The following is a 72,089-nucleotide window of genomic DNA, read 5'->3' on the forward strand; positions in this document are numbered from 1 at the left end:
GACACTAAGAAACGATACCTGCAGCATAAATTCACCCTAATGTTTCAAAATTAGTAAAAGACTGCTTATATTTAAATGTAAGAATGATATAGAAATATCCAACATTATTTTACTTGAGTGAAACCATTCCAAGAACCATCCAATTTAAAGTTGTTTACCTAAAATGTTACATAATGTACAAAGGTTTTTTACAGAGCATGGTACACAGTTCAGAGAGTCCCATGTTCCCATATGCAGAACTGAGCAGACCTCCGATCAATATCAAACCTTAATTGTCCGCACACTTTTAGCATATTTTCAAGAATCCCTTTCAGCAGGAACAATTGGGAACATACAAGTAGATGATGACTTTATTTGCGCGTGCCATTGCAAAAAAAATATAGTAATCATATTTATACAGCCAGCACACTTTCATTAAAAAGACTCTTTCATTTTGACCATTAATCGCTCACTTACCTATAATTACTACTATAACAATGAGATATTCGGGATATAATCTACAATTATGGAAATGTACTTAAAAAACAAATGGTGATAAGGAGTATATTTTTGTTGCTCACTAGTGTACAACGTTATAAGTCAATTTGAAGCCAAATAGTCGAAACATCAAAATATTTTGAAACATGTTCAAGTATAAATATGAATCGAAACTTTTCTAATTTCAACGCTTATCGTGTCTTTTTTGTTCTGGCCCTGTTGTGTCTTTGACTTTTTGAAACTACTCAATTTGGTCGTTGTCAGTTTGTTGTATCAATATATATATATATATATATATATATATATATATATATATATATATATATATATATATATATATATATATATATATATATATATATATATATATTACTTAGCCTCTGAATACTAGCATTCATTTAAAAATATGACCGCATGAAAGGTTAGCACAGGTACAACCTCACTTTGATACTTTTGAATTAACAAAGGTTGTTTGCCTTGAGATGAAAGTAGGAGAACCACAATATAAATCAATTCCTAAGTAAAGGTCACGCAAAGTATGCAAAGCATCTTCTTGAATCCGAAAAATATTATTCTGCTTCTTCCTTGTATACTGCACTTCTTCCATCCCACCATATTCACATGTATAAATACTTGTATTATGCAAGGAGGTGTGTGCCAGTAAGAGTTATGGGTATCTAATATATTTAATCTATATAGAGTTTGCATCTTTACAGTGAAATATAATGAACGATTTTGAAAGACATTTGGCATGGGAATTGGTGGGATGGGTTTGATTTTTTCTTCTTTAATTACAACCAGGTTTGCCCAAAACTAAACTGGAGTACTAGCAAAAGACGATCTGGCCTCTCTAGGAAGTTTGCGTGTGTTGTATGAAACAGAGAAATATATAAGGGAAGTCCGATTACTAGGAAGAAAATAGACGTTTTGCCATTCCATATTACCTCCCTTGATTACGCTTCCTCAATACAAAGTAAACTAGACTCCACTGTAAAGTAAGATCAATTAAGATACTTTTAAAGTACATTTTTCAAGCAATATAATGACCATATTCTTTGTACTTCATATATGTGTACATCAACTGGTTTACGAATGTGGGACCATATTTCATGGGATGGGGTCTGGAAGTTCTTTTCTGCCGGGATATCATTTTTTATTTCAATATACTACGTTTTCCCAATTAAACGAACAGAGTGTTCTCAATGATGTAATGCATTACCTAACAACAAGCACGCGCCGCCATGATGCTAGACAAGCAGCATGGCTAACGTTAAACCAGAACAGGACGCATTATCGTAATTTGATACTTTAGACAGCGCATCGAAGTCAAGATCCATTGAAAAACTATCATTGATAGACAAGGTTGACCCTTATACTTTGGAACAAGAGACACGGAGTCCGTATGTGCAGTTACCTCCACATAAAAGCTACCAATACATCGAAATTGTCTAGTGTACACACCAAGTTCGTATACGCTGGAAGATATGAAGGCATACAAAAGTTTAGAAGCCTATAACACAGGGGATATTTTTGTGGACGGGTGCAAGACGTGAAAACATCAGTTGTTAACAGCATGCAATTCATATGTTTAAGGTACGTTTTACAATAATAGTATAAGAACAAATTTAGGACAAAGGGGTGAGGTTGAGGTAGCAAGATCGCGCTATTCGTATGTGTAATAATAAAGTCTAATATACCGTATAAACAGCATATTTTAACATTTATAACGCATGCTTTCTTATTTGTATATGATTGAATTGATGCTTTCATTTTTGTTTACGTTAATTGGGTATAGTATGCACACTTTGAGTAGATGGACACAGACTATTGGTTTGGTGCCCTTTCAGGAAAGGTCGGGGGTCTTTTGAAATTTTGGAAGCCTTCCCCCACCGTTGTGTATATTTAATTTGCACCGTTTGTTAGTAATTTGTTTTCAATATCTTTTGTATTTCATGATTTGATATGTATAATTGTACTTTGCACTTGACCATGTCTAAAATCAATTTCATTTTCTACCAGACATGCATCATTGAATTTGTATTAGTAAGAAGTATTAGGCAAAATATGGTTTAGTATCTTATATATTATAAAACTACTTTTATCAGCTAATCATTACATATTTTCCTTGTAGGCAATGCACTCCCAACGACTGAGAGAATCTCCACTTGGGGAACATATGGACACTCCACCCTGGGTTATTGCAGACTAATATGGGAATATTATTGCAGCTCATTGTAACTGTATTTTCGGCCTCGGAGAGGCATTCTGTAACAGAATTGTAACCGAGTGGGTTTTGGATTAAAATGAATTAATAAAAATGAATATATATATATATATATATATATATATATATATATATATATATATATATATATATATATATATATATATATATATATATATATATATCAAAGATTCTCTCACGTTCTCAACATACGATCGATCCAATCTTATCTACACAGACATTCACAAATTGAAAATCGAATATATGATTCATGTACTCTAACATATGGAAAGTGAGATTCAAATAACCTCATGGACTGCAAATACGTTAAAAAGAATAGTATGCAATATAAGAGAGATTCACATAATTTCGCGTATGGAATTCGATTAAGATTGAAATAATCTCAAGGAATTCAAGTATGGCTCAAATAATAGTATGCACTGTGAATGAGATTCACATAATCTCCTATTTTATGCAAAGTAAGTTTGATTTCACATAACCTCCTGCAAGACAAGTAAGATTCAGAATAATCTCATGTAATTGAAAATGTACTCAATCGAAACAAACATGACTGTTGACACTTGGACAGTCGTATGATTCATAAATTGATGAACCGCTTTGTTTCACCGAATCCTTGGGTTGGCCCACACTTTTATCGGCCGCTCACACCCTTCATGGATCAAGACATGTACCGACATTCTTATGAACATACATACAGACAGCATACATCACCCTTGTATTGGCTACGACTACATTCATTGCTCCACCACATGTACAGACATACGTATACACATACGTATAGACAGCACGTATCCATAAACAGCTACAGTCAGCCCTAAACAGCTCCCGACAGCCCTAAACAGCTACCGTCAGCCATAAACAGCTACTGTCAGCCATAAACAGCTACAGTAAAACCGAACTGGTCATAATAATATGTTCTGAATCAAAATCTTAGATATATGCTAATAAATTTAACTCTAATAGCAACTTGTAACTCAGAGTTCACAACGTTTCAAATCTTCGTAGTAGTAAATGTATCATTACCCGATATGACATTAAAACATAAATAAGCTTCACATCTCAAATAAAATATAAATTTTAACACTTATCCCTACGGCTGGAGAACACAATGGAGAACGTTCACTCCTTGACAAGATCCAAAATGACCGGTGCGTCGGTTAGAAACGGAATCTACCTTAAATCTATTGGAGAGTGAGTAACAGTCAGGGTAAAATACCCGTGCATATCGTTTTATTGCATTCATGTCTCTCGTCGCAAGTAATTTCCGACGAGATACATGTTAGTGCAGTCGCTTACCTAGAAAAACAATTATTCACCCTACGTAAATTTGCACGCATGTACAACGAAAATTGGTCAAATAGTTCTAAGGCAAAATCCAAGTTATTTCTTGCCTTATTCTGTGACACATGCTCGCATGTTGCTGCAACTCTTGTTGGGGTTGATGCAGCACTTAAGATTCGAGAATCCAAAACAGCAACTCAAGAGAAAGCTTATTGGTGCAAAGCAAGTGTAATATAGTCAGTTGACTGAAATTGATCTTACTTCTGCAAGAAAATAAAAGAGCAAAGTTGGAAAGACAAATAAATAGTGCCAAATTATGTGGACCTGTTGAGGAAAAAACAATGCCAATTCCATCTCCAAGTGAAATCTTGACCTTCTGCAATGCACTTTCAACATCAGGAAGCAAGCCAAGTCTTTTGTCTGTCAAGTCAGCATACTCAAGACAGATACATACCAACACCACTGATGAAATCTTTTCCGAAAGTTCTGACCGATTTGTATTACCCTTCCACAGTTGGTTTAAATTATGAAGACCTAAGAAAAGTCTGTAATACTGTAAACATTAATTTTATTCCAAGTGAGGCAAAAAATGTTTTGAATGCAACAAAATTGCAACATGAATCAAAATTGTGGTTTCGATTTGGAGCTGGTATGTAGAATGTAGAATGTATATATAACTAATATAACAGAACCTTCACAATCTCTGGTCAAGTCAATATGTTACCCAAGTAAAAAGCAATTTTCAAAAGCAGCAACAAAACGGGGTTGTGACCATGACAATTGTGCATTGAAGGAATACAAAAGTAAAATGTGTGACATTCATGACAACTTGTATGTAAATGAATGTGGACTGTTTCTTAATGTTGACTATCCTCACTTGGGGCCGGGGGGGGGGGGGGGCTCACCAGATGGGATTGTCACATGTGCTTGTTGCGGAGAAGGTTGTGGTGAAATCAAGTGCCCATACTGCATTAGGCAGGACACAGTTGATGATACAACTGTTAAGAAAACATATTTGCAAATAGTTGTTGACAAGTTAAAACTGAAAAGAGGCCATTGCTACTATTATCAAGTCCAGGCTCAGCTGCTTGTTTGTGAGAAAGATTATCTTGACTTTATCGTACGGACCACAAATTGTCTGCATACAGAGCGAATTGAATGTGACGCCGATGTGTTTAATGAGGTGTTAGTGAAATCAAGTACAGTTTTGCCAGAAATTGTGGGGAAGTACTATTCTAAAATAAGTGAACCGCTGAAGACATAATCTGTATTTCAGGAAGCATCTGAACCATGCAGTAACAACACTGACCAGCAAGATAAGTTTTGCTTCTTGAAAAAAAGGCCTGAACAAGGTAAGATGATAGCTTGTGAGTGTGAAAACTGTACAATTGTCTGGTTTCATTTTGGCTGTTGGGAAAGAAAAATCGAAAATACAAAACGATTGAAAAACAGTTGTTTGCTTTTACATGTTGTACTTAATACATTATACGAACAGGAGATGAAAACTGTTTGCATATTACTTTAATTAAAGTTTACAACAGAATCACACATATTTTTAAGTCCACAGCAGATACTAACAATATTGTCCAATGTACGCGCATCAGCATCTTTAGCCAAAGGCTACATGAATCGTGCCTTGTAAAAAAATATATTTTTGTTTAAGCACCCAATGACACGCTCGACATGTATGCGAACACTAGCAATTTCTCTTGTATATTTAACATCCTTGGCTGACAGATGCTTTTTTCCACAACTAAAGGATGGAATATATGCTTCTGCACTCATCATGCCAACACTATATTTTATGTCAAATCCACGGTTAGCCCGTACAATGTCACCAGGTAAGGGCTTTTTTAGTATTTCACAATGTTATGCTATACCTTGGTCACTTGCACGACCACCGTATCCAATGGATATGTTTGATATGACGCCTTGTAGAGTTATACCAATTATATATTTAGCAGTGTTATGGTGCTTGTAGCATGACCCATGGCATCATATTTGATGGGAGATCAATAAACGGTTCAAAGTTGCAGTGACAAGAGTGATTGTGCTGCATCAGCGTTCTTTTTTACTGACCTTTCCAAACCTCGTGAATACCTGGAACGTGGATCACGTGGTGATGGTGAAATTAAACGTTTATGTCCCATGTTAAATGATAATGCCAAGTTGGGATTTAAACTGTCATACAGTGCTAAAGGTTTACCTGAAATTATTTAAAAAATGAGGTATGTTAGTTGTATAAAATATTGACTTATGGAAGTTTTTCATGGGACATTGTGGACCTACAGATTACTCTAAAAGCGCATTGGTCAATCTAAGTCTACAATAAATGTATCAGCTCCATTTGCATCGGTCAACGTGATAAATAATGTTAGTAGATAGATAATAATCTTTACCGCTTTAAAGGCAGTAATATCAGACATTTGCAAGCATAAAATTTGAAGAAGCAATGCAAGGAAAGACTAAGGGTAAAAATGTGTATTATTGTGCAATGTGTCATTGTAGTTTAAAACCGTCATTTTATCTTTAAATCGAATTAATTTTATTTGTGTAAGAGAAAACAATTTATATGTACCAGTGATTAAATGGTCTGAACACTAATATGATTGTAATGAGGTGGGTTGGGATGGTAAGCATATTACTTGAAGACAAATGGAGAACATTTTTTTACCAGGACCTCCTCACACACAGTAAGGTCTCTCATTCCTCCTTGACATGTCTTCATTGCCTTAGCTGGGGACGAAATCAACGAATGCACGGTTCATATTTTCTGGGGTTTATTTTGGTTCATTAGACTTATTTGTTTAAGATCTTTTTGTCCAGAATTCAATACTTTGTTGCAATTAGCAGACTCATTTGATGTTCAAACGGTGTGTCGTTGTTACTGACTCTTAATGTAATGCTCCTCTTGACATGACTCCCGAGTCCTTCTTACTGTTTCATAACTTTGTTTTAGTTTTATGTGCTAGATTTCAGCAATAAAAAGTACGTGTTCTCTCTCTCTCTCTCTCTGTGTTTGTGTGTGTGATCTGCATGTAGCATTTAAAAGATGCAAAAAACCATGCATCCTTATTATTAACATTATGTTACGGTGTTTATGGAAAATACGGTGTTTTATACTATTATGTTATGAAATCGATGTTTTTCAGATGGTGTTCATATACGAATGATGTAAGTCGTGGTGATCCAAGTATGGTTAACAACGCTTGACAACGTTGAGGTGGACCAGTGCAACTCTCCGACGACATATGACATCAAAATACAAGTGTTGCCAATTTACAGCTTTTGTATTACGGTATATACCGACTTATACATCAAGCCCAACGATAAACACTATAGATCTTAATTTCCTTTACCAAAATGCGCTAGTAGATCAAGATCTATGCTATTTTTGTACTGAATACTCCCGTCAATCTTCATACATCAATATTTGCCGGCGCATAACGAGCCGCAGCTCTGGTTTTGTACTCGACATACGTCATTATAGACTGTATATTTCAATGTATCATATATCAAGCTTTCCCAAAATATCGTTCTGCATTCTGATTCACTGCATGCGCTAAATAGTAAATCAAGGTATTTCCTTCCTCAGAAATAATTCAGCTGCATTCACCAATGTACATTGCTTACGTTGGGATATTTTTATACCACTCTATGAATGTAATTAATAACATAAATAATGCTTTCCATTTCTTTCTTGTTTTAGTTTATCTTTAGGAGATGTGAAACGTAAATATTGGCAAGTAAAGTAGAATAATCAACTTACTGAACTGATGAAAAGTCTTTCTGTTTTGTATATAATTTATAAAAGTAAATTATGCATCATAATAATATAACTTATAATACATTTGGTTTATTTAGTTACATACCTGCTTAAAATTCGGGTCCCAGTGCAAACCGATTAGACTCAGGTTTGCAGTGACATCACATACTCCAAATCAGAGTCAATATAGTTTACAACGAGTATGGACTATTTACCGATACAAAATTTAATATCGTGGCGTATCCGTGTATCGTGGTATAAACGTCAGCTGCCCAGCTACGCAACAAATTACACTCTAAGAGCGTAATACAGTCTATATAACTGGGCAACGCACAGTTTATGCCACAATACACGCTGAAACTTCTCGCAGCATAAGCTATCTGCTGCTTAATCACAAAGGAAATAATGCTAAATTCTTTTATATAATGAAAGGTTCATAATGAAATATGTCTGAGGAAAGCTCCGTTCTGGAGAAAACATTGATATCAACATTTGGCTTTGTTAATCGACTTTTTGTTCAATATTTGTTTCACAAACAAACTGTTTCTTACATGTACAAATTCATATAATATCATATTATGTGGCAATAAAGCTTTTATTGTTTTAGTTTTTAATAGTATTCCTCTACGAAACTTTTCAATTCAGTTACAATTGATTTACACATATTATACTTAAACTCACGTATTCTCGAATCACTTTGTGTATATAACAAATTCATGCTCAAGCAATTTGACATTCAATAGCCTTGATTCCAAAAAAATCGTTCCTGGTGTAAGAATCTTTCTAACGATTTTTCTCTGTCTTAATTTCTCACAATAAGCATCAAAACCTCTCATGACAAGCATATCAAATTCTCACGAGAACGAAATTGCCATGACAAGCATATCAAATTCTCACGAGAACGAAATTGCCATGACAAGCATATCAAATTCTCACGAGAACGAAATTGCCATGACAAGCATATCAAATTCTCACGAGAACGAAATTGCCATAACAAGCATACACATTTCAAGGACAAGCACTTCAATATGTCATGAAAAAATATTTCATTCTCATGATAACCGATCCAAATTATCATGAAGAACATGCTTATTTTTCATGTCGAGTGTTAAGTATTTACGATAAACGCACTAAACTATAATGACAAGCATGATATCTCCTCACGCTCAGCACGATACATTCGCATGCCAAGCATGTTCAACATAGGGGAAATTCGCATGACGAGTTTGCTATATTCTTATCACAAGCATGTTCAGGCATGTTAAATAATCATGCCATGCATGTCCAGTCGTGTTGTGTTTTCATCACAAGCGTGTTCAGTTATGTTACACTGGCATTATCAGCATGTACAGGGATGTGAGATTCTCAAGTTAAATTCTCTTTACAAGCATGATATATTATCATGCTAGGTCTATACTCTTATTATCTGATAGTGTTTTCAAATTTGAAGTTTCAAGTGCTGGCTCAATATGTACCGAGAATAAAGAGCCCTGTAGTTATAACGTGTTAACGGTAGTTTCAATAGCAAATGCTTTTGAGGCTGAAACAATGGATAAGAACTGTGAACAATACATTACATGCATGGATGACCAGTGTCATACCGCCTATAATGTTCTAATTCGGACCACCAAAACGCGAAAAACAAATTGAATTGCCACCCAACTATCCATGTTTGTCTTTAAAAGTCAAATACATACACAACTTTGAATAAGTATAATTGTGTGCATTTTGTGAACTAATGTTCTTGATTTAAAAGTCGCTTTTCTGGTACAAATTACAACCTTATTCGTATAATGAAGAGCTAAAGTTTATATATAATGATTACGTCAAAAGTTACTGACTGTATTATCTCCCTTCATAAAACTGTTTCTTTAGCTAACTGCCGTCGTTGTTGCACAAACTGATCATTTTTTAACGACGGAGGGTTGTGATGTAAAAGTCATTTCAAACTTGTGTGCGGCATATGGTCAAGTGTTTGGAAATATTAAACATTACTGAGTTTCAACCAAACACTCTTCCTGCTATAATATGTGTCCCTCTCGTGAGTATCATCAAGTGACTGACAGGTATTAAGCATTACTGGTTTCCATCAAAACATGGCGTAAACAATACTATCATCGGTTATCTTGATACAAGCACTGTTAAACATTTACGCACATACATTCACTGGATCCGGAGATATGATTATTTATATATGTTTAAAATCATATCCACTATGGAAAAAGCCAAGCAACGTTTGTCCATCAAATTGTAAACAATCCATATTATATTAAATCTGAAACATGAGTACATGGATATGTGAAACCAAGATAACAGGTTTGAACTTTCTACAATATGATATCCGGAAAAAGATAATTTAGTACATATAAGTGCGCCCACAGATGAGCTCCAATGCAAACTTTTATCATTATGTTTGTATGTGTTTTAATTATATGCCTCTAATTGTCATTAGTCTATGTTTTATATTCTATAATGTAATATTCCGTTTCTATTTTAAGTTAATATATGCTTTATATTTTATTTGTCTTATTCCGTTTTGCATTTTCTGTGAGTGTAGGATGAACATTGTAGATTGCATTGTTAAATCTGCCAATCATTACTATTGAAATTATGTCTGTTATTACAATCCCACAATGCGGTGTTTTCAGATTCCTCGTGAATGATTGTATGTAATCCGATCATGACAGCAGAGTGCTCATAATTCTATGATTGAGAATCGTGTCACAGTTCCGATTTAATGAACGTTCTAAAAAACAAAATGATATTTACACCTGTCGTGTATTCACAACAACCTTGTAGCTTATACACAGAAAGCGGATGGGGGTGGTGGTGGCTTGCTCTTTATTTTGCTTCTGTTTTATTCAATTTAGTACTCTGTTTACATGTGAAGAATTGTGAGCAAACCACTTTACACATTCGCCCTTCTTTACCAGTTCCAGCATAACCTCCGGTTTTAAACTTTGGTGCTTCTCCACTAAAGCTTTATGAGTCGTATTTCGACATTTACGATTATACTGTAAATTACTTTCAAGAATCAGCCCCCAAATATAGTCTCTCATCATATTCGCGTTAGACTGTCCTTGGCAGTGGCGTTCAAAGTCTGGTATATCATGTCTAAAGAGCTTTCCATGCTCCTACAAGTGCGCTCGCATGTTCTGCCTGAATGTATCAAGATTAGCATCAAGGATATGGACTTTGAGAGACATCCTTCACTCCAGTGAGCCATAGTTCGTCACCAGAGTCTCAACTAGTGGATCCCATTTGGCGTTGTTCCTCCCCACAGAGAACTCGGTCGGATGTGGCCAGTCCCGCCTGTGATAGTGCGCCTTGGTGTTCCTGCTGTCCCAAAGCTGCCTACTCCTTATCTAGAGCTCCGCAAAATTGTTTCTCATGGCCCAATTTGATGTGTAGTGGTGGCATGAGCAGCTTCCGGGGGTCAAACAGTGGCTTCCACTTGATGTTGTTTCTCCCGACAGAGAACTCTAATATGGCCAGTCCAGTATATGGTAATGCGCCTTTGTGTCCATGTTGTCCTAAAGGCAAAACGAGAACGGAAACGTGGTAAAACCGCCTTGGAGACCCATCAGGAATGTCACCATTTTGTGTCTCCGATGACCTCGCAGCCGTACTCATCATACTTTAAGGCGTCCAGCAAAGTATTGATGCTGTTGTAGTCCTCTTTGTGGTGCAGCAAGTGAGCCAGGGCAAGAGACGGGTACTTGTTCCCCTTATGGAGCAGCACGGCTTTGATGCTCCTGAATGACCTGTACACGATGAAGCGCCACTCATTCTGGTTAACACGCACTTCCGATTGCCTCGAACAGACTGGTCGCATTGTGGCACAGAGCCCATCTTGACGGGTGAAGAGGCTGGAAAAAGCTTGTTGACGCTTCCTCTGATCTGCAAATTGCACACTATCATCCAGCATGTTTCACTGTTCAAGCCTAGACTTCAATAGCTCGGCATTGGACTTGGTGAACCAAGATATCTTATCAAATGGGTGAGGTCATTTTGTTTGGGGTAGTATGGGTTTCTCCTCTTAGCTCCACATCTGAAATTGTCATCTCGTTCTACAACGTCTTCCTTGATCTCTGACTTGCTGTTCCCTTCTATACACGGCTGCTCTCTCTCTGGAAGAGTGGGTATGGGGAGCTCATGGCAGTGTGGAACCGGAGCGATGAGTAATAGAAGACGCGAATACGTGATATCAGGTGCATTCTTGCCAGTCCGACTTTTGGAAGGGTCCACCATGCAGACGTATAATTTGCATGAATGGTTATTGGGTTCCAGCCAAAATATTGGGATAGCAAACTTTATGGCTTTCTTTTCCTTATGTACCATCCCACAAAAATGCATTTATTTCACCCATGACTAATATAAAGAGATTCTCGCAATAATTTTCATATATGATATATTTTTCAGTAACATTAAAAATTGTAAAACATTAGAAAATGAAAATCATTTACAAAAGTTAACAAAGTTTATAGCATCAAATTTTCTGAGCAACATTTTTCCATCTTACCTTCCAGAGTTGATTTTGCAGTGATAGCAGGTGAAATGAGATGCCCACGGTTTGACTTGATGCAAAACAGACATGCTTACATATGCTTTGTAGACCTCACACATCTTAGCAGATGCTTCCACGGAGTCGTTTTTCGCGCTTGTCTTGATACATTGGCTGCACACATAGCACAATGCGTCGGTTGGATGCTTGCATCCTCTTGATGCCATCATATAAAAAATGCTGTTATGTATTCACTTAGACAGCTGTAAATAAGTTGAACTGGTGGGCTTAAATCCCCTGTATTTATATTATTATTTATATTACTGGAACGTTCTAGAAAGTTCTAGAAAATACTTTACTTAGCATTGAATCTATCTGGAATGTTCTGTGAAATAGGTAAATTTCAAAATATCACTTTCCTGGTCATAAAAGCAAAGTTTGTGGGGAATAATGGCCATTTTCTATAATGTTGAGGAATAAGCAATTACGAACTAACACTAACAACCAAAGACGAAAACAAAAGTTGTACACGGTGTTATGTAGCCCATTTAGTACTTCTCAAATAGTCTGCATAAACAAGCACCGTTTTAATTAGGAACATTTCGGGCTTATTATCTCATCGCACTTGGGTGTTCCATAAACACAAACAGAAACAAACAAAACAAAAGCAAACAACCAAACAATATTTTAAACTAATTGCTTGTAAAAGAGGGCGACGATGGAAGGAGTGGGGATATAAAGCCTGTTAAGATATTGCAGATAGATTTAATTACTTCCCACAAAATATCACCTAAACAAGACGCCATTGTTTATGTTATAAGTGCGGTTTCCTGGAAATATATCTAACAAAGCAATACAAGTATAATTTAACAAACTTAAAATATACTATCGTTTCAAGAAGGGTGGGAGTCAGCCTATAATATATGTATATCAAATTCCTAAGCCTTATATTGAATATTTCTTTATTAGAATCCGTAATGTACGGAATCTCATCAAGACTTGGTTAAAAGATAACGCCTAAATTCCTCCAGGAATCCATTTGCAATAAATGCAACTAATTAAATGATTTTGGCGAATCTTTTTACTTCAAATCTTATATTAAGAAAATATTATCTCATTTGGGATCAATGGTTGGAACGGGGGAAACATATATATTTATTTTCCGTTAGAATAGTCATCTCCTTTAACTGTAGCAATCTGAATTCCATTCACAGAGAGATACGGTTCGAATGTGTCAATCGACTCTGATTTCAGCACGTCATGGGTCTGGTTTGTTTCAATTAACAGTGATTTGAACGCAGAGGAAGCACTCACTCTCCCCACCCACCTTGGTGATCGCTTTCACGAAGGAGGTAACTCGCACAATCCTGAGCGAATATCTGCGTGAAATTCATGTGGACTCAGATCACAGTTAATTTTCCTCTATGGTTTCTACATTTGTTTCTCAGTACTAACATTCCAAGGTATTCGAATCATAATAAATCACATGTTGATCTGAAGTACCATTATAGAAGTTTTTATTATAGGTTATCAAGCATTTATGGAGCGTAATGGGGCAGGGATTACACAACCGGAACAGCATCAATATCTCATTCCTTGTTGTGGACGTCGCCAAAGTACACACTGACAACCAGACCATAATGCTCATTTTGAAGAATAAACAATTAACTTTAAATCGATGCCAAGAATGCTGAAACCTAATTCTTCTATCATAAAACCAAAGAAGATGGGATTCACTAAAAGTAGACCGGGACTACATTCTTTATCTTGAACCGGTAATATTACATTTGACCTGATTAAATATGGTAAGCAGCTATGGTACATCTGGATAAATGAGATATATGCATAACTTAGCCTAATACGAAACCAACGTGGGCAAGGAAATAGACGGGTGATATATTTGCATGATTTAACAAGAGACAGAAAGCATGTGCATTAGAATAAATTTTACTCTAAGCCATTTATTCGCAATTCAACGTGTGATAGTTAGTCCTCTGCCTGCAATAGTCAGACTGATCAGTGGAGGGGTAGGGGTATAATATAATTGGTACATTTCAGACTGGTCCAAGGTCAACCATGATATTTTAGTTACTTTTTTCGTCAGATCTATACTATAGGATAATGTTTCAATTTCACAAAACCTTTCCTCAAATTTAGATTCTGTATCGTCTCGCTTGTGACATTTCTGAAAATATAGTTAGTTTTGTGTGCGATATATGTAATACAACGGTTTGAAACACAATTCTTTAATTTTAATATTCCAATTCTTGGAATCCTTTTTTCAAATAAATAGGGATGTGTAATTCTTCAGGTCTGAGGATTTACTAGTTGTTTCATCATAATTCTAACCAGACTATTTTCAGCATAATAGTATTACCATTTCTCCAAAGCCAGACTATCTGCGTTGGTTCGAGTCTCAGGCTCGGCTAGCGTGGGTACGTGGGAAAGCCTGCCAGTAGCTTCTCGTGGGTCGGTGGTTCGTCCCTGGGTTTTCCAGGGTTCTTCCTCCACCAGTTATACTGGCCGCCATGTATAGCCTATATTGTGCTGACAAATGGCGTTAAACCCTAGAACAATAACAACAACAACCAAAGCCAGATACAAATGATATCGAAGTCAATATAGGTATAAAGAGATACGATATGCTCAATAGGGTGTTAATTCAGATCTGCCATAAATAATCTAGGCAGAAACAATACACACTTTAAGTCAAGATTTGTAACAGGCATAAACTGCAATGTAACCTACCTAAACGGCGCGTTATTTGTGTGTGTAACTGTCGTATTGCTTCCCAACATATATCCTGAATTACCGTTAATAGTTGAGGTCATTAATACCTTAATGCAGCATCGGGTTTAATGGCGGGAGAAGTGTCAATTCATCCAAAAATGATAATAGGATTCTTAATCCGTGATGTCTAATCATGGTCTAAAACTGAAGCAACATAACAATGATATTGCTAACTCTACATTTGTGAAAGATGTGTTTTCGTTTATCGAATTAAAAACTGTCAATTGCCGAGTTATATATTATGTATAGTATCTTACGAACGTTGTTTGCTTCGTAACTCGTCAGATGATATGCGATGTACAGATAGATACACAAGTACCCACCCATACAGATGGAATTTAACTTTTAGTTGGTTATGTTGTCCATATGTAGTTCTCCAAACTACCATCAGGTATATGAAATATACTGGTTTCTACACATGTGACTGAAACTGCTCTCGCGTCTCATATGCTTTGTTTACTTGACAATAATAAAAGACAAATATATATCCATTCAAATATGAATAAATAAAATAAAATATGGATTACGTTTTTCATTTTTCTGTCTTATTTTTGCTATACAACTAATTGAAGAGAGATAAAAGCATCATATATTCAATATAAGTTTAAATGTGATTGATAGAAAGATATTCGCAGATAAGGATTGACATTTGATATGGCATGGTCTGTTTACATATCAGTTTGCAGTAGTCTTTTGTTGATGCGTTCGATTTGAGTATTTTGCAGGAACGTGTATTTCCTTTTCTTATTTCCAGTATATTGCTTAGATGACAGGGTACAAAATGCGGTTACTCTGGTACTCGTAACTACACAATATTGTTGTAGTCACAACAAGTGTCCTTAGACATTTGCATCACTGTTGATGTTACCATACCCTGTATACACCAGTATTAGTATTTTTCATTGTAGTAACTTTGTTCGTTGCTTCTCATTTCATTAACTCTAGCCACTGTGTGCACTAGAATTTGTGTTCAAGCCAATTTATGTTTCTACAGCTACAGCCGGACGTCCGCCCCCGTATCGAGAATGGAGTAAGGCTCTAGTGCTCGAAGTTAGTGAATATGACTCTTTATCATGCAATAATTCACAAATTACACGATAATATTGTATTACCATGATAGGGTATGGGTTAAATGTATTCAATTCGTTTAGAAAATAACCTCCTTTTTTGGCTTTAAATATAATAGCGTATGGTAAACTAATTACAAAGATTCGAAATCTACAAAATGGCAGCTATCTTGAAAGAAGTTAGAGCGAAGAGTACACATACACTCGTCACGTAGATAGCCCTGCCACACATAACTTATTACAGGAAAGGCTCATAACGCAAACAGTTCCCAAAGTAATAACAGATATCTCACCCAGCGAATTGCATTTTAGAAACGAGCTATCCCGTTGAAGTGCATGTAGAAAACGATGTTCGAGTTTTCATTCATTACAGCCAAATGTTTTGCGAGGTACTTTATTAAATATCGCGCCTCTACCCTTGTATCAAATTTTCTATAATGAAACAACGTATTAATCATATTTTTTCTGCTCACTGAACACACATTGCCCACTAACATTTGGTTAAATTACAGAATTGTTACATTGTACATTTTGAAGAAGATCGTACGAGATTGAGCATGAACATTGGAACAACTATGAAGGCACTGTTCATGTGGAATGCTGTAAAGATGTATTATGTGTGGAGCTTGAATCAACTGTATAATGCTCACCTCCAGGAAACTCTCTTCACATGGAAATATACCCCTTTCCGATGTACATCGAAACAATGTGAAGGAAAGATAAATGTTTGTTAACACGCACACGTGAGTGTCCGTGCGCGCATATTAAAGTGGACATTCGCCACCGACGGTGCCTTTATGAAGAACATGGGGTAAAGTTCTAAACACGTTCAATTTACGAACTAAACAACATAACACGTGACATGTTTAATTTACTCTGCTCAGGTTAGTTCCAGTGATACGGAATTGATGTGGCCTGGATAAAACATGGTACTTTATTTTGAAATATGTATATGTATCATTTCTGACGTATTTGTGTCACTTGTATATGTAGCACCATCTTTATCGTCAAATTGTTGAATTACGGTGATTGTGTTCTCTGGAAATTCAAAGTAACCCTGATACAAATCTTGAACGGAGACATTCATTAAAATTTATAATGAATTCACACTTGGAATTATATTGCTATTATTCAGCAAATGACTGCTGACACATCAGATCTATCCAGCGTACAACAGACACAACACCGTCACCTTTAAATTTAATTTGGACTTCTACTGTAAGTTTATACAGCACTTTTAAGTATTAGTACTTGTGTTTGTAATTTCAGGATAATTTGGGATTTAATTCATAGCACCGTAGGGTCCTTTTTAATACATTGTCACTTTGTACTGTAGGCAAATAAATGTTGAATTTTACAAAACGTGCTGCTTTTCAGTCTTTTCTGTTACTTATTTTAAGTGCGTAGACTAATGACTGGATCATGATCCGCGAAATACGTCGAAGTATATAAGGTATAATATCATTGTCTACTATAGCATGCATAAACCTACTAAGGTGTGCTTAAACAATAAACGGTTATTATGGTTTTATTTTAAATAATTAAAATATATTCACACTCACAATCGTCACAGAAGAGGTCACTAAAATCGATAATTTGGCAAATCGATTGGTGGTTTGAATACAATTCACATACCTTTGGTATGTCTGTGAGTTCATCTTACATCATAATGAAGATAAATTCTGTACGTGCAGTCACCATCAAACAGTATGTACTGTTTAATGAATATTGCCAAAGCGTTTCATTATGCAGCTAAGATCACTTTGCATGAATCATTATTCCTTTCAATACAGCAATAAGCCACATATTCAATATTCGCAACAACGTTCGCTCTCTGATCTTGCAAAATAAAAATCTTGATCGGAGGGCTAGGTATATATGCATGTTGGTATAAGGAATTGACGGCATCTCAACACAATAATGAAATAATGGTTGTAAGGAGACTATCTGAGGCAAAATTACATTCATTCTGTCTTTATCGTGCACAAACTATGATAAGCGTGCAGCGAGATTTATTATATATAACATTCTTTCCAAAAAGTTAATTTTCTTGAGTGGACTTGCTGTCAAAAAAGAATCATTCTTAGATACCATCAGTTGGAAAATGTTATACTGAGATTTTAATTTAAATGGTTTTAGTATGTATCAACTACCAGCTTACTAGGTTTAGGGTAATAAACTGTTTATGTTCAATCACACTCTCCGGAATCTGGCATATGTACAATTTACCTTAGTCTGTTAAGATCCAGAAGTGATTGTTACAGAAACGTGTCGCCTTTATCCGCTTTCTTTTTTGCGCTTACAATCCACCTCCATTATCGATATACGGTGTTTGACAAAATCCTCTCAGCACAAAATGCCACCAGGACAATATACCCCTTTGGACAAAATCTGTCTGGCTAAATGAAAAATAGGTCGCGATCCCCTCCTCCTCTCTAAGTTTGACCCATCTAAACTTTGCAAACCATAGATAAATATACATTTTAATATGCCGGCTTTGATCCTCTGACGTTCTGTGTCGGTTTCAATAGATAGAAGGCGTATAGAAGGCAAGATATTGGATATTAACAGAAAAGTATATTATAATACATGATGAGTGTTATGATATAAATAATAATTGCACGTGCATATGCTTTGCTATCTCGCTATTATAAGTAGTGAGGCTTCTGTATTTGACCAATATTGTTATGTTTTGGGAAGTGCTTTAAAGATAAGTAATAATTTAAATGAAATTAAATAGGAGGCATATTGATGACATGTCACATTTCTTGTTTTCCTCCAGGATAGAGTACTTACAAACTAAACCATAACTATATCCTATAAAAATGAAATTCCATAATTAAATTATATATGAAGAATATTTATGATATGTCAATTTCTTTTTTCCTCTTTAATCCCGTTTCAAAATAGGCCCGTATAGTTGCGTGTGTATACAGTGATTAAAATTTATGACTGCGGGATGGGATTATATCCTGTCTTTCATTTTAGTGTGTGTGTGTGTGTATGTATGGGTGGGTGGATGTCCAAAGGGATTATTTTTCTGGAGGGAATCTTGTCCTGGTTTTGGGGTTGTTTGCTGTACTTGGCAGGTAGCACAAAATAATTTAGTTGTGTCTGGAACCTTCAACTTGCTCACATAGCATTGAAATGAACGCATGTTATTATGCCTTGATGAAAACGAAGCATACACGACTCGGGCTGGCAATTTACTGCTACAAAACAAATCCGTTCAAAGCATGAAATCAGATATAATAAGGACTCAATTTATTCATAGATAACAGTTAATATAGAGCGCATATTTGATGCTACAATTATTTTTTGGTCTTTGGATTTTAACAATTATTATTGAGAAACGGTAATTGAAAGAACAAATATTACATATCTCCATCTAACTACACATAGTACTGAGACTATGGTATTATTTTCCATGGGCAATGAAAAAAAAACACCAAAATAGCATATTTGTTTATGTTTTGATATAATTTGACAGCTTTAATTTTCTTCTCTATATTTTGTCCATGTTTATGCATTTTAAACGGTGCATTTACTTGTTTGCCATAGTGACTTTCAGCTGCAAAATGGGGAGGAAGAGGAATTTAATGGTTGTAAGTTATCATTTTCTTAAAACGGCTGTATAAGAGCATTATGGTGAATATGTATGCGACAAGAATAAAAGCAATCAATTATTTAAGACTCGAATGTTTCTCGTCGTTTAATGTCAGCAAAATATAATTTAATTAAATTTATCCATTCAGTTACACAATGTCGAACCTGAAACACTATCTGACAAACTGCCATTTGTGAAGACAGTATGGATTTCAAGATAACTGGAATAAAATTCGAAGCATTAACTATATATAACAATCTCTATTCTATAGAACGGACAGTAATAATGAATACATATTTTCACACAGCACAGCGTCTTGACATGGTTCTTCTGCACTGTGAATATATTGAATAAAGTAGCACTGTAAATTAACTTGGTAAATTCCAGTGCCAAAGAACTCACATTAAACGGTCCCCTACTGCTGAAGGCCTCAGCGACCTAACATAAGTCAATATTTCAAAACACTGTGGGTTGTCCTGTATGTGGAAAAGTCGTCCATCAACATGTATGCTCATGCATGATACAAAGTTCCGTGGCACAGGTAAGATAATTTGTGTAGGACAAAATAGCGAGTAAATTTAGTCATATGAGTTCGTTATCACTTTGGAACAGATCAATAGCAATAATATGACCTACGTCGATAAGTATCGACCGTTTCATTTCGATAAGAGTGGAGGACGCAATGGCTAAGGTGATTTCAGTGTTAACCGATATAAGGCGGTGTGTGCCAGCATTGTACTTGTTCCACTTATTTAAATTCTGGATTATATATGTGGCGTGACTGATATAAACAACATCATCAAAAGTACGAAAATAATTTTTGTTGATGATCATTCTATCCAATATTTTATAATACTGGTGGATACTGGTGGATACTGATTTGATTTTGTAGAACATTTGTTAAGTAAAGTCTATCTTAGAGACAGATCAAATGCATTTTTAATTCTTTGCGATAAAATTGGAAACAACTCTTTTGCTCTGCTTTATGCAGAAAATGCATTAGCCCACGCCTCATTTCACTTGAAGAGAAGAGGTTTTATAATGAAGTTAACATATACATACAGATGAGTAAGAAAATCCAAATCCTCAAACCCCGTCATCACCCCTCAACCGCTCAAAACTGTATGGCTGGTTCCTTACAGAACAAATGCAGTATGCCATATTTAATTGAACTAAACAATGGCTATCAGTAGGGATTTAATTATCCATATCACATGTGATTACAACCCTTTGTTACGGTGCGATAGGCTTATGCTATGCAAGGGAAGCAGAACGATCCCAAGTAGTAATTTTGTTGAAACTTCAAGTATCAAAATCATTAGATCTTTTACCCGCATTCTTGTGTTATAAAAAAACAAGCACTTCACAATGCATTTGCATATTTCTTTCATTATTTCAGCTTTTCAGAATTATTTTGAAGAAAGGTGTACCTGGTAGTGGTGTAACGGCCATTTAAAAAACACACCTAAGAAACAGGGAATAAAAGCAAATAAAACCCCAGAAATTAAGAACAACACCTTATAACATTATAACTTTAATGCGAATCACTGTAATCTTTATTTTCAAAACACTGGTGCAATATTATGATGCAGGTCATGCAGACGTATGCTTGTATCTCAACCACAGTAGAGACTTGACATTGTAAGTCAATGGACAAAGCAAATTAAATTTATTGTTTTAATTAGTCAGCACCTTTAGATTTTAGATTGCCTTTACAGTAATCTCATTTGCTTTGTTTCAGAAACTAATGCTGATTAGTACTTTCACAATTCAAGATTTAAAGCTAGCTTTTTGGCATAGACCTTGACTGTAATCTCTTCTCTTTTCTACATTCTGGCCTTTTTTTCCAAATATGGAAATACACATCTGAAAATTGTCATTGCATCTTGACTATCATAGACAAGGAAAGAGAGCTTAATCTTTGACTAGTTACAATTTATCAGGAATATTGTTCATTTCAGAAATATACATTTTGTGGTACGGATTAGAATTCTTTGTGACAAAGTTGGAAACAACTGTCACTACTTGCTCTGCTTTGTGTCAAATATACATTTCCCCACGTCTCATTTCACTTAATGACAAAATGTTTTGTAATGAAGCAAACGAATATACCCAGGATATAAAGAAAATCAAACTCCCCAAACCCCACCTTAGACCTCCGTCCATCCCGCACAAAATTATATGATAGGGCCCTTACTGTACCCATGCTGTACGTCCTATTGCACCTTTAATTGAAATCATAATTTTCATAATTTGTAATTTAATTATCCATATCACTGTTGATTACAATCCTTTGTAATTGTAGGATAAGCTAATGATATGCAATGGAAGCCGAACGATATTCCTCTCGTCATGTAGGTGCGTCATTTTGTTGAAACTTCGAGTATCAAGACCATGGCTGCGTTTATTCTCGTTTTTATGTTATGTTTTAAATGAAAAGAAGATTGGATTGCACAATCTGGTTCACCAAGACAGCTAAATTCGAACTATATGGAATAGGACCCGACGCTTTATGGAATGCGTGTGAATATTTTCCCGATCAAAGGCACTACTGCTACTGCTCCACCGATAACACGTGCAGCGACTGCACCAGCAGCAACTGGTCCTGCAGCGTACACTGCTGCCCCTGCTGCAACTACAGCTCCTGCGACTACTTTAGCTCCCGTGTGGAACATCTGACGTCGCCTCTCCTCTTCTTGCTCACGTAAGATTGTTTTAATTTGTTCACCCGTAAGGCGTTTAAGAGTCCACTCTTTAACGTGTTTTTGAAGGACATTTCTATATATGTTAATATTTTCAGCGTAAGGTCTCTTACCATTGTCAGAGATTTCGTTTGTGAGTCTCAGTAATCTCTCTAACTTTCCATTCATCACTTCATTATTGCCTTCTAAGTTATTTAGAGTTATATATCGTCTACCGCATTCATCAAGTAAATCCTTAAGACTGCTGTTCTCATTAATGATATCCCTAAATCCTCCTGCGTGAATTTGATCTTCGTGAGTAAAAATGACAATTGTGTGATTCAAAAGTTGTTTACCGAACATCATTCTCAGGAGCCCTAGGGTTTGTTCCATTTCATCCGTGAATCTCTCAGGCTTTATTACAAGTAGAAAAGCTTGCGGTCCGGGTTTTATATAACTGAGAGATTCTTGAATCTGCATTGCTGTTTGAAGCATTGGCCTCTTGTTGTCAAATAATCCTGGAGTATCCACAACAGTTACGTTTCTCTCAGCAAGATCTAGAAACGCCTTACCTACTGATAGTTCCTGTGTTACTGAATATAAACTGTATTTGGATTCGAAAGCTTTCTTCTTTAATATAAAATTTCCAGTTGCGCTTTTTCCGGCCCCGGTTTTACCCAGCAAAATAAATCGAAGTTCTGATTTCTTCTGAGCCATATTTGTACCAGTTGGATTGATATTAATGAACCTATAGAGAAAATGCAATAGTACATTCAACATATTTATGCATGCTTTAGTTAATAGATAAAAAGACGTAACTTTGATAATTTCATTACCAGCAACGTGTCATAGCTGCGATTCTTTTGATAACATTTTTTTTATTATTTATACACCTTATTCGATATTACAGATCGATTATACATCTTATAAAATTATTACAGAGAGGAATTATATAGTCTTCTTTATAAACAGATTGTTACCTGACCTTTAGCGCAAAAACATGTTCCTGAACTCAGATCCTAGTAAACATGATTTTGAAAATGATCATTATCTTCACTATAATGTACGATCTTGGAAAAATGTTAATGATGAAAATGTTGTTTAAAAATTACGCTCCCTTGCTGTCAATAATCATGACCAAACGTTAATGGCAACATATATATATATATATATATATATATATATATATATATATATATATATATATATATATATATATATATATATATATATATATATATATATATATATATATATATATATATATATATATGTATGTATATATGTGTGTATGTGTGTGTGTATGTGGTATATGGTGTAAACCGAGGACATTCATGTGATTACACACCAACGTACCCTCGGTTGGTAAAATGGTAAAAGCTTGCTTCTGCCAACACTTTTAGCCTAAAATAACGTAAAATCATGATTTGTAGGAAGGTCCCCGTTTACACGCTTAGTGATTGTTCGCGATTGGTCGGAATGAATCTTTCTTCCAAAGCTGGAGATACACACGCCCGAATCCATGTTCTCGATTGCCTGGTAAAAAACTTGTAGAGAGAGATCTGCGGTATCAAATTACACGTTGCAAATACGTATTATCTCGGGGCCCCGAGTGGCCGAGTGGTCTAAAGCGCTCTCCGTCACTGCTATCTCACTTCTGTCTGCGTGGGTTCGAGTCTCGGATTCGACCAATGTGGGTATGTGAGAAAGCTTGCCATTTGCTTCTCGAAGGTCGGTGGTTCTTTCCATGTATTTCCCGGGTTCTTCCTCCACCATTAATACTGGCCGCCATGTATAGCCTATCGTGTGCTGAAAAATGGCGTTAAACCCTACAACAACAACAACAACAACGTATTATCTCCCTTTAGACCCAAGCATCAAAGACCAACAACTTAGTAAAACTATAAAAAGAAACGCTGGTATATAAAAAAGTCCCTGGCATTTTTTTTTAAATATTTCATTCTTGTGAGACAATAGTGTTGGGAAACGCACGATACATTCATACCATACACGTCATATACATGTAAATAAATCTACGACATGTTCGAAAGAAGTGCATCAAAAAGCTATTAGAAATCCGCATACATTCATTGTATATTTGTACCGAAATTTACTAATTACCCGACCCATCTGTAAAGTTAAAACGTCCTGTTTGCGGCGAGATTTTACACACGTAAAGATATTGAAAAGACATCCTTGATATGCAAAATCTATTTTATGATTATTGAGTTATATCCGCCCCTATTTCATCATTTGCCTATTTAGTATTCAAACAGGAGACAACATATGTGAACAAGTGAAAAATTCCGCTAAGGTGAGATCGAATTAACACTAAACGAATTTGGAAGTTATACGCACAGAACTTCAGTAAATATATATAACGATAAATATACTATATAGAGGTTTATCATCAAGATGATCAGTCCCAATATGAACCATTTAATTACAGCAATATGTTTTTCATTATCGCGCTCTAAGTGTGATGTGATGTGATTTGGATTTTTAACGTAGCTTTAACAATTTTTCAGTCATATCGCTACGATGTCTGCAACGTGGCAGTTTATAGTGATGTCTAGCACTGGGGCATCATGCCGCAGACATGTAGCATGATGTCCCACCCAGTCACATTATCCTGACACCGGGCCGACCAGTCCTAGCACTAACCTCTTAATGCTGAGCGCCACGCGAGGCAGCTGTTAGTACCATTTTTGTAAGTCTTTGGTATGACTCGGCCGGGGATCGAACCCACGACCTCCCGCATCCGAGGAGGACGCTCTAACCACTAGGCCACCGGAGCGGTCTCGCGCTCTGAAGACCTGCTACATCACGTGCAACCAATCATACACTGTATGCAACATGTTCTGTTAAATGCATGTACTTGTTTCATTTGATGATTTGATGACTTCACTTAACATATTATTTGTATAAATAGTTATGTTGTAAACGAAGTCTTATTAAAACAACACATAAATATAAACACAAGGCGTTAGTCTATATTTTTTTACCCATATTTAAAGAGTTTTTTTCAACAATAGCCAAAATGCTCAGGATGGTCTACTGGAGAAACTTGTATTTAAAACTTAAAAGAACCGTTATTTAGAGCTGCGCTAGACTCATTTAGTCGTTTTTCCTTATGTTTTACACAGAAGGCGACGCGGAAGAAAAACTGCTTAAAATTTCAAATCAGCGATACAAGACACCTTTACGATGTACCTTGAATTAGCAAATGTATAAACTAACTCATCTGGAAGGTGAACCTTGAGAATGCCAGAGAGAGAGAGAGAGAGAGAGACAGACAGACAGACAGACAGACAGACAGACAGAGAGAGAGAGATTCGTACGCGTATTATGCAACGAAGATTTTACTTTCTTTTGTCAAAAGGCAAATATTCATTGCTGATAAGGCGAGTTTCCTGCCATACATACTCAAATCCAGCAAAGTAGTATTGTTACAAGCCAGGGGTATTTGCTTGACCTAGCGGTGTCAAACCCTGGCGCGATTCCGCTAGAAGCCATAAGTTTACCCCAAATTTCCAAAGACTTCATACAGCTTCAGTTGTAAATTAGAGAGTCCGACGGGTCAATACTATACATAACATTTTGCGCTAATCATTCCAAGATCATAAATCTCACGACTTGCTAAATATATATATATATATATATATATATATATATATATATATATATATATATATATATATATATATATATATATATATATATATATATATATATATATATATATATATATATATATATATATATATATATATATATATATATATATATATATATATATATATATATATATATATATATATATATATATATATACCGCACATCTGCATGGTTTCTCTTCATGAAATTTCCCTACGGCCAGCAGTTCACGCCGTAGAAACTATACAACTATCCCTTAACAGAGTGAACTATTTTTACTACGCCACCTTAGTCCAGTCAGTTTATGGTTTCAATGCACATTTCGCCAGTACAACTGCATCACATTTGCAACCATTGCGACATAAACGGTATCTTCCGATTCACTTCTTGATTGTTCATTTGTGTAATTTACCAGCCTCCTACCGTAAATACTTTCACTGCACTCACACCACCTATATACACCACTAGGTTTTAATAGAGACTATGCTACTCCAGAGACACTCTGCCGCTTTTGACCTGAATTCAAAGTAGTCCTGGCATCATGGCATCATGGAAACTCACAACACTTGACTCTGTGACGTTTGCTTCTATTAACTGGCTAATTGTTTCAGGCCAAGGAATATTTCCATTGCACCGAGTTCTAACAATCAAATAAGTAATCCCACAAATCCAAGAATTCCTTACGACGGGGATCTATAACCAAATGTGCATACTCCAGATGTATTACAGTATGATCTCCAAAGGGGTGGATTAGTCCTACTAAAGTCTAATTGCACGACAATCAGTCAATCAATAAAGTCATCAGTCAGTCAATAACAGCAAGATATATATTCAAATAAGGATGTAATTGCCCTAAATAACAATTGTAGACGAAACCCTTATGACGGTTGCAGTTACTTAATAATAGTATATAATTTGGACTTGATTTTAACGTAGCTTTAACAATCTTTCAGTCATATTGCTAAGATGTCTGCAGTGTGGCGGTTTATAGTAATGTCGAACACTGGAGCATCACGCTCAGACATGTAGCATGATGTCCCACGCGGTCACATTATTCTAACACCAGGCCAACTGGTCCTAACACTAACCTCTTAATGCTGAGCGCATAGCGAGGCAGCTGTTGGTACCATTTTTATGTCCTTGCTATGAATCGGCTTTGGTTCGAACCAGCGACCTCCCGCATCAGAGGCGGACGCTCTAACAACTAGGTCACCTGAGCGGTCGTATTAATTGTTAAGACTGGACTAGATATACAAACATGTCCTCGTTGGTCATAATGTACCAATGTCCACGGTCTCCATGATTTTGTCAAATAGTGTGTGTTCTTAGTTTGCATGGATTATACAGAATAGTTGTGTAAACGTGTTCGTCCTCGCTTGCATTGCTTAATTTCATATTCCTTAGAATTGACAATCCCATTTTTATTTCATTATATGCTATTGTAGCGTATTGTTTTTAATTGTATCATGTAAACAACTAATACATTACAGCAGTATTCTCTATATGCATGGCTTTAAAATCAGGGTTATTATTAATATAATAAATATGTTTATTTGCGTCAAGGTCAAGAGTATAGGAATTTACCTGATCTACCTGACATACTTCAAGTGCTATATTGCTTATTTTAGTAATATAATTCTAATAATAACTAGTAGTGTGTAATTTTGGAAAAATTAGGGTCGTTGTATAAGGTTCTTTTCCATTAGATAATACTAAATTGTGACCTGAGATCAGGCAATAGACGATATAATGTTGGCACAGATCGGAAGAGTAATGTGTGCTGTCAGCTCTAGAAAAAATCGATTTGTATTAGCTGTCGTGTCCAGTATTTCTTTTTGCCGGGGAATCCTTCTCTTCAAGTTATTGAATTACAGTGATTGTGTTCTCCGGAAATTCAAAGGAGACCTAATGAAACTCTTGAACAGAGACATTCATTGAAAGTTATAATGAATTCACACTTGAAATTATATTGCTGTGATTCAGTAAAAGGCTGCTTACAACATCATATATATATATATATATATATATATATATATATATATATATATATATATATATATATATATTCCTAGTGCGATAGTGTTAAAGCCTCCATTCATACTGTCTTGATAAGCGTACAGCGATCTTTGTTATCTATAAAATTCTTTTATAAAGCTCATTTTATTGAGTGGACTTGTCAAAGAGAGATTCCTCCTTATATACCATCAGTTGGAAAATGTTATATTAGATTTTAATTTGGACGGTTTTAATATGTATCAACTACCAGCTTACTAGGTTTAGGATAATAACCTGTTTCTGTTCAATCACACTAACGGGACTCTGACAGATGTACAATGTACCTTAGTCTGTAAAGATCCAGATGTGATTGTTACAGAAACGTGTCGCCTTTATCCTCTTTTTTTGTGTGCATACACTCCACCTCCATTATCGATATCAGGTGTTGGATAAAATCCTTTCAGCACCAAATACCACCATGAAAATATACCCCTTTGGACAAAACCTGTCTGGCTAAATGAAATATAGGTCGTAATCACCTCCCCCACTCTAAGTTTGACCCATTTAAACTGTGCAAACCAATGATAAATATACATTTTAATGTGCCGGCTTGGACCCTCTGACGGTTTTTGTCGGTTTTAGTAGATAGAAGGCGTATATAGGGCAAGATGTTAGATATTAACAGACAAGTATATTATGATGCATGATGAGTGTTATGATGTAAAGAATAATTGCATGTGCATGTGCTTTGCTATCTCGCTATTATAAGTAGTGAGACTTCTGTATTTGACCAATATTGTTATGTTTTGGGAAGTGCTTTAAAGATAAGTCATAATTTAAATGATATACATATCATTCCATAAATAAATCAAATAGTGGGTATATTGATGACATGTCACATTTCTTGTTTTCCGCCAGGATATAAGTGCTTACAAACTAAACCATAATTATATCCTATAAAAATGAAATTCCGTAATTAAATTATATATGAAGTATATTTATGATATGTCACATTTCTTTTTTTTCTCTTGTATCCCGTTTCAAAATAGGCCCGTATAGTTACGTGTGTATACAGTGATTAAAGGCTTAGCCTGCGGGATGGATAATATCCTGTCTTTCATTTTAGTGTGTGTGTGTATGTATGGGTGGGTGGATGTCCAAGGGGATTATTTTCCTGGAGGAAATCTTGTCCTTGTTTTGGGGGGTTTTGTTGTACTCGGCAGGTAGCACAAATGAATTTAGTTGGGTCTGGAACCTTCAACTTGCTCACATAGCAATGAAATGAAAGCATTCTATTATGCCTTGATGTAAACGAAGCACTCACGATTTGGGCTGGCAATTAACTGCTACAAAAAAAAATCCGTTTAAAGAATGAAATGAGAAGTAATAAGGACTCAATTTATCCGTAGATAACAGTTAAATATAGAGCGCATATTTGATGCTACATTTATTTTTTGGTCTTCTGATTTTAACAATTATTATTGGGAAACGGTAACACTGGACAACAAATTTTTACAAAAGTCATGTTACTGAAATAAAATTAGTCAATTCTTATCAATTTTTATGTGCTGAACACGAATATGACAGTCAAATTGCAAAATTGGCTCTAGTTTTTTTGTAATCTGCAAGAAATTGATGTTTACATAACGAAATGCATTCCAATAGTAAAAGGTCAACTGTAATAGCCTACCTATAAAAAATCAAGTCATTGACTACATCTTAGATTTCTTCGCCTGTCTCTTGTACAGCTGTTCGGGAGCATCTCTGAGGAGTGTCCAGCAGTAGTCAGCCAGCATTGTAGTGGACCATTTTCCCTGGTATCTTTGTTCCATTGTTGCGATATCTTGATGAAAACGTTCGCCGTGTTCATCACTAAGAATACCACAGTTGCTAGGAAAGAAATCCAAATGGGAATGAAGGAAGTGAATCTTTAGAGACATATTGCAGCCAAGTTTCTTATACTTCATCAACATGTCTTCTACTAGTTCCTTATAGTTTTCTGCCCTAACATTTCCGAGGAAGTTTGTAGAAACTAGGCGAAAAGCATTCCATGCTTGTTTCGCGTCACCTTCCAGCAAGTTGTTGAACCGGTCATCTTTGAAAAGCTCTCGAATCTGAGGACCCACAAAAACTCCCTCTTTAATCTTTGCTTCGCTGAGTCGAGGGAATTTTTCATGCAGGTATCGGAATGCTGGCAAAGTCCGGTCAATGGCTTTCACGAAGTTCTTCATCAAACCTAGTTTGATGTGAAGGGGTGGTAGCAAGATTTTCTGAGCCTCAACCAGAGCTGGCTGTTGGATATTCTTCTCTCCAATGGCTACATTCTGCCTGTGAGTCCATTCCTTCCTCATGTAGTGCATTTCCCTTGCTCGGCTATCCCACTCGCATAAGAAACACATGTATTTTGTATATCCTTGCTGCAGTCCCATTAAAAGGGCAACTACCTTCAAATCACCACAGAGGTGCCAGCTGTACTTGTTATACTCAATGGAATTCAGTAGCTGCCTTAAGTTATCGTATGTCTCTTTCATGTGGACAGCATACGCTACTGGAATAGATGGAAGAATGTTTCCATTGTGCAAAAGCACAGCCTTGAGACTCAGTTTCGAAGAGTCCACAAATAGTCTCCATTCTTGTGGGTCATGAGTGATTTTTAAAGCATTCATGAGGCCCTCAATATCGGAACAGAATATCAGATTACTTTCCTTTCTGAAGAAAGGCTCCAATTGCTGGTGGCGCTTTCGATATGCAGTAATTGTGACATCTTCTTCTAGAAGATTCCATTGTTGGAGTCTTGATCCTAGCAATTCTGCCTTGTTCTTTGATAAGTCCAAATCACGAATCAGGTCATTTAGTTCTTCCTGTGTTATTCTGTGTGGGGTTGATGATGCACCACAGTGAAAATCTGGATCACTGCATGCTGATGGACCAGGAGAAGAACAGGTCGACTCACCTTTGTCTTCGTCAGATGAATCAAGAGAATATTCTGCTGGAGGTTCTGGAATAGGAAGTCCCTCACCATGTGGAACTGGTCTCAATGCAGACGGAATGTTTGGGTAGACTATTCTCGACTTCTTTCGCTTCGTTATTCCGCCGGAAAGAGGAGGAACCAAGCAGAAGTAACAGTCATTTAGGTGGTTGCTTGGCTCTCTCCACACCATTGGGACTGCAAACGGCATTGATGACCTTTTGCAATTCAACCACTGTGAAAGCTGTGTTGTACATGTAGCACAGCATATAAGCGGAGCCCAAGGCTTGTCTTGGTCACCAACCTTGCATCCGAAGTAAAGATGATATGCCTTCTTCACTTGAGAATTGATACTTTTCTTCTGGTTGGCAAATGTCACTTCCCCACAAATATAGCAAAAATTCTCCGCGGTATTAACACACTTTCGAGGCATTACTGTTCTTTATTGTACGTAAATGGATAAAATAATAAGTTTTATGTAACAGTAGCTTGAACTGTCTCGCACAACGTCTAAAATATTTTAAATGCTGAACCTATCTGATTGGGCTTTATATAGTACACTGCTTACGTCAGCTTCAGCAGCCGCCTGGCATTAGTATAATAGGCCTACACATGTATAGTACACTGCTGACGTCAACTTACTTCAGCAGCCGCATGGCATTAGTATTGCATTGCATCAGAAAATGATGCAATCAACTGTGGATGATGTGAGCATGATGGTATTATGCAATGTTACATCATTATTCCGGATGTTGCTGCAGTCCTACTGGAGAAATTTACACAGTGAAACATAGAAAATGAGGTATATGAATATCTTCAAAACGAGAGCCAATACAAATTTTTCACGGTTATATTCGTGTTCGGCACACCAAAATACTACAGATTAGGGCCTTTTCAAGTCAGTAATGATTTCACTGTTGACCAGTGTAATTGAAAGAACAAATATTAGATATCTCCATCTAACAACACATATTACTGAGACTGGGGTATTATTTTCCCTGGGCAGTGGAAATATAATCAAAAGAACATATTTGTTTATGTTTTGATATAATTTGACAGCATTTATTTTCTTCTCTATATTTTGCCCATGTTTCTGTATATTTGACGATGCGTTTACTTGTTTGCCATAGCGGCTTTTAGCTGCAAAATGGGGAGGGCGAGGAATGTAATGGTGGGTAAGTTATTATTTTCTTAAAACGACTGTATAAGAGGATTATGGTGAATATGTAAGCGACAAGAATAAAAGCAATTAATTATTTAAGACTCGAACGTTTCTCATCGTTTAATGTCAGCAAAATATAATTTAATTCAGTTATACAATGTCGCGAGCCTGAAACACCACCTGACAAATTGCTATTTGTGAAGACAGTATGGATTTCAAGATAATTGGAATAAAATTCGAAGCATTAGCTATATATAACACTCTCCATTATATAGAGCGGACAGTACTAATGAATACATATTTTCATTATCAATCTAAAAGCCAAAGTCTGATTCCATAACGAGCACAGCGTCTTGACATGGTTCTTCTGCACTGTGAATATATTGAATACAGTAGCACTGTAAATTAACTTGGTGAATTCCAGGGCCAAAGAACTCAGATTAAGCGGTCTCCTAATGCTGAAGACCTCAGCGAGTAAACACAAGTCACTATTTCAAAATTTTCATCGCTAAAAACGGACACTGTGGGTTGACCTGTATGCGGAAAAGTCGTCCATCAACATGATACAAAGTTCCATGGCACAGGTAAGATAAGTTGTGTAGGACAAAATAGCGAGTAAATTTAGTCATATGAGTTCGTTATCACTTTGGTACAGATCTTCTCCTGGTCCATCAACATGATACAAAGTTCCATGGCACAGGTAAGATAAGTTGTGTAGGACAAAATAGCGAGTAAATTTAGTCATATGAGTTCGTTATCACTTTGGTACAGATCAATAGTGATAATATGACCTACGTCGATAAGTATCGACCGTTTCGTTTCGATAAGAGTGGAGGACGCAATGGCTAAGGTGATTTCAATATTAACCGATATAAGGCGGTGTGTGCCAGCATTGTACTTGTTCCACTTATTTAAATTCTGGATTATATATGTGGCGTGACTGATATAAACAACATTATCAAAAGTACGAAAATTATTTTTGTTGATGATCATTCTATCAAATATTTTATAAAGGTGTTCAAAGTGGATACTGATTTGATTTTTGTAGAACATTTGTTAAGTAAAGTCTATCTTAGAGACAGATCAAATGCATTTTTTTAATTCTTTGCGATAAATTTGGAAACAGCTCTCTTGCTCTGCTTTGTGTGGAAAATACATTAGCCCACGCCTCATTTCACTTGAAGAGAAGAGGTTTTATAATGATGTTAACATATACATACAGACGAGTAAGAAAATCCAAATCCCCAAACCCCGTCATCACCCCTCAACCGCTCAAAATTGTATGGGTGGCTCCTTACAGAACAAATGCAGTATGCCATATTTAATTGAACTAAACAATGGCTATCAGTAGGGATTTAATTATCCATATCACATGTGATTACAACCCTCTGTTACGGTGCGATAGGCTTATGCTATGCAAGGGAAGCAGAACGATCCCAAGTAGGTGCGTAATTTTGTTGAAACTTCAAATATCAAAATCACTCCATCTTTTACCCGCATTCTTGTGTTATAAAAAAACAAGCACTTCACAATGCATTTGCATATTTCTTTCATTATTTCAGCTTTTCAGAATTATTTTGAAGAAAGGTGTACCTGGTAGTGGTGTAACGGCCATTTAAAAAACACATCTAAGAAACAGGGAATAAAAGCAAATAAAACCCCAAAAATTAAGAACAACACCTTATAACATTATAACTTTAATGCGAATCACTGTAATCTTTATTTTCAAAACACTGTTGCAATATTATGATGCAGGTCATGCAGACGTATGCTTGTATCTCAACCACAGTAGAGACTTGACATTGTAAGTCAATGGACAAAGCAAATTAAATTTATTGTTTTAATTAGTCAGCACCTTTAGATTTTAGATTGCCTTTACAGTAATCTCATTTGCTTTGTTTCAGAAACTAATGCTGATTAGTACTTTCACAATTCAAGATTTAAAGCTAGCTTTTTGGCATAGACCTTGACTGTAATCTCTTCTCTTTTCTACATTCTGGCCTTTTTTTCCAAATATGGAAATACACATCTGAAAATTGTCATTGCATCTTGACTATCATAGACAAGGAAAGAGAGCTTAATCTTTGACTAGTTACAATTTATCAGGAATATTGTTCATTTCAGAAATATACATCTTGTGGTACGGATTAGAATTCTTTGTGACAAAGTTGGAAACAACTGTCACTACTTGCTCTGCTTTGTGTCAAATATACATTTCCCCACGTCTCATTTCACTTAATGACAAAATGTTTTGTAATGAAGCAAACGAATATACCCAGGATATAAAGAAAATCAAACTCCCCAAACCCCACCTTAGACCTCCGTCCATCCCGCACAAAATTATATGATAGGGCCCTTACTGTACCCATGCTGTACGTCCTATTGCACCTTTAATTGAAATCATAATTTTCATAATTTGTAATTTAATTATCCATATCACTGTTGATTACAATCCTTTGTAATTGTAGGATAAGCTAATGATATGCAATGGAAGCCGAACGATATTCCTCTCGTCATGTAGGTGCGTCATTTTGTTGAAACTTCGAGTATCAAGACCATGGCTGCGTTTATTCTCGTTTTTATGTTATGTTTTAAATGAAAAGAAGATTGGATTGCACAATCTGGTTCACCAAGACAGCTAAATTCGAACTATATGGAATAGGACCCGACGCTTTATGGAATGCGTGTGAATATTTTCCCGATCAAAGGCACTACTGCTACTGCTCCACCGATAACACGTGCAGCGACTGCACCAGCAGCAACTGGTCCTGCAGCGTACACTGCTGCCCCTGCTGCAACTACAGCTCCTGCGACTACTTTAGCTCCCGTGTGGAACATCTGACGTCGCCTCTCCTCTTCTTGCTCACGTAAGATTGTTTTAATTTGTTCACCCGTAAGGCGTTTAAGAGTCCACTCTTTAACGTGTTTTTGAAGGACATTTCTATATATGTTAATATTTTCAGCGTAAGGTCTCTTACCATTGTCAGAGATTTCGTTTGTGAGTCTCAGTAATCTCTCTAACTTTCCATTCATCACTTCATTATTGCCTTCTAAGTTATTTAGAGTTATATATCGTCTACCGCATTCATCAAGTAAATCCTTAAGACTGCTGTTCTCATTAATGATATCCCTAAATCCTCCTGCGTGAATTTGATCTTCGTGAGTAAAAATGACAATTGTGTGATTCAAAAGTTGTTTACCGAACATCATTCTCAGGAGCCCTAGGGTTTGTTCCTCTTCATCCGTGAATCTCCCAGGCTTTATTACAAGTAGAAAAGCTTGCGGTCCGGGTTTTATATAACTGAGAGATTCTTGAATCTGCATTGCTGTTTGAAGCATTGGCCTCTTGTTGTCAAATAATCCTGGAGTATCCACAACAGTTACGTTTCTCTCAGCAAGATCTAGAAACGCCTTACCTACTGATAGTTCCTGTGTTACTGAATTGAAACTGTGTTTGGATTCGAAAGCTTTCTTCTTTAATATAAAATTTCCAGTTGCGCTTTTTCCGGCCCCGGTTTTACCCAGCAAAATAAATCGAAGTTCTGATTTCTTCTGAGCCATATTTGCACCAGTTGGATTGATATTAATGAACCTATAGAGAAAATGCAATAGTACATTCAACATATTTATGCATGCTTTAGTTAATAGATACAAAGACGTAACTTTGATAATTTCATTACCAGCAACGTGTCATAGCTGCGATTCTTTTGATAACATTTTTTTTATTATTTATACACCTTATTCGATATTACAGATCGATTATACATCTTATAAAATTATTACAGAGAGGAATTATATAGTCTTCTTTATAAACAGATTGTTACCTGACCTTTAGCGCAAAAACATGTTCCTGAACTCAGATCCTAGTAAACATGATTTTGAAAATGATCATTATCTTCACTATAATGTACGATCTTGGAAAAATGTTAATGATGAAAATGTTGTTTAAAAATTACGCTCCCTTGCTGTCAATAATCATGACCAAACGTTAATGGCAACCTATATATATATATATATATATATATATATATATATATATATATATATATATATATATATATATATATATATATATATATATATATATATATATATATATATATATATATATGTATGTATGTATGTATGTATGTATATATGTGTGTGTGTGTGTGTGTGTGTGTGTGTGTGTGGTATATGGTGTAAACCGAGGACATTCATGTGATTACACATCAACGTACCCTCGGTTGGTAAAATGGTAAAAGCTTGCTTCTGCCAACACTTTTAGCCTAGAATAACGTAAAATCATGATTTGTAGGAAGGTCCCCGTTTACACGCTTAGTGATTGTTCGTGATTGGTCGGAGTGAATCTTTCTTCCAAAGCTGGAGATACACACGCCCGAATCCATGTTCTCGATTGCCTGGTAAAAAACTTGTAGAGAGAGATCTGCGGTATCAAATTACACGTTGCAAATACGTATTATCTCGGGGCCCCGAGTGGCCGAGTGGTCTAAAGCGCTCTCCGTCACTGCTATCTCACTTCTGTCTGCGTGGGTTCGAGTCTCGGATTCGACCAATGTGGGTATGTGAGAAAGCTTGCCATTTGCTTCTCGAAGGTCGGTGGTTCTTTCCATGTATTTCCCGGGTTCTTCCTCCACCATTAATACTGGCCGCCATGTATAGCCTATCGTGTGCTGAAAAATGGCGTTAAACCCTACAACAACAACAACAACAACGTATTATCTCCCTTTAGACCCAAGCATCAAAGACCAACAACTTAGTAAAACTATAAAAAGAAACGCTGGTATATAAAAAAGTCCCTGGCATTTTTTTTTAAATATTTCATTCTTGTGAGACAATAGTGTTGGGAAACGCACGATACATTCATACCATACACGTCATATACATGCAAATAAATCTACATGTTCGAAAGAAGTGCATCAAAAAGCTATTAGAAATCCGCATACATTCATTGTATATTTGTACCGAAATTTACTAATTACCCGACCCATCTGTAAAGTTAAAACGTCCTGTTTGCGGCGAGATTTTACACACGTAAAGATATTGAAAAGACATCCTTGATATGCAAAATTTATTTTATGATTATTGAGTTATATCCGCCCCTATTTCATCATTTGCCTATTTAGTATTCAAACAGGAGACAACATATGTGAACAAGTGAAAAATTCCGCTAAGGTGAGATCGAATTAACACTAACCGAATTTGGAAGTTATACGCACAGAACTTCAGTAAATATATATAACGATAAATATACTATATAGAGGTTTATCATCAAGATGATCAGTCCCAATATGAACCATTTAATTACAGCAATATGTTTTTCATTATCGCGCTCTAAGTGTGATGTGATGTGATTTGGATTTTTAACGTAGCTTTAACAATTTTTCAGTCATATCGCTACGATGTCTGCAACATGGCAGTTTATAGTGATGTCTAGCACTGGGGCATCATGCCGCAGACATGTAGCATGATGTCCCACCCAGTCACATTATCCTGACACCGGGCCGACCAGTCCTAGCACTAACCTCTTAATGCTGAGCGCCACGCGAGGCAGCTGTTAGTACCATTTTTGTAAGTCTTTGGTATGACTCGGCCGGGGATCGAACCCACGACCTCCCGCATCCGAGGCGGACGCTCTAACCACTAGGCCACCGGAGCGGTCTCGCGCTCTGAAGACCTGCTACATCACGTGCAACCAATCATACACTGTATGCATTCAATGTTCTGTTAAATGCATGTACTTGTTTCATTTGGTGATTTGATGACTTCACTTAACATATTATTTGTATAAATAGTTATGTTGTAAACGAAGTCTTATTAAAACAACACATAAATATAAACAGAAGGCGTTAGTCTATATTTTTTTTACCCATATTTAAAGAGTTTTTTTCAACAATAGCCAAAATGCTCAGGATGGTCTACTGGAGAAACTTGTATTTAAAACTTAAAAGAACCGTTATTTAGAGCCGCGCTAGACTCATTTAGTCGTTTTTCCTTATGTTTTACACAGAAGGCGACGCGGAAGAAAATCTGCTTAAAATTTCAAATCAGCGATACAAGACACCTTTACGATGTACCTTGAATTAGCAAATGTATAAACTAACTCATCTGGAAGGTGAACCTTGAGAATGCCAGAGAGAGAGAGAGAGAGAGAGAGAGAGAGAGAGACACAGAGAGAGAGAGAGAGGGACAGAGAGACAGAGAGAGACAGAGAGAGAGAGAGAGAGATTCGTACGCGTATTATGCAACGAAGATTTTACTTTCTTTTGTCAAAAGGCAAATATTCATTGCTGATAAGGCGAGTTTCCTGCCATACATACTCAAATCCAGCAAAGTGGTATTGTTACAAGCCAGGGGTATTTGCTTGACCTAGCGGTGTCAAACCCTGGCGCGATTCCGCTAGAAGCCATAAGTTTACCCCAAATTTCCAAAGACTTCATACAGCTTCAGTTGTAAATTAGGGAGTCCGACGGATCAATACTATACATAAATTTTTGCGCTAATCATTCCAAGATCACAAATCTCACAACTTGCCAAATATATATATATATATATATATATATATATATATATATATATATATATATATATATATATATATATATATATATATATATATACCGCACATCTGCATGGTTTCTCTTCATGAAATTTCCCTACGGCCAGCAGTTCACGCCGTAGAAACTATACAACTATCCCTTAACAGAGTGAACTATTTTTACTACGCCACCTTAGTCCAGTCAATTTATGGTTTCAATGCACATTTCGCCAGTACAACTGCATCACATTTGCCACCATTGCGACATAAACGGTATCTTCCGATTCACTTCTTGATTGTTCATTTGTGTAATTTACCAGCCTCCTACCGTAAATACTTTCATTTAACTCACACCACCTATATACACCACTAGGTTTTAATAGAGACTATGCTACTCCAGAGACACTCTGCCGCTTTTGACCTGAATTCAAAGTAGTCCTGGCATCATGGCATCATGGAAACTCACAACACTTGACTCTGTGACGTTTGCTTCTATTAACTGGCTAATTGTTTCAGGCCAAGGAATATTTCCATTGCACCGAGTTCTAACAATCAAATAAGTAATCCCACAAATCCAAGAATTCCTTACGACGGGGATCTATAACCAAATGTGCATACTCCAGATGTATTACAGTATGATCTCCAAAGGGGTGGATTAGTCCTACTAAAGTCTAATTGCACGACAATCAGTCAATCAATAAAGTCATCAGTCAGTCAATAACAACAAGATATATATTCAAATAAGGATGTAATTGCCCTAAATAACAACTGTAGACGAAACCCTTATGACGGTTGCAGTTACTTAATAATAGTATATAATTTGGATTTGATTTTAACGTAGCTTTAACAATCTTTCAGTCATATTGCTAAGATGTCTGCAGTGTGGCGGTTTATAGTAATGTCGAACACTGGAGCATCACGCTCAGACATGTAGTATGATGTCCCACGCGGTCACATTATTCTAACACCAGGCCAACTGGTCCTAACACTAACCTCTTAATGCTGAGCGCATAGCGAGGCAGCTGTTGGTACCATTTTTATGTCCTTGTTATGAATCGGCCTTGGTTCGAACCAGCGACCTCCCGCATCAGAGGCGGACGCTCTAACAACTAGGTCACCTGAGCGGTCGTATTAATTGTTAAGACTGGACTAGATATACAAACATGTCCTCGTTGGTCATAATGTACCAATGTCCACGGTCTCCGTGATTTTGTCAAATAGTGTGTGTTCTTAGTTTGCATGGATTATACAGAATATTTGTGTAAACGTGTTCGTCCTCGCTTGCATTGCTTAATTTCATATTCCTTAGAATTGATAATACATTTCCCTCCTTGATACATCGCCATTTGCTATTACTTTACTGCTTCAAACTAAATTTCTGTTCGCTCCAACATCGCCAGAACAAATGTCCTCAGTACGCGGTTCCATACCCGAGTCCGCGATATCCACCAAATACAAGACGTTATGGACTCTTATCAGATATTAAGCCGGTTTTAAAATCACGGAAAGGTCAGGCAGAACAAGATTAACATGAAAATATGCACAAGATGCATACATCCTATATCTGGGGCCCCGAGTGGCCGAGTGGTCTAAAACGCTTTCCGTTAAGGATCACAGCCATCTCACCTCTGTCTGCATGGGTTCGAGTCTCGGATTCAGCCAATAGGGGTATGTGGGAAAGCTTGCCAGTAGCTTCTCGTGGGTCGGTGGTTCTCTCCGGGGTTTTCCCGGGTTCTTCCTCCACCATTAATACTGGCCGCCATGTATAGCCTATCGTGTGCTGAAAAATGGCGTTAAACCTTACAACAACAACAACAACATACTATATCTACTTTCCGAGTGGACTTGGCCCTGTGGCATTTTGAAAAGGACATGTGTTTTGTGAAGCAGTACAGGCCTATTAGCTAAAGTACATGTATAAATTTCCACGGACGAATTAAGTATCTCATTTAATATGTTAAAACTAGACAATAAAAGGGAATAATATACAGATATTGTTGGTGAGTCATAATCAAACAAAAAGAAGAATATAATTACCTCGCCAAATAGTAAGGATGCAATCAGGATGCAACCAATATGCAATTAGGATGCAATCAGTCGGAAGCTGCGCTAATTGATGTGTGTGAACAACTACGTGTCTGTTGAACATGTGCCTTACATTATTAATCCAGGTTAGGTCACAGGATAGCGAGGTCATGACATACCGTTAACAAATCTCTCCTTAAATCAGGTCACTTTTCTTGTACCGTGCTGATCCACATGTAACGCAAGGAGTACATGTACAAAATGGAATTCGAAATGTTTATCATGTGTGCAATTTCCTTTCAACATATTTTAAATTTGGTAAATTAATGTACTTATGCATGCATGTATGACACGTATGGGTAGACAATGGATATGGATGATTACTGGTTGCAATTCATGTACGGTAAACTCAGGCCGTGTTGTTCAAACAAACGTCCTTGTAACTGAGAGATATCTAGACAGATCATATATTTGATAAAGATTGATACAGCTTAGACTTATTGATAATTCTCTCTCATGTCCATTTTTTAATATTCTGTCGCATAAAGCTATATGTTATGCATCATGTATAGTCAGGCAATAATTTATTATGTTTTTACGGGGTATTTAAAATGTTCTTAATATCTGTGCTCTGTAGATCAAAGTTCTTTATTACTGAATCGTTCCATTTCTATGTACTCCCCATCCATCGCAACACAGTTTGCAGCTTGTCAGTTTGGTTATATAATTATCAAAAGCCATTGTTCCTATTTTCTTCTTACAACAGAAAACTTCTGACAGCGTGGGGCCTATCAAATTGTCTTCCCTGTAAAATATTTTATTACTGGAATCAGTCACAACTTAATATATACTAAATCAGGACAATATGGAGGAAGTGGCGATGATTGGATGCTGCCCTGACGGTGGAGTAAATGGATACGGAGACGGTAGTTTCCCACAACTTTGGCAACACTTTGGAGACGTGCAAGTGTTGAGCGAGGCATATGAATCAAGAACACTTGGATTTTATATCGAAACAAAATACATATAAAAATCTCAAGACATTCTGACTACATTTAGCGATTTGTTGTCACTGTCAATTTGCTTCTATCCATACTGCATTATATACCCTTATATCGGGCTGATTCAAATGCACATGATGACTATATTCGTATCCGGGGATTAGCTGTGTTGCGATTTCAATGGGAGTCTGTGTTTTACTAGCTACTGACAAATGCAGCGTGCATCTTGCAAAAACTTGTTTGAGTATCAAATGCTTGTTCAATATAATTACAATATATGAAGAATGAATGCTTCGAAAATAAAAACATATTGTATTATGCATCGAACATCTTCATGAATTATTTCCTTCACAGCAGCCACTTATCGATCACCAGCCGTAGACAACAGTGCTCCAGATCAAGCGTCATCTTCCATGAACACGTGACCATCTTACAATGATGAAAGTACCTCAGAATCGTTTGATATAAGAAACCCTTACAGACATAAACTTCATGCAGTGTGTTCTTGATATCAGTGAGAAAGAAGCATGAGAGCGGTCGGATTTTGATCTTTGTACCAGAGAAGACATACTCACCTCAACAGACACGTTTTTTAGGTTACAATCAGTACCCGACGGTACGTCACACAGACAGACACACACACACACAAGCACACATACACACAATCACACATACACACACACGAATATATATATATATATATATATATATATATATATATATATATATATATATATATATATATATATATATATATATACAGGGAGATGGTTGTCCGAAGTATTGAGCGTTATTTTGACTATCGGTAGTTGGTAAATTTATTGACATATGCTAGGAAATAATAAAAGTTCCAACACAATAATCCCCAGCATGTTCCAAAGGACAGTTAAATTCTCGTTATATAGTAAACACCTAGCTGGTACAACACGTATCACAATTCACATGGATGAATTAAATTGTATACTTCGAGAGTTAACAAAATGCACGAATAATGTTGTTGTATATACATCTAAATAAACCAATTTGTTACAGGACTTTGTAACATAAAGTAAGGATGTAATCAGTCAGAACCTAAACTAATGACCGCTTCGTCACAATTGAAGATGGAGATTACATAAATGAAGTAAATAAAGTAACGTTACATGCAAGACTGGATAACATTACATATCATTGGCGACTCAGTCTCGAAAGACCATACAAATAGGTTGTCTGTTGTCTGTCTCTGTTGGCATCGTCTGCTGTGGCTGTGCAGGCCTATACGTGAGTGACAGTCCCTATTGCAGTTGGTGCAGACATACTGGGAAGTCTGCGTTACTGTGGTTGCTGCCACGTTCTTCTTTCTCTTACGTTTCTCTGGCGCCAACTGGCCTTTCCTCGCATGAGCGACTGATATGCCATTGTTTACCGTCAGTCTCCATGTGCCTCGGTCCTCGGCCATCTCTTCCCAGCCATCGGGTGAAATGTTGCATGCCTTCATGTCCCTCTTGCACACATCTTTGAAACGGAGTGAGGGGCGTCCGACTCTTCCAATGCCAGTGGCCAGCTGTCCATATAGGATGTCCTTTGGCAGCCTTCCATCCTCCATGCGTCGGACGTGACCCAGCCATCGAAGGCGGCGTTTAATCAGCAGGGAGTACATGCTGGGGGTACTTGCACGCAGCAGGATCTCACTGTGTGGAACACGGTCTTGTCAGCTGATTTTCAGGATGCGTTTTAGGCACCGTATATGGAAGTAGTTGAGCCGGCGTTCTTGCCTCATGTAGGTACTCCAGGTCTCATTTCCATATAGAAGGGTGCTGAGAACGCAGGCCTGGTAGACTCGGACCTTGGTGTGCTCTGTCAGCGCGTTGTTTTCCTACACCCTCCTCGTTAATCGAGCCATGATGGTGTTTGCCTTTCCAAGCCTTCTGTCCAACTCCATATCAATCGAGAGAGTGTTGCTGATGGTTGACCCTAGGTAGTAAAAGTTGTTGACTGCTTCCAGGGTGACACCGTTGATTTTGATGGAAGGGGCAATGGTGGTATCTTGCACGCTGACATTTGTTTTTTCCAAGCTGATGGTGAGACCAAACTGCATGCAGGCAACAGCAAGACGGTCTCCCAGTGTCTGGAGGGCTTCCTCGGTGTGGGCCAAAAGAACTGCGTCATCTGCAAAAAACATCTCTCTGATGAGCACAGCTCTCACTTTGGTCTTTGAGCGCAGTCGTGCCAGGTTGAACAGCCTCCCGTCGGACCTGGTGTCTAGATATATGCCATCCGTGGACGTGTCGAAGGCGTAGGACAGGAGCAGGGAGAAGAAGATCCCAAAAAGTGTTGGTGCCAGCACGCAGTCCTGCTTCACACCACTGTTAATTGGGAAGGAGGTTGAGGAGGATCCATCATATAGGACTGTTCCCTTCATATTTGCATGGAAAGAGATTATCATGCTGAGGAGTTTTGGGGCAACCGATCTTACTCAGAAGTTCAAAAAGGCCCTTTCTGCTGACCAAGTCAAAGGCCTTTGTGAGGTCGATGAAAATTATGTAGAGTGGTTGACCTTGAGCTCTGCTCTTCTTTTGGAGTTGTCGTAGGGAGAAGAGCATGTCTGTTGTCGACCTGCCTGCTCTGAAGCCGTACTGTGATTTCGGGTACACACGGTCTGCCAGCAAGTGCATCCTGTTGAGTATGATGCGGGCGTACACTTTACCAACGACACTCAAGAGCGAGATCCCTCTGTAATTATTACAGTCACTGCGGTTGCCATTGTTTTTGTAAAGAGTCACAATTGTGGCATCACGCATGTTTTCGGGGACTACTCCTTCCTCCCAGCAGAGGCAAAGTAGCTCGTGCAGTGGTTTAATCAATGTTGGTTTTCCACGTTTGATAGCTTCAGGCGGGATGCTGTCACTACCTGGTGCTTTGTCGTTTGGAAGGCAGTCGATTGCTTTGCTGAGCTCCTCTAAGGTTGACACTTTGTCGTGCTCTTCCATGGTCAGCAGATTCTTTACGCTGCTGAGGGCTGCATCGGTGACTAAAGTTTCTCGGGAGTATAGCTCTGAGTAGTGCTCCACCCATCTGGCCATCTGTTGCCCACGGTCTGTGATCTTCACTCCCGTCAGAGATTTCGGGGGAGAGACTGTAGGGCCTAGAGCCTTCTTGATGCCACTGTACATACCTTGGATGTGTCCGGACTCGGTACTGCGTTGGATCCCTTCACACAGTTGTTGCCAGTACTCGTTCGCACACTGTCTAGCGATGCGTTGGGTGCTACTTCGGGCACTTCTTAGAGCAGCAAGCGTCCGTTCATTAGGGCATTTTTTGTAAGCTATGAAGGCTTTTCGTTTCTCCTCGATTTGTGGTTCCATCCTTGATAGGTGTGCATTGAACCAGTCCTGACTGGGTCGTTCCTTCTTGCCAAACGTTGACATAGCTGTACTGTAGATGGCACCCTTCATGGCGTTCCACTTGGCTGTAGCGTCGTACTCATGCAGGTCCTGGAGAGCCTTGTTCAGGGCGGACACATACTCGTCCACCTTGGCAGGGACTGACATCTGCGCAGTGTTTATGCGAGGACGTCCTTTTGGTTTTGAGCGGTGTAGCATGTGTGGCTGTAGTCGCACTCTGCTGCTCACGAGGGCATGGTCGGAGTCACAGTTTGCGCTGTGGTAGGTTCTGGTGGAGAGGACGCTGTTAAGGGCAGAGCGCCTGGTGATGACCAAGTTGAGTTGGTGCCAGTGATGAGATCTGGGGTGTTTCCATGACACTTTGTGTTGTGGCTTACACTTGAAGAAGGTGTTTGTGACGCACAGGCCATGGTAGGTGTATAGCTTCAGCAGTCTCTGACCGTTTTCTTTGGTCTTTCCAGTGTCATGATGTCCGAGGCAGGTAGGCCATGACTCGTGGTCCGGACCTACTCTGGCATTAAAGTCGCTGAGGAGGAATAGTGGTTCATTTTTGGGGCATCCTTTTATCTGTTCGTCCAGTTGCCCACATAACTGATCCTTCGCGTCTTCTGATGACGTGAGGGTTGGGGCGAAGACACTGATGATGTTGACAGGACCTGAAGCAGTGGTGAGGCGGACGGACAAGAGACGCTCAGTACCCCCTGTGGGAGGTTCAACCGAGGCCAGGAGATTGTTTTTGATGGCAAAGCCCACTCCGTGCTGGCGGGGCTCCTCAGGTTCTCGACCCTTCCAGAAGAACGTGTAGTTTTCCTCTCTGAGGGAGCCACTAGAGGCGAGCCTGGTTTCCTGGAGGGCAGCTATGCTGATATTTAGCCTGGTGAGTTCTCTATCGATGATGGCCGTCTTTCTGGTGTCGTCCACTTATCTGAGGTCGTCGGAGATGCCTGTACACATAGTGCGCACATTCCAGCTTGCAAATCGAAGAACTGGAGTCTTCTTTATTGGTCTCTTGTTTCTTTTGTCTGGTGTGGAATTACCGTCTGCTTGTCATGCTGATCAACACACTGAGCCCCAGATACCCACTGGAGCAGGTAGACGATGGCGGGTCAACACCTGATTGACAGGGGTCTGCCCGGCTTGAGGCGGGTGATAGTTGGCCAGTGGGACAAGATGATCCCTCCCACCGTCAAAGCTGACCCGTAGCGCCCGTTCCCTACGCCAGTCGGGTGGGACTTATAACCCGTAAACTGTCAGCTTCCGTGTTGTTTCCTCACTCAGTAGCGAGACAGGAGTGTCCTCTCCAGGGCGCATGCCTGGGCGTGGAGTATGGAGATCCTGGGTTGCCCAGATGTCAGGATCCCCCTCTCGTCCTTGCTGGTGGGGTCCAAAGGAATGCTGAGCATGACATTTGGCACCAGTTTGGATGCACGAGGTGCCGGAAGGAGGTCGTAGTCGACCCCCAGCCGCCTTAGGGGCTCCACTCCGGATTTTCTGTCTGGGTTTACTCCCGTAGCCTTTCCTTCTCCCGAAGATATCCACAAGGCAGTGGAGCCATAATCCAGTGGATGGGACTTGGTTGGTTTTGGTTGGTTTCCTTCCCCTAGATGAACTGCCTGACAAGGCTAACGAGCTTCGTCTGCCCGGGTTTGGAGTCAGAGTTTCCCTTCTCTTAGACTGGTTGCCTGCCAAGGCTAACTATCCCAGTCTGCCCACCCAGTTATACCGCCGGGCACTCGGTCGAGCCACACAACAGGCTCTGTTAAAACAGAGGGCCCCGCGTGAAGGTGCTGCTGTGGACACAATAGTGTAGGAGAGGCCATATGCAAGTAACCTCCTGCCCCGCAGAGCGAGACAGTGGTCCTGCGGCGATCACTACACCTGGGAAGGAGAGGCTAAGAGAGACGCTTCACCTTCCTTTGGCAAGCGGGACGTCAGGCCCAGGCCTCACACCCCACCAACATTACATATAATCACGACTTATCAGTATAATAAGAACAAGGTGTTATCTACTGTACTGATCATTGGATTAAAAGTGCAGCGTGGAATCGACGGCATCTAAAAGTCTATCATGTATTTGGTTTGTCTTCAACACATTTAAATTTTGATAAAATCGGTATTACACATAATGCTTTATGAGATACATACATATTTACAGATATGCACAAGTACATAACCGAGTCTTTATTCCATCCTTTCGTCCATCCATCCATGAATACATACATCCGAACATTTTGTTTTGGATTTATGCTTCATGCTATTTTTCAATTAAAGTGACAACTCGACATCAATCCACGTACTTTAGTATTTTGTTTGTAAATAGAATAATTAAATGACATAACAATGAATATCATTCTCTTCTCCATTAGTTTATTGACTTGGTTTGACATCTGCTTAACGAAATTCTTGCTGATTTATGAAAAAATATTGTCTCGACTAGACAAATGAGCTCTTCAGAACGTTTAACCTTTATCCACGCTCAACAATAGCGAAGTTCCATGTTAAACTTAGCGATAGCTTGCAATCTACGTACTTAGCGAGGTCGGACCCAATTATCTCTCACTGTAAACAAGAAAACAAAGTATCTTCACTGAAATTTAAAATAACGCAATTATTAATGCTATACATTTATTGTGTACTTTCCAAGCTCATTCGGTTAACAAAGTATCTTCCTCGCGTGAGGATTTCGTTGCTGTGAGGAAACAATAATTCGAGGTAGCAGCATTTCCAAAATTATAATTAGCAATAGCTTGAAACAACTCTCACCCGATATATATATATATATATATATATATATATATATATATATATATATATATATATATATATACCACGAGATATATCAATTCTGTATTAAAAGGAAACGAGGCTTGCCAAGTTTCCATCTAATGAAACATTTATACAACGAGTGGTATATCATTGATACAGCGTACATACTAAACATATATTTTATTTATATCACATACAAATACACATATTTGCACTTCGAATGGAGTTACGATATGTTGCGGGTAACTGTTTGTTCACCAAGTGAATGAACTTCTCACATCCCTGCGTGTGTCTCTAATACAAAACGTTTTTCTCGATTTTTCTTGTTGTTCACAATCACATGCAAATTGATAAGTTGATTGTTTGCTTTTTGAGTTTCTATTTTTATTCAGATTTATTAAATCAACAGAAGACACACTTCAAACATGAAATATGTTTTTTTTTATAAAGAAAGTAGTGCACTACAAGCACGTTTAGCTTGTCCACTGATCGTAAACTCTCAAGCATTCACATAATGGCGTACGGAAATTAGCTTGGTATATAAACTAAGCGAAATGACGAACCAACAAGAGGCAATTAAAATATTGTAATATATTGACAGTTCATCTAAGTCATTATTCTGCTATAATTAACATTAACATTTCTAAAGATTATAAAATTCTCTCTCTCTCTCTCTTTCTCTCTCTCTCTCTCTCTCTCTCTCTCTCTCTCTGACGTCACTAGGGTTGGTGTCGCCAAGTGCGGTAACTTATGGTGTCACCCCTATGGACCTCCTTCCTGCACCAAACTTCAAAACTGTTATAGACAGTAATTTTGGTGTCACCCTGTGATAGTGTCACCCGTTATGAACCGTACACTCTTTGCGACAACACTGTTTTGTCTGAATTTCTCTCTCTCTCTCTCTCATTCTCTCTCTCTCTCTCTTTCTCTCTCTAGCAATTGTGTATAGATAGTTCATTAATACAAAAGCTTATTTTTGTCTTTATTTTATTCAGAAGGATTATAGAAAAGTTTTGCATGCTATACTTTCTTATTTAACTGTCTTTCTACTTTTTTAATATAATCCTCATTATTCGTTATTACTGTGGTGCTAGACTTATCAACTCTTTAATAATAATAATACCTTCGTCTTTTGATTATGCACATAAAAAAAAAATAATTCTTCTTTTGATATGTTTGTAAACTATTTTCTTTTAGGACTGCTATTTAAAATGTTTCGTTTAGCTGCTTTAATATAGAAATCTGGATAAATATCTCGTCCACTAGAAGGTGTAAATAATGATTCCTTTTTATTAAAAAGGGGCTTTTTTGTAAATAAAACTACATTCATACTGTGAATATGTACATGATTGTGCGAGAAAGTCTTTTAATTTTAATGATTCTATGTATTTGAAAAAATGATTGGGCTAAATTATTATTATCATGCATTTCGGTTGTCAGACAATATGATAATTCCTTACCTAGAAGAATGTAATCACTATTAGTTCGAATTGGCGTAGAAAGTTTAATACAGTTTCTTTTCTTTTTAAGATTTCCTTTTTTCTTTCCTTTGTCTTCTATAAGCAATAATTGCATTATTTTTGTAAAGTGTTTTTACGCCGTTTCTATTTGATAAATTTAGGAGACTCCAATATTTATTAATTACAAACCCTATATTAGGAAGTAAAGGATTATTTTGTATTGTGAAAACAATTTAATTTTCTTTAGTGTCTATTTTGCTATGGTTAAAGTCTTATGTTGAGTAAGATTACGGGCTTTGGACAATTCGTCCTTTCAAAAACTACCGACACATGTTATAGTCACCTTTCAAAGAGTCAATAAATGATGTATATATTGATCATAATACACGGGGATATAGATTAGTTGCGCACCAACATCTCGATGACGTGACTACATTGTGGGACTTAACACACCAGTCCTCGAAATGGTGCTTCAGAAACTGGTTCAGAATGATCATAACTCATGAACTACGTGTTATTGTAAATGTCCTCACAAAGTCGGTAATGCGTGAGAGACAGTTACACTCCGTGTATATAAGTACACACAATTCGCGATCTTACCCTGGCACTGGAGTTGTTGTTCTTGTTGTTGTTGTTGTAGGGTTTAACGCCATTTTTCAGCACACGAAAGGCTAGACATGGCGGCCAGTATTAATGGTGGAGGAAGAACCCTGGAAAACCCTGGACAGAACCACCGACCCACGAGAAGCTACTGGCAAGCTTTCACATATACCCACATTGGCTGAATCTGAGACTCGAACCGGCGCAGACAGAGGTGAGATGGCAGTGATCCGTAAGGAGAGCGCTTTAGACCACTCGGCCACTCGGGGCCCCTGGCACTGGAGTTGTGTGCAAACGCATAGCCAATTAGAAATCGCGTGACTTCTAATTTAAATTTCATATACCGATACATACGAGTCGTAAAAATATTTATTAGTATTATTAGTCACTGTAATAATGATAAACCGGTGTTGCCATCGAAACGTTCGATATTTTTAGCCCGGTGCGACTGATACTGTGTGGTGCTTTTGGCGTGTGATTTGGTGTGTACATGGATTTCATTGTTTCGAGACTGAAGACGATTAACTCTTGGAAGATGGCAAAACGTACTGGATTAAACTGGTAAGAAACAAAAAGCGTCTTTATGAATTTTTTAATTATATTTGTCCAAAACAAGCTGATCGTTCTTTCATTGGTATCATCCGTGACAACATACTTTTATCCCGTGCCCACAGTTTGCTTATCTTCATCATGTATAATAATCCTAGTAGAGCGGGAGCCATATATTTATGAAAGATGTCACCTGGCTTTTATGTTGGAACCAAATATTTGTTTACTAAATTTGGGAATTAATGTTTTTGCAGGAATATGGTACCAGGTCGAAAATTCAGCAATTGAACGAAGGTCTTGATTATCAAATTCCCAAGTCGCATTTCACATTGCTGTGAAAGAGAGGTTAATGAAGAAATGATCTCTCTCTCTCTCTCTCTCTCTCTCTCGTCCATTTCCTTTTCAACGTATTGTTGAGAGAGTGAGAGAAGCAGTGAAAGGAAAATGGAATACCACGGCTCGACAACTTAATATATGGTCCCTTTTAAGCTTGTACAGTTCTCGCTGTTGATGATACAGTGTATCCCCCAATATAAGAACATACTCGGTACATGATATACTCGTTAATAAACAAACCTAATTACTATTTTAATCTTGATTTAGTGGGAATTGAAGTAATGGGATGGCCGTATCATAGTACGTGTATATCAACAAGTGATAGAGTCAGCGCACTTTCACATCAACATGTATATTCCTGCAGAAACTTAATTCTCAAATTTGGAAACCTCTTCATACTGCTATGTATACCTCTACACTTCCACACAAAGCCCTAATGAACTTTATTCTAATTATGACTATCCAATATATGAGGCAGTTTAGAGACTGCAACTAGAATTAACAGCCACCATGTTGATTACAACAACGTCCAGTGTAGCCAATAGCTTTCCTAGTAAAATAAGAATGTTGTATTTGTAATATTGGTTTCACGGAAATTCTGTTATAATAATAAAGAGCCCTGAGATGTAGGTATATTACATGTTCTATATACCTTTTATTATTAGCACACGATTAATGAATGGCCTAGACTGGACATCCTTAGATGTCACTGGCCTGTACCTATATATATATATATATATATATATATATATATATATATATATATATATATATATATATATATATATATATATATATATATATATATATATATATAGGTGAAGTTTGACCATACTTATATGTCTCCCGCACTACAACAGTTATGATTTGTTGCACTTAACACAATTCTACTACTCCCCATGACACTGTCGTAATATATGCTCCAGCAGAAAACGATGTTTTAGAGCAACATTAGTAATACGTAGAAAACTCAATTTTACTGGGAAAATGAGATAAAATCTCACTTTAACATTCATAAAGAGTTTCTTATATTTATCATAAGTGGCGCTCACCAGATAATATGTACCTTTGAGAGAGTGACGTATGTAAGGTGAAGTAGTTCGCATTTAAAACATGCACAGTGGAGAGAATGTTTGCATACCTCTATGCTACATTAATGTAATGTGGATGATATTTCTTTTGGATATTGTACTTTTGGAAATTTTACATGATTTAAGCACACTGCTAACTAAAATGACTGCTCCCTTGTGTTAAAAAATCAGTCTGAATTAGTCTAAAGTACACTATACATAGCAGCTATTAAAATAGGGAAAATGAATTTTGCCAGACTAGACAATACCAGCTTCTGAAAGTGCAATGAATGAAGTACCAAATATATAAAATGTAAAAAAAGTTATCGGCTCTTTTTTATACAATTTACCTCTGAAGTTCAGGAAGTGAAAATGACCAAGTAGAGCTAGCACTTTTTTGAAAGGTGCACATTTGAAGTAAGGCCAAGCTGTATACTCTATAACCCATAGTACACCCATCAATCATACACCAAAATAAAGGGAATCAAAGGTTCTTTGCATTATACCTAAGATATACAAGGTCTTTTTTAAATAGCCAGTATAACCAGTGAGGAAAGCCGGGGACATTCTTTTTCTTTAAATTCCTAACCCTATAAAAAATGCGAAACTGTATAGCGCCACCTAAAGAGTTTCTTATATTTATCATAAGTGTGATTTCGGGAGAGCATTTATCTCTTAAGTAAACAATAATCAAATTTGGGGAAAATAATGATTGTATTATGATAAGACTGATTACTTGCTTTAGTGACATTTTATTTTTTAGAATGGGCTTGCTTGCGATTTCTCCTAAATACCTCTGCTTAAAGTAATTGTGGTTACTGTGTTTGACATTCATCTGGTGTGCAACATCCTCGTTCGACTGTGAGATGATCCGCTATTGTTGTGGTTTAAATTCCATGCAATTTTGATTACGAATCTATCGTTTAGAATTGCACACTGAGATATTATCCCAGTTTAAATTAAGAAAAATATTAAAAATTCTGCAATTAGTTTTCTAAAGAATACATGGCCACTGAAATGATTAGATAAATATTATAATACTATTAACGCTTCAGCTGAAAACCGTGGTCTGGAGTCCGTTGAAAATTGGTGAAATAAGAACCTCAAGGCAAATGCACGCAGTAGGTTTAATATTTTTCCGTCTTGAGGTCATCTTTTATAATCTCTTTTTAGGTATGGCTTTTACAATAGGGAGATATATGGGTATATATATGTAAGTAAATAACACATACCTACCTACCTACCTACGTACATACCTACCTACCTACCTGCCTACCTACCTACCTACCTACATACATACATACATACAGTTGTGAACCGACATGCTAGATGTCGCATTAACAAACGTAATCAACGTTGGTAATGTAATTTCCTAAGTGTACGGCAATTAATATTGTCATATGTCTTAAATGTACGATGAATTGAAGTTTCGAGGCATTAGGTGAGCGTAAACGTTAAACACTATTATGAAGTCAAAACAGGAGATGACATGCGTAATCTCATCTGAAATATAAAATTGATCACTAAAGATCCACTCCTCGGATTCGCTAATCAGCGTTTACCACACGTAACGGGATATTTGAAGCAATAGTGGTAAGGAAGTAGTGACAATAACGCATTGCATGCCGTATTTTTACGCAAATGTGCAATAAATCATTTTTTTTCAAACAAACATGTTAAAAGGATTAAGGTGAGCAAATAAAATGAAACACTTTTGGAAAGTGATAATTTAAATCTTTAGATCATTCATAATAGAGAAATGTTATTTTAATTTTATTTTTCGTGTATATTTTGATATTCTTTCAAACAGGCGAGTCCGCATGATAATGTTTGGGCGGGGGGCAAATATGTAGTGGTCAGCTATTCATTTTTAGGGACTATAACATTCTTAGAGGTGAAATCGGCCAGGGGAGGGGCCCATTACCTTTGCACGTGTGTGGGAGCGCCCATTGGTTAAAACTGTACTTACACACCAAATCACTATCACTTGTCATTATATATGCACTGAAAACAGTGGTTTGTGTATATATAATTCTCAAGTTGTGAGAAAGTTGTAGGCCCATATCAGCACCGTCGCGTGCCACATGTGAGCTCACAGTGTTTGCATTGACTATTGTCTTTTTTCAATTTGTACTTGGACGTCTCATATAAAGTCAACATAAAAAAAACACAATAGAAAGGCTCAAAAGGATGATATATGAATATAAGAAATACACATTATATAATAATAATAATAATAATAATAATAATAATAATAATAATAACCACATCAATAATAATGTACTATTTTTCGCACACATTTATTTGGGTTATTAGATTTTCGTCAAATGTATTAAGTCAAGCCTTCAAAGGAATGTTTAGTAGCCACGTGTGGAGATAGTTTTATTAGCATAAAGATATATATTTAGCATCAGCTTACATCCAGCCTTCTTAACATTATTGGTTATCAGTATCGTCCATGCGATATCAAATTAGAATCAAATCGTAACTGAAAATAAATCCTCCTCAATAGATTAGTTGGAGAATTGTAGAAAGATTATTATTGTACATCCAGAAAGCTAGAAACAGCAATTTATATAAATGTTCGTTTGGTTCTCCAAAACCGTTAACATTGAGCTAGACCGTCGTATGATAGATAACATTAGGGTTGGAGGATATACAGTGTGGTACATAAATATGAGTAAAGATATACTGAATTCTACAGGAGGATGTGAAATTGTATATGGAGGAAGAACATCGTCACACAAGTTGATAATTTCTACTTTGTCCTCTGCTAAGGGATACAGGAATTCTTACAAGCCCCCGAGTTAGCGATGTACTGAAACACTTCTAAAATGCATAATAATATTCTTTCTACGTATACGATTTTAATTTACATTTGTACGCATTCTAATGTAACAATATCAATGCATATTACGTTATCCTATACCTTATATATATATATGAATATGAGTATGTAGATATATATGAAAATATAACTTTGTGGTGAGAGTATGAAAAACCGGGAAACAATTTCATATGCGTAAAATACCAAGGTCGCAACATTTGCAAATGCTTGTAAACGTATACACTATGCTGTAACCTCGTTTAATATAACGGAATCGGAAAGCAAATTAACTTTTCATCTGCAAGTTAATTTTACAGCTGACGTTTATTTTATGTGGAAAGGATTGAATGTTCTGTCTGTAGATTTCCATTTTCGCAATTGGATTGCAAGTTCAAGAAAAAGTAATTCTACTTTATTAAAAACTGACTGGACACTGATGTGGCCTAAATGGCTTTGGCAATTCACACAGATTTATACATGTACATGTACATTTCGTTTGCAACTTTCAAAGTGTACACGTTTACTGAAAGTTTACTTGAAAGGACACGAGCCGATACAATATGTTATTTCGCGTGCAAAAAGTTTGATAAGAGATACGAGTTCTCTCAGCACATATCCCTTCACTGAAAATAATTCAAACTTTGTTCCTACCACCACTGGTGCCGGGGTTTAGAAATGTATTTGATATTGTATTTGAAAGCTATTCAAACTCACTCTGAGAAGTAACCAAGTAAAATTAATTACCCTATCAGCGCAAATATCCTTGCAAAAGCATTGATTATTTTACAACTTATTTGAACAAGCGAGCAGTTGAGTTGCGTTGCTATAGTACACTCGCACAATGGACCGCAACACTAATCCGAAAACGTGTAAAAAGTAATTAGAGACAGAGCAATGCGATCTTGTCATTTAGGTTCTCGTGCTTAATATCTAGTGTACGAAATGTATGCTGCCCTCCCAGGAATTATTTCAAATAATTCATTGACACATCATAATGGATAGAATATAAATAATTATTCATTACACGAATCGTGACATACCTGTGTAACTGTAATATTACCAGGGACGTAAATCAATACATCTATCTAAAGGGAGCTGCCTCATGTTAGTTGCCAGTGTGTAGAATACGTAATATATTATCGCGATTTCGATACCCACTTATGCCAGGCTGGGTCCGCTGCCTATGGGTGTTCTGCAGGAAGGCACTTCGCTCACAATTCGGAGACGTGATACATTCAATAATGTGTCAAAAGTGCTTTTGCAATGACCAAAAATAATTATATTTTGAAATATTATGACTTGATTCAATTTATTAGAACGTTAATTGATGAATATGTTTATAATTTAGTCAGAACATCTTTAGGATCCTTGTGATATTTTTTCACACTGCTACATATATGTGCATGACGTATACAGAGGTATTGCAACAGTTAAACCGACAAGACATGCGTAAATGCCTGATGCGTTATATGGGCGATCATTTATTCACACGATACTCGTTTAAGAAAATGTGTAGGCAGTAACGTAATAGGGCCATTATACGGCTTTATACACAACATATCGCCAATCAGCAAGCATAACCGAATTACTTATAATAGACATAATTCAGATGCGTTCATGTTAATTCAGTGTGTACATGTCACATACTATGCTTATCACTAATTCCAAATCTCATATCAATGTAACAATAATAGTGCATAAATATTTTGAAATATTTAAACTGTGAACCCGATGATAACATCACATGTCTTAATAGCTGATGCAACAGAAGCAATGTTTTATGTTGTTGTTACTGTGTTCCTTTGATCTACCAGAATAAACTGTACCGTTTTGTTAAAAAGCGTCCCTAATATAAAAAATAAATTATTTCCCACTGACGGGTTTCCGAATGTAAAAGAGAAACGTTTAGATTGCCTTAATACAAAATGTTGCTTACCTGTATTGTTTGTTTTAAACCGGCATTTTATCTCCATTTACAGTTGCATATGCAAATTTCGTTCAAAGCTTTCTGCCGACCTATATAGTTATCTGCAGGAACACATTATACACTCTTTTGCAACATTGACTTCAGTATAATTTTTTCAGAAAAGGGTTATAGTCAGTGAAAGATTATTGCAAATACCCCCTTATCAGACAAAAAGATCAAATTTACACATAATTGCTTAATTTATTTAACTCTGTATTTCACACCACTGAAACAGCGACAATTTTCACAACAAATGATCTTAAAGATTTAATATTGGATATTAACGAAACATATTTTCAGTGATTACCCACAGACGTTCTATCTCACTATTCTCGTAATATGGTGTTTTTGCTTCACTTGGCGTCTGGATAAAATGTTATAATGATAACCCGACTGTGACGCGAGTAGGAACGACAGACAAAACTATATTTTGTAAGGGTCACAATTACGTAAATAATAATAATAATGAGGACTTTGTTTAGCGCCTAATCTTTAGAAGCTCTAAGCGCTTTACAACATTAGACAACACCTATAAGATAAAACATATAAAAACATATATAATGATATGATCACAAAAACAAACACCATGAAATTAGAAAACATAAAAAACATGCTGAGAATATTTAAGGTAGGAACCATTATTCAGTCTTTAAGTTTGTTCTTGCATTCGAAAAAGGTGAGTTTTGAGAGCACTCTTGAATTGGATCACTGTGCCTTTGTGTCTAAGTTCAGTGGGCAATTCATTCCGCGTTGCTGGGCCCTGGTATGCACAAGAACGCTGTCCATATGACTTTGTTTTCATAGTGGGAATATTGAGTATACGATTGTCAGAAGAGGAGCGTAAGTATCTTGCTGCTGTGTACACATGGGTAATATCGGATAGGTATGTTGTCCTAGAGTCCGACAGCGAAAAGTAGCACAGAGAACACATTTTGCGTTTGATTCTGGATCGAATGGATAGCCAGTGTAGGGTACAGAGCAGTGGGGAGGTGTGCTGTGATAGTGGTACTCTAAGTATGATCCGATCAGTTGTATTTTGAACGTTTTGAAGTTTCTGGAGTAAACATTAAGATGAACCATTCAGAAATGAGGCAATAATATATATATATATATATATATATATATATATATATATATATATATATATATATATATATATATATATATATATATATATATATATATATATATATATATATATATATATATATATTGCCATGGACAGTAAAGTACAGTTTAGTAAATGGTATGTCAATATGCCGTAGGTAACAACGTCTGCAAAGCTAGTAGTTTGTTATTATATTAATATATACCATATTAGTCATATCATGCATTGTTATATATCAGCCAATGTCCTTCGTATAGTTCGTAATGGTGTACTTTTTAACTTCAGTCCATTATGTATCCTTTATAATGCATTAGTTTTCCGCAAATTTTAAAACAAATCATAACAAAGGTATTCGTTCAAACGTCTGCAGTCATCTATGAGTGTATGGAACATGAACTATAAGAGGCAAATTGACAACAGTTTATTGATCTGGTCACTATTAAATCTAATAGACGATTTGTGCAATGCCAGATTTAAAATGATGTGTATTTAATAATTGCGACTATATTAAATGAAACAAATGGCAAATATTCAAGTAGTTGTTTGCAAGTGATGTCGTCTATGGTATGTGTGCGTGGAGTTGGGGGTTAGGAAGGAGGGACACATATGACGAACATATTGAGCAACACATTTTTTAACAGCTTTTGCACATGCGTCGAACAAATATAATATAACGTTTTTCGATCTATCTATCTATCTATATATCTATCTCTCTCTCGCTCCCTATATATATATATATATATATATATATATATATATATATATATATATATATATATATATATATATATATATATATATATATATATATATATCTGCGATATGCTAGCTACGTGTTACCAAGAAAGAAAAAAGTCATATTCGGATTTTACAACGTCCTGTGCTCGAATCAGCTACATAATGTTCATAAAATAAAGCACACGTAATACAATATATGTTTGACAATATACGTTTATGTACACGTATGTTGAATTCCTATAGTCTTATTAGCCCTGCATTTATTGAATAATGTTATAAGGAGGGTCAAATAAAGTTGCAACTCATATGTACCATCTTGAAACACAGCAATTTACCGTGTAAAAAATTGTGCTGGTCTTGGGGCTCTTGATTCCAAAGCATCTACATTAGTTATCATGTGAGCTATCTGAGCAGGTAACGTTTCTATGACGCCAGATAGATTTATTCCTAGAGCAACACGGATGATTTCTTTACCTAAGCAATTACTATTTAGCGAATATGAAATGTGCAATCTCATTGTAATATACTTCCTAAGGAAAGCAAAGGTAGTCAACGTTGATGATGTGATTATCCACATCAATAGTTGTCGTGTCCCATGAGAAGCCTCAAAGGCTCTGGAGACTGCAACCAGCAGTAAAATTTGATAAATTTCATCTTACACAACCTCGACACAAATATGGGAGGGCATAGGCAACTATTAGCAATATCACGATCTGTTCAACCGAGCATATGTTTCTAATACCCCTGATTAGTATAAATACTGGTATTTTCTTGAACCCAAAATGTTGCAAGGAGTGGTTTTGGTGACAGCGTTCAAACATGTGTTTTATCATGTGTTGCTTATTTACTGACAGACGAAAAAAAAGAAATTAACATCTACTTTTCATAACGCTCATGAAGATAACGATATGTTATGCAAAGCAAATATCACTCATGCCTCCATCAATTTTAATTACTTTTTAGCATACTATTAGCTAGAACCACGTTTCGTGCAGATGAAAAGATTTGTTGGTCTAACCCTTCATCTTCGCTTAAAATTTTCAAAGTTATGGTCTCATAGACTTTCTTAAACCTTAATCTTGAATAAATTTAGAAATAAATTTCTACATATTATTCGCAATGATTGTTAATGTCTTTGCTAGAATACTTGTGCGTACTATCAACTTTGCCGAAATCTTAAAAGGTGTGTCAAACTCCTAATCAAATGAGGCTGAGAGCTGTGTACTTTCTTGCTTGGTGATTAAATTCGAATCATTGATCCCTACTAGGATCAGATTGATATATACAAGCACACATAAGCTCAGATAATCCTTTGAAGCTGCAACTAATCGCGCAGTACATACTTTGTAAATCGACAACGTTTATTTGTGAACCTTGATTGCAATCTCGCACAGATAAATCATCCAACCGGCAGGCGAATCATATATTATTGTGAAAATGATTTAATAATTTGTGTGAATATCAAGAATTCTTACCCTAGATGATAAATAACATGTAAACCATGCAACTATGTATCTAATAGTACTCGTGGCCATGATGGTTGTTGTGTGTGGTAAATGCCATGTATTGATTAATCTAAGCTGTCAAACCTTTGGTTCGTCTAAACAAATAAAATTATTGCGTTTTCTGCCCTTTTATTGCAGACATACTCACTTACGATTGCCTGAAACCTAAGAACTGAACCTAATCAAACTTAATATGCTTTTATTTTTAAAGATAACCTAAGCTAGTGTGACTATCTGTTTAGTTTATATCCATAATAATATGTTACGAATGATACGCTTCTAGGTCATAACAATGTAACAGAAAAACGTGAAACGAAACCTAAAATTTACTTGCCTTAAATATAAAGCGAAATTCAAACGGCACTTACAGTATTGTGAAATTAGTTAAACATAATCCAAAACCTCAAGAATATTGAGTGTCAGTATGAATCCCAATAGTCCTTAATCTCTGAATATAACATTAGTAATGTTGCATATCTTGAAATAAAAATCATTTTGTCCAAATTGTCTTTGAATGAATTATAATTAATCCCCAAAGTTGTGTTTTAGTTCAAAGAAAATGAGTACTTTGTAATTTCCAACACATTAATAAATTTCACTTAGATTTTATCTGAGAACAACTATAAACTTACAGACTCGTAAAAACTGATCTTTTTTTACCAGTCGATTATATCCTCAAATCCCATTTGACATGCGACCCAACGGAATGTGTCTAGACAATTGTACCAGGTTGTGTTTTTGCATTTAGATTCACCTAAGCGTTTATGCTAGGCTAGACTTTGCACTCAAATATCAGTAAACAAAATAACAAAAATTAGCTAGAAGGAGGCTTTATTAAGGTAATATTAACGAGGAACAATTCATCTCTCAAAAACCGACTGCTGCTCGAACATCTTTAATCTTATCAAACTATGACCAACATATAAATTTGTGCACGTTGTTCTATAATGTAATGAATAATATTTGCTATACAGTTATATATATATATATATATATATATATATATATATATATATATATATATATATATATATATATATATATATATATATGTTAAGTCAATTCGAACAATAGCATTTCTTAATGATGCTTAATTATATTTTCTTGTCCATTATTTCTCTAAAATAAACAAATTTCTTGTAATACACAATAAACAAATTCACAATAAACAAATTTATTGTAATACACAATAAACAAATTTCTTGTAATACACAACAGACAAATTTCTTGTAATACACAATGTGATAAATAGTGTTTAATGACTATATGATTTGAATTACTGCAGAACGCCTACAAACTAGAACAGCCATCTAATAGTTTAACACATTGGTTTGGTGTTTTGATGAGTTTTTGAAATATTTCACTATCAATTCTGTTTCAAAGACTCTGTTACTAACATTATAAATTGTATCCAAAATATTTTCATTATTTGTCCACTTTTTAGTCAAGCAAGCGATACGAAAATAAGATAATACAGCCACAAAATAAATACTTTGCTCATTATATAAAATGTGCCATGAGAGCATCAGTGTTTATTTACAAAGAATGCATTTTACACTGGATTTATCATTGAAAAATATTACTAAAGTACAACATTCTTAACAATACGAAATAATGTGGTACGATATAATTATCACAAAATGCACATAGTAGCTCTAACTGCAATAGGGTGCAATCGCTGCATTAGCTGTGGCAAAGGTCGTATCAGTTGTGGCATAATAAGAAAAGTAACGAAATATTGGTGGCATTTTGTTTAATTGGGCAAAAGGAAGTAGTATTGCCTGGTATTATTGAGGGTCTCGTAACTATAAAAAGGATAAAAATGTCTTTAATACGAAGCTAATTAACACAAATTATGAACTAGACTAATGTTAGTAATTGTTAGAAGAAAGCTATAGGGTTGGTCTAATAAATGTCGAAATGAACATAGATATATACCTGATCAAGTAGAAACTCGTTAGCGTTATTATGTTCCTTTGATTCTTTATTTAAAGAAGTTGGAACAAACGTATTCAACGCAATAGGTGGAACAATGAAATATTTAGATATGTAAGCTTTCACCTTGATTTCTATGTTTAACTTATAATTTGGGTGGATTATTTAGTGCTAATTTTGTATGTTGACGTCACGAAAAAGGAAAGTAAAGTTCAAGAAACGTTTAATGAACTACAGACATATTTTTTACAAAAATAATTAGATACAGTATATACTTTCAAACATGTTTTTTGTTATAACTCTATATTTTGAAAAATAAAACTTTATACATATAAGTAACAGATGAGAAAAAAAATACAATATCTGCCTACATGTACAAAATAGTGACCATGAAAGACCTTTTTATACAATAAAATCTCTTTTAAAAGACTAACTAGCGATCATATGGTAAAATTTCAAAGAAATAATATTGACAAATTAAAACACTGGCCTGACAAATGTCTATAGTATATACAAGATATCGAAACACTGGAAAATGAATTTAAAACAAATGAACTAGTCTGAAATCCTAACACACCAGTTAAAACTACGGACAAATGTAAGACACAGATCTGTAGATACTCTAACAATATTTCCTAAAAACCGAAATCAATATCATTAAGGAAAATACAGGGCACCTGCATATATAATGTGTTATTCATATAACTTTATTGCTTATATTCCACCATTTATTTCTAATTCACTCGTATACAATTTGTATGTGATTTTCGAGGCAGCAGCGAGAAAGGATACTGTTCAGATAGCATATAACATGTCAATTAGTGATGAAAATCTATTTTCGTTTTGTAAAGATGTTACTGCCGATGATTTTAAGAAAAATGTGAAAAACCGGAAAAACGAATGTGGCCTGGCCTCTAATGTATTTAAACATTGTAGTTTTACGCACCAAATGTAATCAAAGAAGCTTGAGAGAGTTTGCAATCGGAAGCATTCTAATTATTTTAAGAATGTGCAGAATATACTAGATTATAAAGACAACAATGCCATATTAAAGAATACAATGAAGCATATTATCTGCAAAACAAAACGGTATAAGGTACTTAATAATAAATATAACGAAAACGGGAAATAATGAATATAAGAGAATTAAAAATGAATAATTTTGAATACATACAGGAACACATGATACGTTACATGAAACAACATATGAGATAGATAAGCAACTTAAAGTAACTCATTTATGTTGTAATATAAATCATACAGTTATGAATTCATTGTGAGCCTCGAGTTACAAGATTTTCTTGACAATGTTTAACTCCATGTTTATAATTCTCTAAACTTACAGATATGTAACATTGAAACATAGATCATTCCATTCTTGGTGCGCGATTTGATATTTCCATTCCTAATGACCAGATGAAACGACGTCACCGGAGAAATGCATCTCTTCTTGGCTTGAACAACAAAATGTCCCATTGGATACAAGGGCAGAGGTGCATCAGGAATTACAGAGGTTTTTAGTGACCATCTTTTGAAACATTTAATCAACTATCCATAACAATGACCACACGTATTTCTTTGTCATCCTAACTGCAGCCGCTACATACTAGAATGTTTCACTTTTGTTGACTTGTGGGCTCTACTGCATAACAAAATTTATTGTCGTCTTTTTCACTCGTTCAGAATCTGTTCAGCAAATTCAAATTAGATTTTGTTATGTCACCATCTAAAACACTGATGACCTTCTAAGTCGTCATTTTTAATTCGATAATGAAATAGGATGTACATATTTATATTCAACGATTGGTATAATCACCACATTAATGCATTCTTTTTTCGAATTGAACATTATTATGTAAGCTCGAGTCATGTGAGTAATGACAACTGTATCATTCGCATTGTCCTTGGATTCATGAGATTATATGTTATTGAAAACAATATCACATTACTTCCCCTTCTGGCACATGCACCATTAAGCAGTTTGCATGATTTTTTCTTAAAATGACCGTCTGAGTACAACATTCGTTCTCAAATAGTGATTGGTTGCGCTTAACATATTGTAGTTCCACTATTTTAGTAAGTACGACAATGGTTCCTTACTATCACATGGTACCCATAATGTAGCTGTTCTCTCTATATATGCAGTTTGATAAGTCTATACAATCGCCATTATCTAATATTTCATGTCTTACTTTGAAAACAACTAATACAATTCGATGATTACAGATGCAAACACAAAGGATAAATGACTATGATCAAATACAAGGATCACTGCTTGATGACGACATATCTGTATTTAAAGTCAGAACTGTGTCACAAGAATGTTTTAGAACAGGCAGATTAGCATTTTAGGTTGTCTCTTTCTATTTTGCAAGACTAGACATTTTGGTTAAACGATTTCGACAACTGGTTTCCACCTAGCTGACAAATGGCAAGACATGATGTCTCATCTTCCTCGTTCTTACGATAAATAAGTCTTGAATCTAACCATTTAAAATCTATTAAACTGCAGGGGAGAACATGGTTTATTTGAAATAGATTGTATACGTTGTAGTCAGTGAAACACATAACAGACGGAATGTTTGCTTGGTATGTATTGCAGGTTTATCCATAGTCTGACCCATTTCCTTTTTCGTCTATATTTCCGTTAATAATATGCCAAATGTATATTGGTCAGTAATCTCACACATAGTTATTGCTGCCTGACATTGTCGTTAATTGATTTGATTTTCGAATACAAACATATCAATATACATTACAATTTCTATGGGGAGTGTCTTGTGTTTTGTTTCATATCAACATGACCCATAATCTATAATAATAAACAAACATATAAACCCGACTGTCTAAATTAATTGTTATTTTATTACTGAAATACAGACTAGAGTTATATTTGTCTATGTCACGGTTCATGAACTATTCATGTTTTCTCACCACTGTTTATCGTTAAAAACAATTTATATTGTGCTGTTGAACCTACAATCCAATGCATGTATTGTAGAACTTCAGTTGTATCATCAATTATCTGTGCAATTGTCCCAATTGTGTTCGCTAGCAGAAGCAAAAGTGAGGACTATCTTCACAAAATCTAAAGAACTTTGCAATTATGTTAATGTACGAATATTGTATATTTGGTTTTCGAGGAGACTGGGGATTTCATAAATGTAACTATTATGTCATACAGTTAGCCTAACTGTACGTCTCTAAGTGCCAAGATTGCATATTTTCACAAACAAATATTTCTTCAAAATTTAATTTCTCGTTACCCTTCTACAACTTCCTGTTTTCTTCTGCATGATGCACGGAACATGCTAATTAGTCGTTTTTCCCTTATGTAGACTCTCGCACGACTGAAATTGTATAATTTCCATCACTCTCAGCTTAATCAAATCGCCGATAGTTTTTGTAGAATTTTCTCGTCTTGTTAAACGCAGGTGTGCCAATATTCAATTAACTGTAAGGCAATTGAAATATTTCAGCAACTGATTATCGCCTAGCACACGAACCACAATATACAAACTACACATTTTGTAAGACCAAGTAGTCTTAAATCTAGCACTTAAAAATCTATAAAACTGCAAGGATACACATTGTTCCTTTGAAACAGTTCGCTTACGTTCTGGTCAGTAAGAGAATAATAATTTGCTTCGTATGTATTGATATGCAAAGTCTACACAAACCATGTGTCCTTCGATATTTTAAATTAGTATGAATCTAACATAGGTTCATACGTGTTTATACGTATGTGACTTCATTGGCATGGTTGATAATCCTTGAAATTATTTAATATATTATATGCACGCGGTTTCATTTCTTTGTATTCAAAATTAAATAAATAAATGAATAAATATAAATTATAAAAGTCCTGGACTGTCTTTCTTATAACATTGACTGTGTTTTAAAAGATAGAAACAAAGTATGTATACATAGTTGTCAAAATGAATTGTTATATTATTGCTTATTGTCCATAATATAGCTCCAAACATTTAATGTGTCTTATTATGTAACATTTTTTTTATGTCTACTTGTATGGGCTATGCACATTTGATGTGGTTTTTCACCACTGTATTTGTTTATCTCTAAGAAAAAGTATCGTGTTTTATAAAATCTAAGATCCAATGCATGTATTGCAGAAACTCAGTTGTGTATCATTAATCACTGTGAGTTTCCAAATTGTTTTCGCCATCAGAAGCAATACATGATTCGCCATATATATGATTTTTCCAGGAGACCGGGGTGTTTACAATCATGACTATTATGTCATAAAGTTCAGCATACCGTGAGGTTTCCATTTTCCAAGATTGTATCTTTTCACAAAATAACATCTCCTAGGGATGAAATTTCCCTCTGCCTTCTACAGCTTGCTGCTTTCTTGTGTAGAATGCACGGAACATGCAAATTAGTACCTGGTCACCTATGTTGATTTTCGCACCACTGAATTTGTATAATTTCCCTTAGTCTTTTTGGAGTTGTATTAATTGTGTAAGTGAACATTACTCATCACTCAAGGCATTAGAGCGGCCCTTGCTTTAGCTTTCTTCGAGATGTTTATTTCGGCATCTCAGTCAAACGGTACTTCGCATCGAATCGATCATGTTACTGGAAAAATCATCCTGCATTTGATTACGTCACAGCTTTTGAGATGGAGTGGCAGTATAAGTTTTTCATGTACAGCCCAATCGATTCCAATAAGCATCTCGATATAACAACCTAACGCGAAGAACCTCTGGATAATTGCGGAATTAGACTATGAATATATATGATGCAAGATATCCTGTTTGCAGCTGTTCTGCTTGCCATTGTCATATATGCATTAGTTTTTGCCTGACCAAGCTCACAAACTGGACGCGCTTGCAAACTTTGGAGGAAACTGGAATAATCTGTATGATTATCAGAGACGGAATTGTTGTAATAATTGCTTCATTAGGTAACTTGGGAGATATGGAATATATCAACCGCATGCTATGTCTTTAAGCCATCTTTTTGGTATTGGTTCTTGGACTTGACGTTGCTGTATTAATTCTTGACGCGCTTGTAAACGTTGGTGGAAACTGGAACAATCTTTATGATTATCAAAGACGGAATTGTTGTAATAATTGCTTCATTAGGTAACTTGGGAGATATGGAATATATCAACCGCATGATATGTCTTTAAGCCATCTTTTTGGTATTGGTTCTTGGACTTGACGTTGCTGTATTAATTCGTGACGCGCTTGTAAACGTTGGTGGAAACTGGAACAATCTTTATGATTATTAGAGACGGAATTGTTGTAATAATTGCTTCATTAGGTAACTTGGGAGATATGGAATATATCAACCGCATGATATGTCTTTAAGCCATCTTTTTGGTATTGGTTCTTGGACTTGATGTTGCTGCATTAATTCGTGACGCGCTTGTAAACGTTGGTGGAAACTGGAACAATCTTTATGATTATCAGAGACGGAATTGTTGTAATAATTGCTTCATTAGGTAACTTGGAAGATATGGAATATATCAACCCCGTGATATGTCTTTAAGCCATTTTATTGGTATTGGTTCTTGGACTTGAGGTTACTGTATTAATTCTTGCCGCCATTTTCAGATGAACGTTTGAAATAATTGTCAATAAATTCATAATGAAGAGTACCAACAGCACAAGTGAAGGTACATTGTGCACGAAAGAAACGTTTTCACTCACCACATATTACGCACGGGTCTGGTTCTATTGCATTTGGTTGAAAAAGCTACCAAATGGGCGTACTTACGAAAATTGGAGAAACACATTTGGAAAATGAATTTAAAACAAATGAACTGTAAATTTCAGACGAGTAGGGTTCAGTTTCTGTAAAATTGGCAAGTGCACAGTCTTTGAACCGATTAGGACATGACAGGGAAAACAAATATATTTTAATATGTACATGGTTTCAAAGAGCAGCTTAGCATTGTTAGCTTTTTGTTTACTTTTGGTGTTTTTGGAGATGGGGCGTCGTATTCCACAAAATGAATAGTTTTGAAAGGCAATGTAGATAGACATTGAAATATTGTTTAAATTTTATCAGGATGATGGAAGTACAGCACACGAGACATCATTTATCTGTGTGAGTGTCAAAGTTGTTTTCGCCATCAGACGCAAATATGAGAGCCATTCTGCCGAAACCCTTACGATCCTCGGAATTTTGTTAATGTCCGCATAATGCATATTTATCGTCCAAAAGCTGTTGGCAACAGTATTTATGCTGTCATTAAGTTGATGATAAAGTGATTCTTCCTCGTAGATGTGTGAGTCAAGATTGTGTCTACCTACAAATGCACTCATCCACATGTATGAGTCAAGATTGTGTCTACCTACAAATGCACTCATCCACACGAGGAAAGTTCATGTTGGCAGTCTTTCATGCGTATATTTGCTGAGGAGGATGAAAGTACATGATAATGAACCTCTGACCTCTTATGCCCATTCGCGCACAACTATACCTGTGGATAAACGATGCAATCGTAAGAATATGTATTGCTAAGTCATGCGACTAATATAGACACTGACAATGTATATAAATAAAATTTGTATTCTACTATGACTCAAATATACGGATAATGGACACTTCATTATAGCGCATATCTAAACAATGCCCTAATACAACATCATTAGTACAGTAGTGTTCTATTGTAATCATTTACAGTAAGTAACCTGCATATAGAACCGTATTGTCTATTGCAGGGACTCCCAGTGCTATGTATACTTACTGGAGTCCAAAATTTCGATATGCACAGACATGATGCCTTTGTCTAATGTCTTATTAACAACGTCGGCATAAGAGTGTTATTGTAGATTCTTCAGTACTATTTAACGTAACAAGCATCGTTAGCGATGAACAATGAAAGACTTTGATTATTCCTCTCTCTATCTATCTATCTATCTATCTATCTCTCTATCTATCTATCTATCTATCTATCTATCTATCTATCTCCTTCAAGTCTAATATACACCGAAAGGTGCGCGGTAAGGATATTTTAGAACAAGACCGTCTTATGTTGTCGGAAGGAAGATGTTCCGCCTATTTATTACAGATGAGTCTGTCTCGTATGAAATCACTTTATTTGCTTAAAAATGTATCGCTGTTCGTATTGCGCGGCGGTGATAGCTGATATATATCAGTTTCAATTGGTCTAGCATCGTTATAAATTAATTGAATGTCCTCTTGACCTAGATGACAGAATAGACTTAAACAAGAAATGAAATCATAATTAAAATAAAAAATATTTTTTGTAAAGGTTCTTCCGTGCGATTGCGTACGCAGACTTAAACAATTTACATTGTAATTTTATTGTGCATTCTCCAGTCGTTCTGCAAAGATGTTGTTGTATTTTATTTTGAGCATCACCATGAATGCAATACTTTCGTAATTTTTCATTTTATCGTGGATGCATATTTAAATAGTCAAGTTCCCACTTGGGTCTGGAGGGTACAACTATAAAAATGTACACATTCACAACGCGCATTAAAAAATAACCATTTAAATCATTTCTTAATTCTCCAATTGTTGTTTTTGGATGATATATCGTTTTGAACAATTTATTAAATCAATATAAACATTATTTACAAAGGTTTTTAAATTGTTTGTTTTTTATTACAGTTATTTGCATGGATGACGTACACGCTAGGAGTGGAAACATTGTTGGATATGATAAAATCATTGAGATTTAGTTTATATAGTTTTAATAGCGAGAATATGCTACTACCATATCTGTTGTATTGTTGCGTGCTTCAGTTGAAAGTTTAAATTTAGAAATCGTCACCGACCTTAGCCCGGTCTGACTCGATGTGTACTCAACAGTCACCAATTTTCTATGTTGATGCATTCTGCAAAGAAAGGGAAAAGACTACATGGACTAACATATTTATTTGAACATGGATGTAACCTATTAAGAGATATCACTGTAATTTCATATCACTATAAAAGAAGCACATGTCAGCTCAGGAATCAGTTCTGATTGGAACGTTGCAGTAAATAACATCCAATAATGATAATAAAGGATTGCTTTAGTATTTTAAAAGTGTATTGATTAAATGCAGAATAAATAACGTCATATATAATCCACTTGGCGTCTACCGACAACAAAGGCGATAGGTTTGATGCATTGGAAACAAGGTGACCATGAAGTATTTGCAATGGTTGTTATAGTTTAATAAACTGTTATTATCAACAAAGAATTATATCAATCATTTTTAGAAAATATTTATATTAATGATGCTGCATTTTAATCAGCTTGACAGTGCTAACAATATTTTAAGATGTCTAATATAACCATCAGCACCAGTACCACCACCAACACCACAACAGCAACAACAATAACAACACTACTACGAATACTACTACTACTAATAATAATAACAATATGATAAAGGACAGAAGAAGGTTGTTATATAAAGAGTACATTTATTTCAAGATGGTCGTATGGAAAAGTGTAACTGTAGTGTTAATAATAATAATAATGAATATGTGCATCACTGTGTTCATCTTTGTGTATAACATCTATCAAAATTAGTTTGCATGACAGACTGTTTGGAGATGCTTTTCATTCTTGACATTGGGTATTAGCTTACAGTCTGGCAAGACTACACATGGCCAAGTATTTTTACTCAATTCAACAATTCTCTAATAATTCATACAACTGAACAAACCTTCTGTATCTGAATATTAAACAGGTATTTGACATAATCGAGTATGTCCTTTTCTGTAGTTCTGGAGTAGAAAAGTCCGAATTCTTTGCAATCAACTCTAATTCAGATCTAGAAAGCCCCACCGACGAAATGGTATTTGAATTCCGTGCAATGCTCAAACGAAAAAGACAAATAAATTGTGATATAATTCTCATTCCTAAGATGCATGTATTGTTCTAGGAAGCGTCTTTTAAACAGATAAAGTATGTACTGATTGTAATCACTACTTTATTTTCAGCGAGGTTACAGGATGAAAAACAACAGATGTATTAGATAAAAGTCATATATTGTATTAGAAAAACACATAAGGTATGAAAAGCGAAACACCTAAGATGAATATATATCATTTGTGATGGATTATACAGCTGTACCACTGTAAAATATGTATCACTTAAGATGTTCCAAAGAAATGGAATCCTTTTTTCTTACGCAATTGACCATCCACCGTTACCAAGTACAAAACACTGATTTCCATGAACAGTTTGATGTGAGGACTTGGCTGATCTTTAGTTTCTCCCACCAGATGTCGAATGTGGACGAATATCTATGTACGCGTCAAACGTTGAAAAAATGCTGCCATCAAGTACAAGAAACCCAAGCCCTTGACGTCTAGAAACTCAACATGGGTCGCACACACATTGTATCGTATTTGTTACAGACGCTCACCAATAACTTGGTCACAACTTCTGCATATGAAGCCAGGCAAAGAACATAGCGAATGCATTGTTAGCAAAATATAAATGCTGGTTTGTCTTCAACATGTCAACATATATCGTGATCAATATGTTTTATAATTAAATAACCGCAAACTTCCAGAATGGTTTTTCCGGAATAAGGACGAGCACGAATTTAATGAATAATCAAGAACAATCGCTCCCCGTGGGTGACACTGTTTTCTTCGGTCATATTAGTAATGATTAATAAAACAGATGATATGATTAAAATCCGCTTAGTCGCCTATTATTAAAGTTGTTGTCAAAAGACGATTATACAGCCACCAGTGCCATAATTATTATAAATGCATATATTTTTTGTGTTGGTTGCCAAACTCGAAGTTAATTAGAGAATGTGTGAGGATTTCACTTTAGATAGTTTAATTTCGGGAAAGAAAAACATCCAATTAACCCCGTTTTAGGTGTTAGCATATTTTACATGCTGTTCATCCTGATGTAAACAAACTGAGGGAACAAAGGCAGTGAGAGAGAAATGGGTGATGGAAATGGAAAACGGACGTTAATTAGGCTCAAACGGAAATATGTCAAGAAAAAGACACATATATCTCCTAAATGGTGAAAAACATGAACGATCCGTACTGCAAGACTCTCGTTTCTTATCACGCTTATACAACTCAACATTATAATGATGAGTTGCTTTCATTTAACT

General features: G+C 36.2%; 1 protein-coding gene and 1 long non-coding RNA gene across 2 annotated transcripts in view; both read right to left on the reverse strand.

Annotated features, from left to right (window-relative positions):
* Positions 1–22,247: 22,247 nt before the first annotated feature.
* Positions 22,248–35,761, reverse strand: LOC149789574 (GTPase IMAP family member 8-like). The gene is made up of 2 exons (XM_089972787.1): positions 34,881–35,761; positions 22,248–23,166 (listed from the first exon to the last, which is right to left on the reverse strand). The coding sequence occupies exons 1-2, from the start codon at positions 35,759–35,761 to the stop codon at positions 22,248–22,250; spliced, it is 1,800 nt and encodes a 599-aa protein (XP_089828913.1).
* Positions 35,762–67,240: 31,479 nt separating this feature from the next.
* LOC149789575 (uncharacterized) overlaps positions 67,241–72,089 on the reverse strand; it is an 8,308-nt gene continuing 3,459 nt past the window's right edge. The window contains exons 2-3 of the long non-coding RNA XR_016423954.1: positions 69,786–69,845; positions 67,241–68,461 (exon numbers count right to left, since the gene is read on the reverse strand). This is a non-coding gene — a long non-coding RNA (uncharacterized LOC149789575). The remainder of the gene's footprint in view (positions 68,462–69,785; positions 69,846–72,089) is intronic.

This window comes from Sinohyriopsis cumingii, chromosome 10 (assembly GCF_028554795.1).
Source record: "Sinohyriopsis cumingii isolate HCF-2022 chromosome 10, ASM2855479v2, whole genome shotgun sequence".
Taxonomy (NCBI): Eukaryota; Metazoa; Mollusca; class Bivalvia; order Unionida; family Unionidae; genus Sinohyriopsis; species Sinohyriopsis cumingii.

Excerpts from the sequence above, each read along its gene's own strand:
- LOC149789574 (XM_089972787.1), bottom strand. The coding sequence starts at position 35,761 with ATGGCTCAGAAGAAATCAGAACTTCGATTTATTTTGCTGGGTAAAACC. Across the intron at positions 23,167-34,880 it reads GGGAAAATATTCACACGCAT|GTTCATTAATATCAATCCAA; the intron begins TCCATAAAGCGT and ends TTTTCTCTATAG.